The 71,130-nt window shown below is 49.8% G+C and overlaps 1 protein-coding gene and 1 long non-coding RNA gene across 2 annotated transcripts; both read right to left on the bottom strand.

Moving 5' to 3' along the window:
• Positions 1–27,946: 27,946 nt before the first annotated feature.
• On the bottom strand, positions 27,947–34,551 carry Klf10 (KLF transcription factor 10). Its single transcript, XM_006982816.4, has 4 exons — positions 34,122–34,551; positions 31,109–31,339; positions 30,094–31,015; positions 27,947–29,676 (listed from the first exon to the last, which is right to left on the bottom strand). Exons 1-4 carry the CDS (start codon positions 34,155–34,157, stop codon positions 29,417–29,419), a joined length of 1,449 nt encoding a protein of 482 aa, XP_006982878.1. The 5' UTR covers positions 34,158–34,551; the 3' UTR covers positions 27,947–29,416.
• A 21,226-nt stretch (positions 34,552–55,777) lies between these two features.
• LOC121824483 (uncharacterized) lies at positions 55,778–59,321 on the bottom strand. The gene is made up of 4 exons (XR_006066384.2): positions 59,110–59,321; positions 58,133–58,192; positions 57,424–57,553; positions 55,778–56,947 (listed from the first exon to the last, which is right to left on the bottom strand). It is a non-coding gene; the product is annotated as an uncharacterized LOC121824483 (long non-coding RNA).
• Between the last annotated feature and the right edge of the window lie 11,809 nt (positions 59,322–71,130).

Below are 71,130 nucleotides of genomic sequence, written 5' to 3'. Positions count from 1 at the left end.
GCTGGATTTGTGGACAGGTATTGATTAAATCTGGTTTTATCCTGGAATATTTTGTTTACTCCGCCTATGGTGATTAAGAGTTTTGCTGGGTATAATAGTCTGGGTTGGCATGCGTGGTCTCTTCGTGTCTGCATGAGATTTGTCCATGATCTTCTAGCTTTCATAGTCTCTATTGAGTAGTCTGGTGTTATTCTGATGGGTTTACCTTTATATGTTACTTGGTCTTTTTCCTTTGCGGCTCTTAATATTTTTTCTTTGTTCTGTGTGTTTAGTGTTTTGATTATTATGTGATGAGGGGACTTTTTTTTTGGATCCAGCCTATTCGGTGTTCTGTAAGCTTCTTGTATCTTCATAGGTATTTCTTTCTTTAGGTTAGGAAAGTTTTCTTCTATGATTTTGTTGAATATATTTTCTGTGCCTTTGAGTTGGTATTCTTCTCCTTCTTCTATCCCTATTATTCTTAGGTTTGGTCTTTTCATGGTGTCCCAAATTTCCTGGACGTTTTGTGTTACGACTTTTTTGTCTTTAGTGTTTTCTTTGACTGACGAATCTATTTTCTCTATCATGTCTTCAGTGTCAGAGATTCTCTGTTCCATCTCTTGCAATCGGTTGGTTATGCTCGTTTCTGTAGTTCCTGTTCGTTTTGTCAGGATTTCTATTTCCAGCATTCCCTCAGCATGTGTTTTCTTTATTGTCTCAAATTCATTTTTCAGATCTTGGAATGTTTCGTTCATCTGTTTAATTGCTTTTTCTTGGCTTGATTTGATTTCTTCCCATTTTTTGTTCATTTTTTCTTCCATTTCTTTAAGGGAGTTTTTTATTTCCTCTTTAATGGAGTTTTTCATTTCCTCTTTAAGGAAAGTTTTTATTTCCTCTTTAAGGTAGTTTTTCATTTCCTCTTTAAGGAAAGTTTTTATTTCCTCATTGAGGGAATGTTTTATTTCTTCTTTAAGGGCCTCTATCATCTTCTTAAAGTCATTTTTAGGGTTGATTTCTTCTGTTTTTTTCTGTCATGGTATGTTTAGGTCTTGCAGGTGTAGAATCACTAGGTTCTGGTGTTGCCATATAGGTCTTTATGTTGTTGCCTGTATTTTTGCACTGGCGTCTACTCATCTTTTCCTCTGCTCGGTGCAGGTGGTGTCTGTGTCTGAGAGTGCCTCTCTTGTTCTAATTTTTAGTCTTGGTTTAGTAGGGGTTCTTGGTTAAATTGGTGCTATTGGGCTGTTTCTTCAGGGACAGCTGATTTCAGTCGGTGAATTATATACTTATGATTCTGGTGATCTGGTTTAGTGGCTGGGTAGCGCCTTCTTCTGTGTTCCCAGGTCACGTTTTGTTCATTTGTCAACTCCTCAGCTGATCTTGTTTCTTGAGACTTCAAACTGTAGGCATCTGAATCCTCTCCCAGATGGGTTTCAGCTGAGCAGGGTAGTCTCACCAACACCTCCAAGTTGTTGGGTTTCACAGGATCAGCAGTTGGGCCCTGGGTTGTCCCCAGACAGAGTGCCCAGACTCGCCCTGGTTCCGACCCACGGAGATAGCCTCTTCCCCAGGTGTTGGGGCTAGGGGTGTCCCCGTTCCAAACTGCATCCGCCCCTCTCCATCCCCGGGCCTGTCCACCCCTGTGGCCCGCCTCCACAGGCCCACCTGCGTCCGTTTGTCCGTTTGTCTCCGCCGCCAGGCCTGTATCCAAGTTTTCTTTTAAGCCATCAAGCCTGTGGTTATTTGCAACAGCAGCCTAGAAAACTAATATACTCACGGTCCAAATACGGCTGCTATATCACAAACATCACATTCCCATCCACTGTATTCAAATCAGAAAGAGTGAGAACAAAAAAAAAACTTTTTAAAAAATTAGATCTTTGTTTATGCTCCTCATTTTTAACTTGTTTTTAAAGTTTATTTAATTTAAACATAATTTTTTTTTTTTTTTTTTTGAGATTGAGTTTCATATAGCTCAAGCTGGCTTGGAACTTGATATGTAAACTGAAGATGACCTTGAACTCCTGGATGTTCCTGCTTCTACATCCTAAGTTCTGGAATCACACACCTATTGTTGTTGTTGTTTTGTAGTCTTTTTTGAGGGGTCTTCAACCCAGCTCCCAAATAAATCACACACAGAGGCTTACTCTTAATTATGAATGCCTGGCCTTAGCTCTGCGTAGTTTCTAGCCAGCTTTTCTTAACTTTAATTAACCCATCTACCTACCTTTTGCCTCTGGGCTTTTCCTGTTCTCTTACTTCTGTAAATCTTACTCTTACTCCGTGACTGGTTGTGTAGCTGGGTGACTGGTCCCTGATGTCCTCCTCCTTCTCTGGCTCTTAGATCTTCCTCTCCTTCCAGATTTCTCCTTTTATTTATCCTCTCTGCTTGGCAGCCCTGTCCATCCTTTCTCCTGCCTTGCTATTGGCCGGTCAGCTCTTTATTAGACTGTCCGGTGTTTTAGACAGGCACAGTAACACCACTTCACAGAGCTAAACAAACGCAGCATAAACAAAAGTAACACACCTTAAAATAATATTCTACTACACACCCCTGGCCTGTGTTTTCTGTTTCTTGTGTGTGTCCAGTTGTTCACTCATTCATTCAACTGTTCAACGAACACAACTCAAACTTAGCCTCAGTTAGGGTTTTTGTTGCTGTGATAAAACACCATGAAGAGAAGCAGAAGCAACTCAGGTAGGAAAGGTTTATTTCCTCTTACGGCTTGTAGTCCATCATCCCAGGAAGTCAGAGCAGGAGGTCAGGCATGAACCTGGAGGCAGGAACTGATCAGAGCCCACAGATGAGCACTCCTTACTGGCTTTCTAGCTGTGGTTTGCTCAGCCTGCTTTACTATAGAACCCAGGACCACTGACACAGGGGTGGCCCTGCCCTCCATAGGATGCCCCCCCCACATCAATCATTAATCAAAACAAACCAAACCCACCCAGGCTTGCCAATCTGGTGGGTGCATTTCCTCATTTGAGTCTCCCTCATCCCAGCTGAGTCTACCCTGTTTCAAGTTGACATTAAAACTAGCTGGCACACTTTCTTAATGAAAGAAAATTAGATCAGTAGCTAGTGGGTTAAGCATTTCCTATGCAAGTACAAGGATCAGAGGTTGGATCCTTGGCATCCACAGGAACGCGGGTGGGCGCGGTGTCCTGTCTATAATCCTGGTCATAGGAGGTAGGGACAGGATTCCAGGAACAAGATGGCTGTTAGACTAGCCAAATTGGCAATCTCTGAGTTCAAGTGAAGAAAACTTGTTTTATATATAAGATGAAATCAAGAAAGATACCGAATATCAACCCCTGGGTTCCATATATGTGTGCACATGTGTGCATACCTACCTATACACACACGGGAATCCACAACACACACATACACATACATAAGCCATTTTTCTTAAGTTTCCCATTGGTATAGATAGCCAAAAGTCCTGAGGGAGATTTCCCAAGGCTTGGGGCTCCAACATTGTCATGAGGAGATGGTCTCTGACCCTCAGCTGTGCTCTCTCTGTGTTGATTTCATTCAGATAGTTCCTCCTCCTCAGAGGCATAGCGCCCACCATCCATTGAAGGCTCATATCTAATCTCTTGGACACCCAGGGGAAAAAAAGGTTTCTTCTCACATCTGCACTGTGTTATGGCATCTCAAAGGCAGGGACCTACAGCCATACCATCTCTGCCTGCAGGTAATTATGCAGAAGGCCCAGGCTTGGGTTCCATGGTTGCTCTTGGAGCAGAAAGGAAGACATGTCTGTTGTAGGAAGCCACAGAGCATGATTCCTGCTCCACCCAATCTGCGGACGAAGAGCCACTGTGCACCACCAGGAGACTGGCTTGTGGTGATGCTTTATTTGTGCTGAAATGTGACATTTTATTTGTATGTTAATAAATAAAGTTTGCCTGGAGATCAGAGGTCAGCGAGCCGTAAAGAGAAGTCAGGCGGTGGTAGCCCACGCCCTTAATCTGATCACATGGCAGGCAGAGTCTCTGTGTGGTCAAGGACGTAGCCAAGCAAGGTGACACGAGCCTTTAATCCCAGTACCAACCATAGAGACCTGAGGTCTGTATAGACAGGCAGTGATGAGGAAGTCATGTGGCTGGGTTTAGAGCCAGTGAGAAAGCAGAACAGGAAGGCAATAAAAACACAGGTTACACAGGAAGAAGCTCTCTCTGGGGAAGCGACGGCAGCAAGGTGATAAGATAAGGCAGTCATGGCTCTTCACTAGTTCTCTGATCTCTTTGGCTCTTACCTCTGTGTTTCTTATTTAATTGGATTGTTTAGAAATTCGTCTACCTTGGCTCCCTGTGACTCACTCCTGGGAGGTGGGGACCTGAGAGAGAGGGAAGCGGTTCTACTGCAGAGAGATTAGTGACACCTTAGACCCATGGCAATGACGGGGCCCTTGAGGGTGCCACAGGGAACCACGCTGGGAAACTGCACCCCATCCGGTACGGGACACTAAACCATTGATGAGGCAGAATGGTGGGCGTTAACAGACTGTCTGCTTCCATGTTCCTGTGCACCTCAAGCCTTAGAAGCTGTGAAGTAGACGTCAGGTCCCTGCTGTGGGTGGCCATGTGAGCCCCACGGTTGACCTGTGAAGAGTGGTGTCAAAGGTGTCAGCGACACTTGACCTGACACCCTCAGGTTAAACAACCATACGCTATTGTTCTACCAAACGTTAAATAACCTACCAAAGGAAGAACTAGCGAGCAGAGGGCATGCTCCCAAGTGTGTTAGCAGCCTGTTGGTGTGCTCCCAAGAGAAAGAAGTTGCAGAAATGGTTTGGTTTGGTCTGGGCTGGGGAATGCCCCTCAGTGGTGGGATGTTTGTCCAGTAGGCATGAAACCTTAGGTTCAACTCCCAGCATGAGGAAAGAATTCATTTTGACTTCAGAAGTGAATAGTTTGGGCTAGGGAGATGGTTCATGGGTAAAGTTCTTGTCCTTCGGTCGTGAGGTCCTGATTCAGATCTTCAGAGCCCACGAAAAGCCAGATGCAGTTGTGCACATCTGTAATTCTAGCACCCCGGGGGTGGGATGGAGTAGAGACAAGGGACCCCTTGGGGGGCCTTTTCCTGCCCGAACTTGCTACCATCCTCCTTCCTCTGCCTCTTGAATGACGGGTTTCGGGGGTTACAGGCATGCACCACTGTGCCCAGCTTTCCCCAATACTCTTGTAGTGCTGGGTACGGAACCCCATGCCTCAGGCATGCGGAACCCCGTGCCTCAGGCATGCAGAACCCCGTGCCTCAGGCATGCGGAGCGAGCATTCTGTCAGTGAGCTGCCCTGGCTGTCTGTCCAGTTCTGTGGTCTGTGGGACGTTCACACCCAGATCTGAACTCCAGCTTCTATATACAGCTGGTTTCTCACTAGAATGCAACCGCTGTGCTGTGTGGGGCCAGTCCCAGCACAGGCCAAGAGACAAGTTCTAGTTCCTGGGGACTTGATGTGGATTTTCTGAGAAGTGGGGGTCTTGTCTTGCCCTAGAGAAAGTCTTTGTCAAAGGGAAGAGAAGAAAGCTCTAATCAGATACCCCCGAAATGGCACAGTGCTGAGAGGCCTTCTGAGACTGTTAGAGGGCGGGGTTCACAACTCGAAGTTCTCAGGCTGTCTCCCCAGACCCACAAGTCAACATGGAACACACCCTTCAGCTACTGCGCCTTTGGAGAGCAAAAAGTTAAATACAGATCAGACTGTATTTGAGATACTTCCATTAACACTCTGAGCATTTGGGATGTGCAGTCTACCTAGAAATGCTCAAATTGTCCAAGAAAGCATAACATTTGACAGGCTGGGTGTTCGGAGCTGGGATACTGCAGAGGCCTCCCACACCCTGCACTGGATACTGCAGAGGCCTCCCACACCCTGCACTGGATACTGCAGAGGCCTCCCACACCCTGCACTGGATACTGCAGAGGCCTCCCACACCCTGCACTGGATACTGCAGAGGCCTCCCACACCCTGCACTGGATACTGCCAAGCTCTCCCTCCCACACCCTGCACTGGATACTGCAGAGGCCTCCCACACCCTGCACTGGATACTGCAGAGGCCTCCCACACCCTGCACTAGGTACTGCCATGCTCTTCCTCCCACACCCTGCACTGGATACTGCCAAGCTCTCCCTCCCACACCCTGCACTGGATACTGCCAAGCTCTCCCTCCCACACCCTGCACTGGATACTGCCATCCTCTCCCTCTCACACCCTGCACTGGATACTGCCTTGCTTAATTCTGCTTCTTAGTCTTGTTAGTGATTAAAGAGATATAGAAGGGCTGGGAAACATAGCTCAGTGGAGCTGAGGCTTAATTCCCAACACCAACACAGAACCCCATCAAACGAAGAGATGCAAAGACCTCATATGAACCAACATATATATATATATATATATATATATATATATATATATATATATATATATATGCCTATGTATAGATTACATAAGTAAACACATTACTCTCACTGAATGACAAAGGCAGTAAGAAATTCTGTGTCCCCTAGGTCTCTCCCCATGTTGGAGATGACCTCCTTCTCTTGTAAAATGCATTGTTGAACACTTTATCTATAATATCTCATTTACTTATTTATTCATGTCTAATGTTTTTGTTTGGAGACAAGGTCTCACATGTCTCAGGCTGGCCTATGACTTTCTAAGTAGCTAAAGATTGTTGTGGAATATTTGTGTAACTAGGCACAGTTGGGTTGCATTTGTTTATGTTGTGTTACATTATGTAAAGCTGTGTTGCATTTGCATTAATTAAATAAAATTAACCTGGGCTCAGAGAGGTGTGGTTAGCAACTGGTTGACAGGACGTAGCAGGGAGGAGAGAAGGTGGGCTTATTAGTTGGGGCAGTGTGGCAGGAGAGGGGTTTCTGGGGACACCAGCAAAGAGAGAAAGCCAATTGTTACTCTAAGTCTCTGAGTTCCCAGGTTTTCACCCTAGTCATTGAATCTCGAGTTTTATTAGAATGATAGAGATTTAGTTAAAGCTTCCTTTAGTGGCAGCCATGGAGCCATTGTTTAAGGGAACAGAAGTGCCCCCAGGCTACAGCCTGAGCAGCCAGGAGCTAGCAGTTTCAAGTCCAGCCACTGTGACAAAGTAAACCAACAAAAGATAACTTCGAACTTCTGATCCTCTTCCTCCACCTCCCCAGTAGTGGGATTATAGGAGTGTTTTATCATAGCTGGCCTTTATGCAGTGCTGGAGATGAACCCAGGCTTTACGCATGGTGGGTGTGGTAGTTTGAATGTAATTGATCCCCATAAGCTCATAGGGAGTGGCGCTATTAGGAGGTGTGGCTTTGTTGGAGTAGATATGGCCTTGTTAGAGAAAGTGTGTCACTGTGGGGGTCTCATATATGCTTACGCCACTCCTAGTGTCTCAGATCTCTTCCTGTTGCCTGTGGGATCAAGATGTAGCTCCTTCTCCACTCTCAGCTCCTGCTCCAGCACCATAATCTGCCTGCATGCTGCCATGTCCCACCATGATGATGATGAACTAAACCTCTGAAACAGTAAGTCACCCAATTAAATGTTTTCCCTTTATAACATGCCATGGTCACGGTATCTCTTCACAGCAATAGAAACCCTAAGTCAGAAGTTAGTACTAGGAGTTTGGTATTGCTGTGATAGGTCTGACCACGTTTTGTTTGGAGGAATTTGGACTTTGGGAGTTTGGGTTAGGAAAGCAGTGAAATGCTTTAAACACTGCTTAATGGGCCATCCTAGTAGGAGCATGGAAGACAGTGGTGCTGAGGGTGGTTTGAACTGTGAGGGGCTAGCTCAAGAGGTTTCAGGGGAGAAGAATTTTAGTATGTTGCCTAGAGATCTTTCTTGTGATATTTTGGTGAAGAAAGTGGCTGCTTTTGCCTTTGTCCGAAGAGTCTGCCTGGTGTTAAAAGTGTAGAGTTTTGGATTAATTCCTTTGGCAGAGGAGATCTCAAAAGAGCCTAGCATAGACTTGGTTTGTGTGGCTATTAGTGGTCACTCTAATGAAGATTATAATGAGAAAAGAACAAGCTGAGCAAGGAAAAATTACAAGATGTAGAATCATTTGAAAAGAAAGAGAGCACCAGGCAGTGGAGTGGAGCTAAGTTCTGTGTTCAGGAAGATAAACAGATTAAGAAATTAAATAAAGGGAGTGGTGACCTCGGGGCAAGATCCTAACCAGCTAAGTTTCCAACTTGTAAAAAGGAACTAAAGAAAAGCTTAGAGCTGGGTGTGGTGGTACATGCCTTTGATCCCAGCACTCAGAAGGCAGAGTCTGGCAGACCTCTGAGTTTGAGGTCAGCATGATCTACAGAGCAAGTTCAAGGACAGCCAAGGAAGTGAAGAAAGCCATATAAAACAGAAAGCTGGTAATGATGTCATTGAACAAGGGGACCATGTTCCAACCCCAACAAGTAGCAGAACTTGGCAGCTTCAGCCATGTGGTTCTGGATTTAGAGTTAAGGATAGAAGGAAGGGGCTATGGAAGTTGCCTCCTCATCTAAGGAAAGCTGCTGAGGCCAGGCATGTGTCAGGGGTGTCCCTGAATGGAGGCCTAGAGAGGCCATTGTGTGAAGCTGTGAAGGTGAAGCCTGAATTGCCATGGAGACCTCAATGTTGGAGATGTCAGAGCCGTGGGATACCTGCTGAGGAGAGCTACTAACAGGGAGTGGAACCAGCCCAAGAGAAACAAGTGTGCTGCAGTCAACAAAGCTGAAAGGAGATGGTGACCTGAAGAGCACTTTGACATCAGACATGGAGATGCAGAGTTTGGAGTTTGCCCAGCTGTTTTTGGTCTTGCTTTGGTCCAGTTTTTCCTCACTATGCTCCCTTCCCCATGTTTTAGAATGATAATGTATGTCCTGTGCCATTAAATGTTGATTTTTTTATTTTGATTTTATAGGTGATTATAGTAAAGAGATTGCATGAATCTCAGAAGAGACTTTGAACTTTGGACTTTAAAACATTGTTGAGATTGTTATAGACTATGGGGACCTTTGAAGTTAGACTAAATGCTTTTTGCTTAAGGGGGTCAGGGAGTAGAATGTGGTAGTTTGAAAGAAAATGGCCCCCAAAAGCTCATAGAGAGTGCCAATATTAGGAGGTGTGGCTTTGTTGGAGTAGGTGTGGCCTTGTTGGAGGAAGTGTGTCACTGTGGGGTGGGCTTTGAGGTCTCATATATGCTTAAGCCACACCCAGTGCTCAGACCACTTCCTGTTGCCTATGAGATCAAGATGTAGCTCCTTCTCCACTCTCAGCTCCTTCTCCAGCACCATGTCTGCCTACATGCCACCATGTCCCAATGTGATTATAAAGAACTGAATCTCTGAAACTGTAAGCGGCCACCTCAGTTAAATGTTTTTCTGTATAAGAGTTGCCATGGTCATGGTGTTTCTTCACAGCAATAGAAACCCTAATTAAGACCGTGGGTAAACCATGTTATGACTGAGCTACAGACCCAGCATGTAATAGCTTATCCAATCCTCACAGTATCTCAGTAAGCGTTGTTCCTATTTTATAGTTATGAGGAGTGAAGCTAAAGAGTTGAATGTTCTGCTGTACACTTCATGATGACAGGAGAATCGAACCCAGCAAGACTGAGAATTTACTGCCTCCCAAACTAAACCCTGGCACTGTCTGAATCACAGAAACGGAGTCTCTTCCTTGGCAGACTGGCACAGCCATATCTGAATGGAATGACAGAAGTCATAAAGCCAGCACAGCTGCTTGACAAAGATCCAGCAAAGCTGAGCCACATGATGGCCCCCATGCCACCTTTGGTTTTCATCTCCACCTGTTACATACTTGGGGGACTTTTAATATTTGTACAATTTGGGGATGTGGGGTTGATGGAAAATTCCTTATGAATCATTTATGGCTTCTCCCAGGAATGCTGCTTCTAAGCTTATCCAGGAAAGTCCTGAACATACTATCCCCCCGGCCCCGACACATTGAGGGAGATATCCTTATCTACTTGAAGGTCTTCCTTATGCCTTGGAGGTTGTGACACATGAAGAAGCCAGAGGTCTCTTCATGAGGCTATGAGACACTCTTGAAACATCTGTCCCTATACTTACACTGGAACAATATATTCAAAACAAAGTAAATTCAAAAAGGTCAACAAGATCTGGTGGGCCAGAGGAGTTGGCCACAGCTTAGATTACAAGCCTCTTCCCACTGTACACTCAGACAATTACGTGGCATACAACTCTGCCCCACATAGAGACATATTGATAAGCAAAGTACAGAGTGGAAAGATGATAAAAGTATTAGAAGTCAGGACCTCAATCTCTTAAAAATTAGAGCCACTATAATGTCAAGGAACAACAGAATGCCAAATTCTATAAAGATATAAATGTGAACATTGATTGTTATTATGCCAGGATTTGAATAAAAAACTGCAGCAGTTTTAACCTGAGGATTTTCCCTGAGCACTCTGATCACTAAGAGTTAGTAATACACTGCCTGAGACATGGCAAAATGCCCAGGGTGACTTGAACATTTTGTTTTGGTTTAGTGTCCTTGAAGCAACCAAAGCAACCAGCCTGAGCACAGGCTGTCACATGCCTCTAGTTTCTCAAAAACTGGGTTATGGGGTTAATGAGTAAGAATGATAACTCTGTTTATTAATGATGTCAAAACCTGAGGGAAAATGATTAGAAATGATAACTCTGTTCTGTCATAGTTTATTAATGATGACTAAAAGATGAGCAAAAGGAAGTGAAACACATGTCCAAAACCAAAAATGATATGATCTATGTTTTGGAACATCATGAATGTATCCCTGCTAACTAAATTCTGTATAAATAAAGAAACACTCTGGCTGCTAGTCAGTCAGGCTGCAAGATTCTCCCAACCACCATGGCCAGGCTCACTTCCTTCTCCCGCCAACTCCTTACATGTTCTGTAGGACCCATCCACCACTGGGGGATGGCTCCCAGCAGCAGACCTTGCATGGTAGGTGCTTATATTTGTGGCCCTGTTTTAAAAAACACACCCTGAACTGAGCATGGTGGTGCATGTTCGTAGTCACAGGACTCAGGAAGCTGAGGCAGGCAGGTAGGAAGTTCAAGGCCTGCCTGAGTTACATAGTGAGACCCCATCTCAAAACAACAAGACAAAATGCCTCTGCCTTTGAATACCACTGACGGTCCCCTTCTGAAGCAGATGAACACCCTCCAGTGATGCCCTAAGCATGGTCACCTCCTTGGGACTTGAACTGCTATCTGCCACACTTCTGATTGGACCTCTTTGGTTGTGAATATGAGTCACACTAAACTGCTCTTTGAACACCAACCATGGAATGAGAGTCACATGAGCATACAGCTACAGTGGCATGACAGTGTGCATAAGAACACAAAGGCTACTATGTGTGGTGGCATATACCTGTCATCCCAGAACTCAAGGGCAAAAGCAGAAGAATATCTCTATGTTCAAGTTCTACCTGTTCTACACAGGAAGTCCAGGCTAGCTAGTCAGGACCATATAACATGATCCTGCCTCACAAAACTAACTTCAAAGCAAACAAGCCAAAATAAGAGGACGCACCAATTCCAGTGACAAGGACACTGGCCGTCACCTTGATGCTGGTGGTGGCGGTGGCTCTTGGCCCTGTTTGCACTGAAAACCCCTGGGGAACTTTTGGAAAACAATTACCAGTGCCCCCATGCACCCCAAGGGATGGCCTTTTGCCTGTGGGTGCAGCTCAGCTGACAGAATCTGCTGACAGCCCATGGGATCCTAACGCCAGCTGGGGCAGGGGCTCTTCTGTCCCTGTGACTCAACAGCTGAGCCACATGATGGCTGCCATGCCACCTTTGGTTTTCATTTCCACCTGTTACATACTTGGGGCACTTTTAATATTTGTACAATTTGGGGATGTAGGGTTGATGGAAAATTCCTTATAAATCATTTATGCCTTCTCCCAGGAATGCTGCTGAGACAGGCAACATACAGGAGGGAAGATCTGGGCTCCGTTTCAGAGTTTTCTGACCCTGGTCACTCAGTATCAACACCAAAGCAGGGACAATGGGAAGAAAAACTGCTCAGCTCATTAAGACCTGGAAGAAGCCAGGAAAAACACGCGCGCGCGTGCACGCATGCGCACACACACACACACACACACACACATATACACACAGATGACATGGCACACTAGCTTCTCTACCACAGGCCTCACCTCCTGAAGGGTCCACTGCCTCCCAACAGCTCTGTCATCTGGGGACCAAACCTTCAACACAAGAGCCTTTGGGGACTTTTAAGATCCAAACCATAACAGGTCCTTTCTTTTAAAGGTGATGCTGGATCTTTCTGTGGCCCACAAGCACCCTGACTCACCGAGGATGAGTCACTAACATGAGCTAAAAACAACAACAAATAAATGCCCACAGGACGTAAATGTAAGCATGTTGTCTTCTGGGGGAAGTGAAACCTTAGTGGCCATTTTACCTCAGATGTAGCTCAAGGAAGAAAGAACAATGTCGTGTCCTTTCTAGGAGCCTGACAAGTGTTCCACCATAATTTCTGTCTGGTGCTGGGCTCCTCAGCCCACCTCTGTCTTACCCCACCTCTCAGGGAGGTATCCCCTTGCTGTGAAGGACTTTTTTTTTCTAAGATCTCAGAGCTTAGTGGTTAGGACACTATTCCTGCATCATGTGACTCTCTGATCACTGACAGACACTTTCCAGAGCAGTCACAGATCCACCTGGCAGCCTGTGGGGCAGCTCAGAAATAGAGCCCTTGCTTGGCATGTGTGGACTTGGGATCAGATTCTCAGCACCCGCTGGGATGGAGGGAGACTCTAAAGAGGACATGCTGTGAGATGTCTTTCTGTACACTGTGAATATGTGTTGCTCTAATTGGTTGATAAATAAATCTGCATTGGCCTATAGCAGGGCAGGATGGAGCCAGGTGGGAAAATCCAAGAAAGATCATAAGAGGAGAGGAGACACCAGCCACTGTCCAAGGAGCAACAAGATGCCAGCAGACCAGTAATGCCACAGCCACATGGCAATTTATAGATTAATAGAAATGGGTTAAGTTGTAAGAGCTAGCTAGCAAGAAGCTTGAGCCATGGGCCATCCAGTTCATAATTAATATAAGCCTCTGTGTGTTCACTTGAGCGGCTGTGGGACCGGGCGGGACACAGGAAAACTTCCAACTACAGATACCCATCACACTCACCATATTGGGTTCAAAATATTGATGTTTCCTGTGACAACCCGGTGAGGACCACAAGGGAGGATGATGTTCCAGCTCACTGGTCCCCAAAAGGAGAGGGCCAGCTGAGCCCCACAGCCACTGACAGATGCCCCTTGGTTTGAGCAAAATGACGTTATCATGTCCTAATGCTAGGGAGGGCCTCAATGACTATGACAGGATTGCACCCTGGTGTCATGCTGGTAGAAGCTTTGGGTCTTTGATAATTATTAAGTTTTTAAAGCAGTTATAAAAAGAAAGCAAACAGACAGGCAGTGGTGGTGCAGGCCTTTAATCCCAGCACTTGGGAGGCAGAGGCAGGCGGATCTCTGTGAGTTCCCAATTCTCCACACTCCCTGTGGCTCTCACTGTGTGCTAGGAGGTCCTGAAGCCTTAGACACCCTGTGCGTTTCCTCCTCATCCTCCATGCTACCCTCCCAAAGCCAGATGGGGAATAATAGTGCAATTAGGATTTGAAACCCAGAGTCCAGAGCTTATGTGTATAACACACCACACCTTCCTTAAAATATATGTGGAGGGGCGAGGGCATAGCTCAGTGAGTGTTAGGTTTCAAACCTGGGACATGGTGCCTAGTTAACATACCAAAGCAGCCCTGGCTGCCGGGCTCTCAGCACCCCTCAGTTCCTACCTGTGACAGGGCCCCCCTAGCTGGCAGCCCCACCCCTACCCTAAACTTGTGGCTGGGCTGCCCTTCCCCCAGCTGGCCTTCCCTCGGTAATCCAACCATTTGGTTACCTGGCCCTTTTGTCCACTCTTTTTGAGCCTCCTGGCTGCTGTAACCTGGTTCCCCCTCTCCCCTCTCTCTTCCCCTCCCCGTCTCCCCACACAGCATAGTTCAGTCTGCTCATGTCCACTCTGGACTCTTCTCCCACATGTCCTCAAGATGCTTTCTCCTTAGCTGGGCGGTGGTGGCACACGCCTTTAATCCCAGCACTCGGGAGGCAGAGCCAGGCGGATCTCTGTGAGTTCAAGGCCAGCCTGGTCTCCAAAGCAAGTTCCAGGAAAGGCGCAAAGCTACACAGAGACACCCTGTCTCAAAAAACCAAAAAAAAAAAAAAAAAAAAAAAAAAAAAAGAAGAAGCTTTCTCCTCCAGTATACCTGGAGCAGTCATGCCCTTTCTTTTTATTTCTTTTTTTTTTTCATTCAGAGGCCACATGGAACCAGGTATGGGGTAAAGGTGCTTGCCACCAAGACTGAAGACCTGAGTTTGAACCCTGGAGGTCACACAGTGGAAGGAGAGAATTGGCTCCCACAAGTTGTCCTCTGACCATCACACAGTCACCATGACGTGCACGTCCCCGTAAATAGACAGTAGGTAAATAAATGTCATTTTTAGTTACAAAAAAGTCATCTATGGAGGTGTGTGCTTGTAATCCCAGGGCTGGAGAGGCAGAGACAGCCAAGTCCCTGAGGCTCACTGGCCAGCCGGTCTAACCTAGCTGCTGAGCCCGGGGCTGGTGAGAGATCCTGTCCCAAAAAACAAAGTACAGCGACACCCAAAGTTGACCTCTGGCCTTCACATGCACACACACACACACACACACACACACACACACACACACACACACATACACACACACACACACACACACACACACACACGTAAACATGTACATACATACCCACATGAAGTATATGTATGGATGAAAGATCACTGTCTTATCCACTTAACATTTATAAAATCTTCATCATCAAAACCAGTCCTGTGGATCTCACTGTGTCGCCCAAGCTAATCTTGAACTGTGTAGCCCACACACTGCCCTTGAACTATCAATCCTCCTGCCTCTGCCTAAGGCTCCTGAGTGCTGGGCCGCGCTTTTCTTTATGAGAACTGTTGGGTACCACATTCCAGGAGCTGCATACTCAGCCTCCCTTGCTGTCTCAAGCATCTGCCAAGGTCTCCCTCTCTGTGTACATTAGATGCCTTGGTGAGTGGAGTTCTCAGGGGTCCCAGAGGGCAGGCATCCATCCCAGACGCCCCTCTGACTTAATCAGTCACATCACTGCCGCTGTTGAAAACGCTGCTTTATAACTTCCCTGTGTGTCCAGCTCTGGCAGTGAGTGAACAGGGAGCGGGGCTATGTGCCTTTTTTCTGGGTAGACTAGGTGGGCACCATAACATCTTATGTCGGGGCTTCTCTGCTAAGGAGCCAATGAGGGGGTCGGTCCTCTTAATTATGCACATGAGAAGTGTTCAACAGGCTTTTGTTGTTTGGTTGTGGGGGAGGGCTGTTGCTTGTTGTTGTTTTTGTTTTTTAAGGCTGTGTCTGGTTAGGCAAGGTTGGCCACAAGCTTGGCGTGCAGCTGAAGATGGCCTTGAACTCCTCTTGCTCCCAAGTACTATAATCACCAGCTTGTATCACCAGGGTACTGATGAATCCTTTTACCCCTTAGGGCAACCTTCGCCACCTCTTGACGGTTAGGAGGAGGGAATAAGTCCATGGGGAGCAAAGTGGTCTCCTGAGACAAAGGATTTCAGTCAGTGTACATCGTACAAGCCTGGGTTATGCTGCAGTAACAAACGATTTCACAAGTCACGATGCCTTTAAACTATAAAGGTTGAGTTCTCAGAGATTCTTTGTTATACTAGGTCTAAAGCTAAGGCTGACTAGCCAGGATATTGTCGGTCAGGATGGTGGAAAGGAGGCTCTGGAGGGCCTGGCATCAAGAGTTACATACTGTGACCCTTTGAGAGACAGCACCTCTGTTCACAACCCATCGCCATTCTGGAATCATGACTCTGTCCAGCCACAAGGGGTCAGTGCAAGGCTGCCTTGAGTCAGAAAAGCAGCCTCAAATGCTCCTGGAAGTCAGCCTTACTACCTCGGAGAAAATCAATCAGAACCACACTGACCAAGGATGGGTAGAGGGAGACAAGGTATCAGAGAACCGCACAGCCAGCCTGCACCTCCAGCCCCCAAGGCTGAGCAGCACCTCACTACTCAGTACTTACTTGTACCAGACTTTCTCTTGGGCCACCAACCAGCTCCCAAATCATGACACGGAGACTTTCTAGTTATAAGTGCTCGGCCTTATCGTAGCTCTTATTTTAATCTGTTTTTCTTTATCTACCTTTTGCCTCAGGGCTTTTTCCATCTTTCTTTCTTGCTGTCTGGCTGTCTGGCAGTTTCCTGTCCCCATGCACGGTCCCCTTTCTCCACATTCTCTTCTCTTCTCTTCCGAGCCTAGATTTTGTCTCCTAATTTTTTCTGTCTGCCCGCCAGCCCCACCTATCCCTCCTCTTCCTAGCTATTGGCTGTTCAGCTTTTTATTAGACCAGTCAGGCGCCTTAGGCAGGCAAGGTGAAACAGCAGCCCATCTTTTCATAATTAGACAAATGCAGCAGAAACAAATGTAACAAACACACCTTTACACAGTTAAAGTAATGTTCCACAGCATAAACAAATGTAATGCATCTTTACATAGTTAAATATTCCATAACTTGCGCTGAATTTTCCTACTGAACTAAACTTAAATTTTAGAAGAAGACACACAGTCCTTTGGAAAAATCAAGTTGAAGTCTGACAAGACAACTCAGAGGATAAAAGCATTAGCCACACGAGCCTGAAAACCCGAGTTCAGTTCCTGGGACCTGCATAATGGTGAGAGTGAGTCAATTCCACAGAGTTGCCCTCTGATCTCTACGCGTGTGTCATGGCCCACAAATGCCCACACTCCATCCAGTCGTTATGTATGCACACACGCTCACACATTAATAATGAACATTAAGAAATGAGAAAAATTGAAATGAACAAGTGCTGTGGGATGGTCTGTATGTCAAATTGCTCTGATTGGTCAATAAATAAAACACTGATTGGCCAGTGGCTAGGCAGCAAGTATAGGCGGGACTAACAGAGAGGAGAAAAGAAAGAACAGGAAGTAGGAAGGAGTCACTGCCAGCCACAGCCATGACAAGCAGTATGTGAAGATGCCAGTAAGCCACGAGCCATGTGGCAAGGTATAGATTTATGGAAATGGATTAATTTAAGCTATAAGAACAGTTAGCAAGAAGCCTGCCACGGCCATGCAGTTTGTAAGCAATATAAGTCTCTGTGTTTACTTGGTTGGGTCTGAGCAGCTGTGGGACTGGCGGGTGAGAAAGATTTGTCCTGACTGTGGGCCAGGCAGGAAAACTCAAGCTACAAACAAGTCCAAATATACATTAACAAAAGGGCATCATGATTCGAGCGACGTGGTTGGACTCGAAGGGTAGATTATGAATCTGATTCATGCCCAAGGCAAGACAAATTCATCTTCTGGAGGACAAGTGTAAAGGGGAAAGGAAGGCAGCTGTATCAGCTCTTTTTATCATCACCGTAACAAAACGCCCGACCACGGCAGCTTAAAGCCGGGTTTACCTGAGCTCGTGGTTTGAGGGGATACAGTCCACTGTGGTGGGGGAGGCCTGGGGTGGACCTGCTGGAGCTGTGGTAGAGGAGTGTGAGGGGTCACCTTGCGTCCATAGCCCAGAAGCAATGACAGACGCTAGTGTTCCATTTCTTCATTCCTTTGATTCAGTCGGGGACCCCAGTCCATGGGATGGTGCTGCCCAGCCAGGGGAGGTCTTCATTCCTCAGTTAATCTTTTCTAGAAACATCCTTGCAACATGGCCACAAGTTTGTCTCCCAGGTGATTCCAGATCCCATCAAGTTGACGAAATCAGCCATCACAGTGGCAAATAATGCTTATGAATATATAATGAAGGAAAATTCTGCTGCACACAAGGAATATGAAGTGGCTGAGGACATGCTTGAAAAATCTGGCTCCCCAAAGGTTTATAGTTTATAAAATATCTGCTATTGGTGTATTAAGCTGAAACAATATAGACTCACATATGTTGACCGACGTTATAGGCCGAATTATGCCTCCCCTCTAATTCCTTTTGCTTTGGGGAGGGACTAGAGATCAAACCTAGAAAATGCTAGGCAAGTGTTCTAACCACTTAGCTATATCCTTCCCTACAATTTCTATAATTCCAGATGTGACTGTACTAGGAAATGGAATCTTTAAAGAGTTAGTGTTAAACTGAGCTTAATGGGATTCCCCAACTCAATATGATAGCTATTATTAAAGAAAAATAGCATACTGTGCCTAGTTATGCGCCAACTTGACACAACCTAGAGTCATCTGAGAGGAGGGAATCTCAGCTGAGAAAATGCCTCCATAAGGTCCACCTGTAGGGCATTTTCTTTTCTTTTTTCTTTTTCCTTTTTTTTTTTTTTTTTTTGTTTTTTTTGTTTTTTCAAGACAGGGTTTCTCTGTGTAGCTTTGTGCCTTTCCTGGATCTCACTCTGTAGACCAGGCTGGCCTCGAACTCACAAAGATCTACCTGCCTCTGCCTATCAAGTGCTGGGATTAAAGGTGCGCCACCACCACCCGGCGGGCATTTTCTTAATTAGTTAATTGACGGGGAGGGGCCGGACCATTGTGGGTGGTGCCATCCCTAGGGCTGCTAGTGCTGGGTTCTATAAGAAAGCAGGCTGAGCAAGCCATGATGAGCAAGCCTGTAAGCAGCACCCCTCCATGGCCTCTGTTCCTGCCTCCAGCTTCCTGCCCTGTTTGAGTTCCTGTCCTGACTTCCTTCAGTGATGAACAGTGATGTGTACACCACATAAAACCTTTCTTCCCCAAGCTGCTTTGGTGAAGACATTTCATCACAGCCACAGAAACGTTATCTAGGATCTAGGATAACGATCCAGACAAGATCCTGTAAAAACAGGGAGAAAGTTGCATCTAAAGCCACAGAGGGAGACCTGAGAAAATCAACACTGCCAACACCTTGGCTTTGGCTTTCTGCCCTCTCAAACTACAAGAAAGTCAGTTCCTGTGGTTGAAGCCACTGCTCTTTATTTTGCCAGCTCGAGGTCTCACTGTGTAGCCTGTGCTGGCCTGGGACCCACATGTGACCTCAAACCTACTGTAATCCTCTTCCTTCTCCCGAGTGTTGAGATTGCAGATATGAGATTACACTACATCAGCTTCAGGGCTTTGTTTATTCAGTTTTGTTTTCGACAGGGCTTACTAAGTAGTCTTGGCTGGCCTGGGTCTTCCTGTGTAGACTAGGCTGGCCTAGGACGCACAGAGATTCGACCGTCTCAGCTTCCCGAGTGCTGGGATTAAAGGCATGCCCCTCCACTCTCGGCTCAGGGCTTTGGTTGTTGTTGTTAGTGATAAAATCTTAGCAACAATTCTTCCGGTGTCCAGGATATTCTTTATATTGGTTACTTTTGCAGAGTTATAATCCAAATACCCAAGGTGGGTATGGCGGCACAGGCCTGGTGCCTCAGCCCTTAAAGACGAGGCGAGAACATGCAGAGTTCAAGGTCATCCTCAGCGAGGTAATGAGTCCCAGGCCAGCCTGGACTACAAGAGGCCCTGTCTCAGAAAAAAACCAGACAAAACCAAACAAACAGCAACAACAATCAAAACAAGCAAACAAAACATCCCGCCTTGTAGCAGGGTCCTTGCTGTTGTTCCCTTTGGGGGTGGGGGCCACACAGACTCCAGGAGAATGTCGAAACAACAAGCTGTTTATTCAGGAAGAGGCAAGCCTTATATACCCTCCACCCCACCCTGGGGGAGGTCTGATGAATATGCATCTGCTGGTGTGACATGGCTGCCTCTCATTGGTCCAGGTCATCTCCAGATCATGTTTCAGCTGCTGTTGCTAAGACCATCAAGTAGACCCAGGCTGACTCTCAGAAAGTATCTTTTTACTTGTCTGGGTGGCCCTCAAGCCCGTTAGGGATGAGTCATTCCACACCACCTGAAAGAACTTCCTAAAGGAGGAAGGAAGGGTTTGTTTGACTCCCAGTCTTGGAGGATCCATGGTCTCGTAGCTGTTCCTTTCTGGGCCTAGCTGGAGGCAGACCGCCATGGTGGCAGGTGCATGCAGAAGAGACTCTTTACTTCATGGTGGACAAGGAACAGATGGACAGGAAGAGGGCTGGGACAAGATGCCACCAAGAATCCACCCTAAATTACTTCCTCCAGCTCATCCCACATCCTAACACTTCCAGAACCTCCCCCCAAATAGCACCATTAGCTGGTTACCCAGCCCCCCAAACACGGCGCTTTGGAGGGAACATTTCGTATGTAACTTGTAACATCCCTAAAACTTACATACCTGTTGTCTTTCTGCTTTACTTCTCAGAATATACCATTCGAGCCACGTCACGGCATATGACCACAGTCCCACCGCTCCAGAAGCTGAGGCAGGAGGCTTACACGTTCAAGACCACTGTGAGCTACGTAAGAGTGACCTGCCCCCAAAGTAAAAACAAAAGCAAAGCTCTAATCCAAGACACACACACACACACACACACACACACACACACACACACACACACACATGCTTTCTCTCTCTGAGACTCTCACACACACTCTTCCTGTTTCTCTGAGACTCACACACACTTTCTGACTTTCTCACACACACATACACACTCTCTCTGAGAGACTTTCTCTGACACATACTCTCTTTCTCTCTGAGAGAGAAACTTTCATGCACGCACTCACATGCCCTCATATTTACATAGTCACATGCTCTCCCTTTACACGCTCACACATGTGCTCACACACACACACACACACACACACACACACACACAGTCTCCCCTCACACACTCACACTCATTCTGCTTACCTGGTCAGCATGGAAATGACGACCCTGAGCACCGTCTCTTGGGACTGAGTCCTTCTGCAATCTCTATGGGCTGCTTTGCTGCTGTCTTAACTAGATTATCTAGTGATGTAAATCTCGTTAGTAAGTTATCCTAACACATCACCTGAAGTCTCAGTGAAGCTGAGGGATAGACTTCCTTGGTGTTCTCCCACGCTTGTGATAGTACCAGCCATTGGTCCAACCCCCCACAGGCCTGCCTGAGTGTCCTCACGGCATGGCGGCTGGCCTTCCCGGACAGGTGTTTATGAGAAGCCCTGCAAATCACAGGTCTCTTACGCAGGCTTCGGTTGCTCCCACAGCTTGGCTCTCGTCAGGTAAGGGAGCCTTCATGAGGGCATGAGTACCGAGTGTCAAGTCACAGCCGTGTTGGAAGCGGGCTACAGTATTCTCCATCCCCATCCTAGGAATATTTGGGACTTGACAGTTGTTATATTGATACCAGATTGCTGTCCCTGACTCTGGGAGCCTTTTCTGTCGATCTGACCTGCAACAATGTGTAGGTGCCCTCTGCAAGGTTATCCACCCCCCACCCCCCCCAGTCTTCTTCCTCTCCTCTTTCTCCTTCTCCCCCACCCCCCACCTTTCCCTTTCTCCTCCCACCTCCTCTCCACTAGGGTTGAAAGCCAGAGCTCTACATGTACTCAGCAGACACGACCCTCAGCGAAGCCCTCACCCCTTCCCATAGTTCCTTAGTCTAATTCTGTCTTGGAGAACAGGTCAGATGAAGTGTACAGATCATGAGACAAAGCCATGACATGATCAGCTTGGTTGCTCGGGCTTGTGATTACAGTCAGCAGAGATCTCAGCGTGCAGGGCCATGACCCCAGGAGGCTCCTGTCCCAAGGTCACCCTGGTTTTCTGTGTCTACTGGCGATAAACCCAATGTGCTCATATTATCTTTTAATGGGGTTGTGAAAGTGAAGAGTTGTCTTTTTGAAATCAATATTCAAGGTTCTGATAATCTAATCAGATAAGTAAGAATGACTTCTCTCAAAGCCCAGCACAGGGTCATGGCTCCTTCGCTTCAAGTTATTGCTGTTTTTGCTTGACAGTCTGGTTCGGTTTCTGAGACAGGGTCAGATACGATCTCTCTGCCTTCACCTCCCCTGCTGGAGCTTCAGGTCTGTGTCCCGCACTCAGCCTGTTTTTCCTTTGCTTCATTTTCTTTGCTTTTTCCAAACGTAGGCTTTGCCTCTACTCACTAGTGGCTAAATTTAGAACGAAAAGTAAATTCTTTCAAGAAAATCCAAGTGAGGCAAAGTATCACCGTTCATGGGTTGTAGAGTCCTTCCTGTTCCGTGTCCGCTGCCAGCTGGTCAGCCAGGGTCAGCCAGGGTCAAACTGGGCGGTCGGCACCACTCGGTAGACAGTGAGTTCTCACTCCCTGTGAAGAGCGGGGTGCCGTTGGCAGGGAAGGGTTAGAACAGACGGCCCCATTCCACCGGACTCTTTCTGCTACAGTGAACCAAAGGGGAGAGTTAGGATTCTTTGGAAGTCTGTCACTGGAAGCCACGATATTGGCGTAGACCCTGTACAGATGTGACTACTCTTGGGAGAAAGACCTTTTTGTCCCTCCAGCTGATCCACGTCCCCATGGGATCGTGACATAGACTTCAGAGCACAGCTTCCTGCCATTTGTAACTCTTCTGAGGAGTGTCTGGGCAGTGGTCATGAGTTAGCCAAGCCTGCTCACGGAATTTACTGACGCTTGGGTCACTCTGAGCAGGACAAAGGGGACGGGGTAAACTGATGACCTTGGTTTGTGGCCTGGCTATGTCTGGGGTGACTGTCGAAACTTGTGCTTTCTAATCAAATGGCAAAAGACCAGGCTCAGCAAAGGCCTACGGCTTTCTGCTTCCTATTCTTCTTCCCTTTAGATTGGCCTCATTACAATGAATTTACCGTAAATGGGTCACCCAAATTATTAGGCATAAGGTAGAGCTGTGGGAACACTGGGTATCAAAATTCTGTAAGCATCCAATTCCAGGTGGACTTTCTTTACAGAATAAATGGTCACCCTTGGTGGAGATCCTAATGCGTTCACTGCCAGTGTATGTTCCCAGATACAGACCCTGGGATAGCACCAACAAACATACATTGGATTATGTTTTTCAAGCGCTCTTGTGCACATAACCTCATCTGAGCTTGCTGTTGGCTCTAGGAATGGAACAGGGCCGGTATGTTATGTTTAGCCCCGTTATTAAAGGTGGGTACCCAGACTCCAAATAAGAAAGCACGTTTTTCAACAGTGTAACCAACACTGCAGTCCAGAGATGATGGTGCCTAATTGTGTGTGTCAGTTGGTTTGGGCCACAGAACGCTCATCTGTGGTTAAACATCCTGCATGGGTCTCTAAGGGTCTACCTGGAAAAATAGAGTAAAGCAGATTTACTGTCTCTACTTCGGGTGGGGTCTCAGTGTGGGTGGGGTCTCAGTGTGGGTGGGGTCTCAGTGTGGGTGGGGTCTGTACTGTGGGTGGGGTCTCAGTATGGGTGGGGTCTGTACTGTGGGTGGGGTCTCAGTGTGGGTGGGGTCTGTACTGTGGGTGGAGTCTCAGTGTGGGTGGGGTCTCAGTGTGGGTGGGGTCTATACTGTGGGTGGGGTCTATACTGTGGGTGGGGTCTCTACTGTGGGTGGGGTCTCGCTGTGGGTGGGGTCTCAGTGTGGGTGGGGTCTCAGTGTGGGTGGGGTCTATACTGTGGGTGGGGTCTCAGTGTGGGTGGGGTCTCAGTGTGGGTGGGGTCTCAGTGTGGGTGGGGTCTCGCTGTGGGTGGGGTCTTGCTGTGGGTGGGGTCTCGCTGTGGGTGGGGTCTGTACTGTGGGTGGAGTCTCACTGTGGGTGGGGTCTCGCTGTGGGTGGGGTCTCGCTGTGGGTGGGGTCTATACTGTGGGTGGGGTCTCGCTGTGGGTGGGGTCTATACTGTGGGTGGAGTCTCACTGTGGGTGGGGTCTCGCTATGGGTGGGGTCTCAGTGTGGGTGGGGTCTATACTGTGGGTAGGGTCTCGCTGTGGGTGGGGTCTCGCTGTGGGTGGGGTCTATACCGTGGGTGGGGTCTCACTGTGGGTGGGTCTCACTCGCTAGAAGACCTGGTAGAACTCAAGGCTGAGTGACAAGAAAGGCCTGCTGTCTGAGATCCCTGTCTCTCCTGCACCTGGACTGAATTGCACTCAAATTGAAGAACGGAATGGTAGCACACACTTCCAAATCCCAGCACTTTGGAGGATTGTGAGTCCCAGGCTAACCTGAGCTAACCGTGAAACGTTATCACCAAATAAAACAAGAGGCTGGGCTATAGCTCAGCTGCAGGGTGCTTGCTTAAGACTCAGACTTCAGTCGTTAGCACGGAACAGATACACCGTATGTGGTGGTGCATATCTGTAATCCCCGCACGTAAGCCGGAGGCAGGAGGATCAGAAGTTCACAGTCATCCTCAGCCTCATTGTAAGTTCAAGGCCAGCTACGTAAGAGCCCTTCTCAAAAATAACAAACAAAACCAGACCCGTAAGTGGGTTTTGAGCCTGCTGGCATTTGTACTAGAACCATATTAATAACTCTTCTGGGTCTCCAGCCTGACAACTGTAAGCTCTTCAGTTCCTATAATCAATTTCTTATAATAAATCTCTCCAGGCTCTATCTCTCTGTCTGTCTGTGTGTTGATGTGTGTAAAAATGTTCTGTTTGTTTGATTAGTTGTATTTCTCCAGAGAATCCAGGACACCAGGTCTTTCAAGTTGGCTGATGCTCTGACACTTCCTTTGGGGCACTGCTACCTGGGGAGAGAGAGGCCCTGCCGCTAGTGAGTCAACACAATGTCATGTCTCAGCCTGGTCTTCACCCCGGAACTGGATTTAGGGACTCACGCATCAGCAGCACAGCTGGAGAAGAAAGACTTCATCTTTGGAAAGACCCTGCTGCCTCCAGGGCACAGTCCAAGAGCGTGCCCAGTGCTCCTGACAGAAGTCCCCAGTGCTCCAGATGGAGGTCCCCAGTGCTCCTGATGGAGGTCCCCAGTGCTCCAGATGGAGGTCCCCAGTGCTCTCTGCCCACCCTGAGAGCAACGAGAAAGCTTAGAGGGGATATTCAGGTGACTTTTCTCACAGTTCCAGGCAAGGAATTTGACTCTCCTGAAGGGTCTATGCAAGTCTTGTGTTTATTCATCTCTATTAGATTTTTCCCGTCCTGTTTAAAACAAAAACTAACAAAAAACCGGAATGCAATCTGTGTGCCACAGCTGTTTTGTCCTGTGATGCTGTGCACATGCTGGACATGCATTCTACCACTCAGCTGCACCAGCCTTCCCTAAGTTTGGAATGTGGAGTAAACGGTTCTTCTGCACTAGCAAAGGATGGTAGGGCAGCCTTCAGCATTCATGGCTGCTGTCTGCATCCTGCATGTCATGGAGCAAAGCATTTCGTGGCTGCTGGCTGCATCCCACATGTCATGGAGCACAGCATTTCCTGGCTTCTGTCTGCATCCCACATGTCATGGAGCACAGCATTCATGGCTTCTGTCTGCATCCTGCATGTCATGGAGCACAGCATTTCCTGGCTGCTGGCTGCATCCTGCATGTCATGGAACACAGCATTTGTGGCTGCTGTCTGCATCCTGCATGTCATGGAGCACAGCATTTCCTGGCTGCTGTCTGCATCCTGCATGTCATGGAACAGCTTCCTAGCTATTCTCTCCCTGCAGTTGCAAAGGCTTCCTGTTGGTTCAATTTTCAGTTTATCAAGTTGAGCCCCTACTGTGTGCTAGACGCTGAGGGCAAGACTCAGAGACAGACACCTTGTCCTCGTGGTTCTACAGTCAAGGCAAAAGCAGTGACATTAAGCAATTTCAGTAAAGGGTAATGATTATGACAACAGCGGAAATGTCCGGGGAAAACATTCGCCACACATGAAGTAGTGTAGAAGGCTCAGAGCTTGGACAAAAGGTAAGGTGGGATGGGAGGGAGGGGTGGTAGGGTGCTGGGTATTGGGGGCCTTCTCAGGGCCCTAAAGGGCTGAGTCACCTGTGACTACCAAGCACCTGGAATGTGGCTGACCCCAAGTAGGATGGACTGTAAGCATGTAAGAATGTGTTTTCAAGTTTAGGTCCAGAAAAGATAGACTATAGATCGGCAGCAATTATATTGACTCAGTGTAAAAATAATAACCTTGGTATACAGGATTAATATTATAATTAGTTTTTTTCTCATTTTGTTTTTACTTCTTTGATGCAGCTACTAGAAAATAATTTAAAACCGGGTCACACTATGTGGTACTGGCTAGCCTGGAACACGTATGTAGAGCAGACTGGCCTCGCATTTATAGTCACCCTCCCCGGGCTGGAATCAGAAGTGGGCCCAGCAGAGCTCGGCTGAAAATTTCAATTGCACGACTCATTTGTCACACAGCATTGTTGCGGGCAGCAGCTCATACCTGGAATCCACGCAGGAGGGAAGCGTGGGCAAAATTATAAGTTTGAAGCCAGCCTGGGCTACAAAGCAAGGTCTGGTTTTAGATCTCCCTTTAAACCACAAGGAGCCAAGAATGGTGGTGCATGGTGTGGTCTCTGCACTCGGGAGGTGGAGGTCAGGGGGTCAGGAGTTCAAGGCCAGCCTGCATGACCTGTCTCAAGTTGTGCAAGAAGAGAAGGCAGTACCTAGTCCCATCCTTTGTGCAGTGCAAGGTCTCAGAATGTTCTAAACAGAGGTGATCCAGCCAGATTTCCCTTGTCCAAAGGGAAAGACGAGTTTGCAGGAAGAGGCTAGGAACAGAAGACTAGGCAGGGGCTGTGAGATGCTAGGTTAGATACTAGTTAGCAGAGCTGGCAGAGAAAACTCTCCAGCTTTGCCTACAAGACTGTCTCAAAAAAAACAAAGCAGAAGGTAAAACCATACCACTTACTAGGCTGAGACAGGGGGATGGCAAGATCAGGGCCAGACTGTTACAGTGAGACTGTTTCCCACCCCTCAAAACAATGACTGTTACTCCAGGGTAAGGATGGGCTGAATCATAGACTCCTCATCCCTGTTAATCAAAAATGAACATTTAACTGCTCAGAGCTACCGAGGGCCACACTGGGATAACCGAGTCACAAAATAGTGTTTATAACTTAGGGAATGGCACACACACCCACAAATCCATACTGACAGGAATAACTAAGTAGATAAGCAAGTCTTTCTTACAGAACCCCAAAGAATACACAAAGAAGGGATTAGCATACCACAGTAACTTACCTCAGGTAAGATCCACACAAGGATGGTAAAACCAGCCAACTGACCAACCAGCCAGTGGGTCAGAGTCTAAGGTTATCTGAACTTGGAATAGAGATGTACACCTAACCCAAGCACTCCAGAGGCAGAACTGCTCCAAGTTTGAGGAAAGCCTGGGCTATCAGGTAAGTTCCCCGCCAGCCTGGGCTACAATGACTTATTCTCAAAAAGTAGCCAGATGTTAGATCGGGGATTAAGTTGGACTTTGTAATGTTCTCAAGAGCATAGTGAGATTTTTGGGCCAACTAAATTAGTGACCTTACAAAAATCACACCCTATTTACAGCTCGAAGTGTCTCTCTCCATTGGTGGAGTGGCCATTCACACTGCTTAAGAACCAGCATGGCCACTGCATCTAAGGAATCACTTCCTGGTTTGAGTGATTTAACTTGGGGAGGTCCCTTCTGGGGAGCAGGCCGGCTTTTTCATTGGCCACAGCAACTGCATTGCATGTAGACTCACTGTGATGGTCGTTAACTCCAATGCTGCTTAGTAAGGTTTCACTGAGGGCCAGAGCTATATTTGAAGTTCAAATTATCAAAATGTACAAGAATATTTAAAAGCTAAAATATGAACCGATGGTGGTGGCTCACTTATAACCCTAGCACGTGGGAGGGAGAGGCTGTAGGGCTATCCTGGTTTACATAGTGAGATCCATTTCAAAAACAACAAAAGGCCTGAAAATCATGTCGTAACAGGCTGGCTCACACATCTCAAAAACAAAGCCTAGCCTCAGGTTCTAATGTGAATGAGACCCACGTTGAGGTGAGATGGAGACGGAATCTGAACAAATCAACAAACCCAGTGCATATACCAAAGGAAACTCTTTATTGTAAACAAAGTATAAAGTACAACAAAAGTGTTGTGCAAATTGGAACTCATAATTCTTTATAACTTCTTTAAGAAAAATCTTTTTCAAGGGTTTAAGTTTGCAAGTCAGAAACCTACACCCAAGACCCAGAAACAGTTTAAATGGGAAGGTATAGTGATATAGTGACAGCTTTTCACTATACAGTTGAACAATTCACCTTGACTACCGCGTGTATTATCCACTTTACCACAGAACAGAAATTTCTAGGCTGGGGGCGCAGCTCGGTGGTAGAGCTCCTGCAGAACACAGGCAAGGCCTGGATCTGATCCCCGGGCTGCAGGTGTGACCACGTCGTGACACTGTTAAGTCTCAATGAGTTTCGAAGGTGCCCAAACACTGTGGTGGCTGAGAACGGAACTGCATCGCGAACATTGCTTTCAAGTTGGAGGTGAATGTTCTAAGAACAATTTTTCTACCTACCTAAGTCCCACATTCTGAAAAACTCCTATAAATAAAGAGGACAACTGTCGTCTGTAAGAGTCATCAACTTCCTACTTTGAAAAAGCACACAGTGTATCTTTGACATAAGCATCCTTTACTGATGACATAAAGCCATCTTCCTCAAGGAGTTATCTCAAATTTTTGACATCCTTCTTTACAATACATATTTTCATCTTCAGATTGTTTTCTAAACAAAGTGCAGTGTATCTTAAGTCTACAGAAAAAAAAAACATTGGCATACAATTTTCAAATCTACACAAGAAGCTGCAGGCAAACTAAAATCCAAACTAGAGTAAAATGACTAAATGTTGTTGTTAAAACTTTCCAAACAAAAATGCAAACCAATTTGTTTTAGCTGCACTTCCAAGCAACTGAGTCAAAGAGGGATCCAATGCTTTGGCCCCCTTTACAATGTACAGCTGTTCAACTTTAAATACCAGCAATAGTGGAAAAATGATAGTTTAGATATACTTAAGAACTACATCCACAAAGCTGACTGGAAAGACGAGGAATAATAAACAAGATAACTCTAGGAGAAGATGTCATCTCTGTGGACACAAACTCACGTTCTAGCTCCATCTCTGTACCGGAATTTCTAGCCTCTAGATTCTTGAAACCAAGCGCTTTAGAAGAATCACACTGCAGAGCTGGCCTCAAGTAAAACTGCAAAAACGAAGTACCCAACGTAGACATGATTCAGAATCTGTGCTGACCTCATCAGAAACCTTCAAGCCATTCAAGGAATCAAGCTTTCTCATCTCCTTATGTGGTGAGAAACGACACTTGCCCTTCTGTGACCTGCCTGTGGCCGAGCTCTTGTCCTCCACCCGGGCTGGCCTCCCCTCAGGCCGGGGGCTTCTGCTTCAGCCCCTGCTGGAGGGCTCCAGACTTGCAGAAGTACTCTGACCCCCCCATGGCTCCTGACTGACCAAAGTTAGTTCTGGTTCTTCCTCTCGGGGCCGGCCTGTCACTGTGCAGAAGCAGCGGTCGGAGGCAGGGCAATGTCATTTAACTTGCTCACTTCCATCTGCCAGTTGGGGAGCTTCTTGGCTGATAGGTGGCGCCGGGCATGCTTGGTCAAGTGGTCACTCCTCATGAACCGACGGTCACACATAGGACAGGCAAATTTCTTCTCGCCTGTGTGGGTTCGCCGGTGTCTGGACAGTTCATCGGAACGAGCGAACCTCCTCTCACAGCCTTTCCAACTGCAGCTGAAAGGCTTTTCCCCTGAAACAGAGAAAGCCTGGTGGTTACCACACACGGACGAACCTCTAGACGCTACGTTCTACCACATTTAGAGCTATATACGGAGATACAATTTCAAGTTGAGAGCTGGTCAGTTTATAAATTATCAAAGTTACTAGATGTGCTTGGCATGATGGCATACGCCCTAAACCCTAGCATTTGGGAGGCAGAGTAATAATATACATTACCAGATGCATGCTGCTGCTTCTGCCCCCCGCCCCTTCCAAGTGCTCCGATCACAAGAGTGTGCCGTTAGGTCAGGGCCAAATCTAACCATTTTAGAGACCCTTCCCCACCCGCCAAGCTTACAGACCAAACCCACCCTTCACCACCCTCCTTCGTATCTGTGATCGCAGTCTGTACACACTCATTTCAAAGACAGAGTACACATGGCAGTACCTGTGTGTGTTCTTACGTGGGCCTTCAGATGGGAACTTTTAAAGTAAGTCTTGCCACACCCTGGATGGCTACAGACATGACTCCTCACTCTGGACGAATCGGTCTGGGGAGTGACTCTTGCGGCTGAAGGGGAGAAGCCGGGCGCAGGGGCGATGGGAGACAGTCTGGTGCCATTGGGGCTGACCACCGGAGGCTTGGGGCTCTGCACAACAGGCTGGGGAACGACGAACATCACGGTGCCCTTGGGCACCTGGGTGCCCATGAACAACACAGGGGGGCAGACGGCCGGGGGCTGGCTGGGTGGAGTGCTGGGGACAACTGTGGTCACAAGAGAGTTGTTTGCAGGAAGGGGAACCATCTGGCAGATGACAGGCATGGGCGGCACTGCCCCGGTGGGTACCGTGGGGGAAGAGACTAACACAGACTTCTGCACCGGGGACCCAGGAGCTGGCTGCGACCGACAAATGACTGTCTCTGAGGAAGGCACAGCAAGGTCATACAGCGCAGCCCCTGCCTTCTCGTCACCGTCTGCCGCCGCGGCAGCGGCGCTCTGCTCACACTTGGATCTGTTCGGTGACACAGCGGCACAGGGGATGTTCTTTCTGGAAGCCTCCGCGTTCAGGTGGGTTCTTCTTCGGAAGGAATTGTCCTGGTAGTTGAGGATGCTAGCTGCTTTCACGGGGCAGGATCGGTGGTTACAGAGCTGGGCGTCGGCTGTGTGACGGATGACACTTGTGGCTTGCGCCTTAGGGAGGGGAGGAGCAGCCACAGCTCTCTTTTCCTCCTCCTTGAAAGGAGCCACAGCGGGAGCCTTGGTAGCCTCGGAGAATGATTTGAAGTGGCCAGTAGATGGCGCTGGTGGCACCAGATTTGACGCTTGAGAGGGTTCAAAGTCGGAGGGGCTGTAAGGCGGCGTCAGACACTACAGAGAGACAGGCAGCGCCGTGAGAAATTAAGAATTCATTATGTAAACACGAAAAAATGCTGTAATCTATACCCACTGAAGAATACTCACAAAGGCTGGGATCGTGTGGAGGTCCGGTGTCCCCGGGAGCAAGCTCTCTTCCTCTGAGGTGTCAGACACTGGAGTGACAGGCCTGTGCTCAGGGTATCTCCTGAACCCAGACTTCCAGTCGCAGCTCATGGACATCAGCGCTTCCACGGCTTCAAAGTCACTCTTCTCCGTCTTGTTCCAGGAGTACACACTCTCTTTCAGCTTTTCAGAGATTATCTCCATTTTCTCCTCCTGTAAAAACAAGGGTTAAAGTTTATCAGCACATTTCTCTCAATGACAGGGCATACAACCTCTGGTTGTTTTTAAAGCACCCTCTGGATTCAAAGGATGCCATCTTATTACAGCAAGGGAACCAAGACCAGTGCTGGTCCTGAAATGCAATCTGACTTAAAGCCAACTACGTCCAAGTGAAAAGTTAGATCCAGTTATCTGAGGTCTGAAACTGGTACCTTCATTACGTATGGTAAAGATCAAGGAAAATAAATGGGGAAAAAATCTAGCTAGGCATGGTGGAATACATGTGTAATCTCCGGACCGTGGAGGCCAAGCAGGCGGAAGCTGCATCCCAAGAAACAAAACACACAGAAAACAACCAAAGGCGGAAAAAATTCAGTTTTATTTTGGTCAGGTGTCAATCTCTCCGTATCTATTATTTTAATGGTTTGCTGTACCATAAAGGACCTGATAGGCATAAAATTTAATGTGCTTATAATTTGGAAAAACAAAAGCTACTCAGAGTGTACAAGTTGGTTTTAATTTATTTAAAACACGGCTCGATAACAGTTTGTGGTTTGTGTGTGCAACTCCTTCAACCTTGACAGTTTTAAATGAAAAGTTCTTTGAGCTGCATTTCCAAAATTAACACCAACCATCTCTATTTTCCTTTTCAAAAGAACTTCCCATTCCTTCTGATCACAGTAGAGGTTGCAACAATCATGAAGAAGCCTTATAAAATGGGAGGCAGAGACGTGAGGACAAGAGTTCAAGGCCAGCTTTGGCCTTATAGCAAGTTCAGAGCCAGCCTCACTCAAAAAGACAGAGCAAAACCTAATTAATAAATCGAAATGGTAAAGCTCGTCTTAAAGCTTTTTTTTTTAAAGTCTATCTTCCTATTGAGAAAGCAGACATCGTTCTTGAAATATTACTAACAATGTAATTGCATAACCGTTCGCGCCTTTTATGTAAGCTGCAATGCATGAAGACCAGGGCACCAACGCAAAGAAAGGGGTGGGGGGGAAAGGCAGGCAGGCAGGCAGGGGTGAAGAATGTGCGCCGGGAAGGGAAGCTGGGAGGGGCGCAAAGCGCCGGTGCGAGGCAGGAAAGGGAAGCCGGGCGGGGGCGGGGCGCGGGAGGCCGGCGGGGGAGATCCTCGCTGGCGGGGCCCAACGGATGGGGCCGCCCTAACCTCAATGAGGCTGGCGGGTGAGTCACCGGGAACGCCGCCCGCCGCGCGCACGTCCCCGCGCCCCGCCCCTGCCATTGGCCAGCCGGCCTGCGGCCCGCGCCGGGATTGGCTGGGCGGCGCCGGGCGGGGGCGCGCGGAGGAGGGAGGGGGGGGGGAGGCGAGGCATGTGAACAAAGCGTGATCGGCGGCTGCCCGGGCCGGCGCAGGAAACGTGAACTGGGGATTGCCGCGCCGTCACCTTTCCCCTACTTCCTGAGCCCGGGCCCCCGCCCCCGCCGGGCCGGGGAGGGGCCGCGGGCGCCGCCGCCAACCGCTCGCCAGTGCGCACCGGGGCGGCGCCGGCTCCGGAGGCGCCCGCCCCTTCCACCTCCCCCCACCCCACCCCCGAGCCGCGGTTCCCTTAGGAACCGACAGCGGGGGCCGGGCCTCGCTCCCGCCCCTGGCGGAGGCCGGGGCTGGGTCACTCGGGGACGAGGAGCTCCCCGGGTTGCACCCTCTCGCCGCCCAGCCCCGGGCCTCCCTCCGCCTCGCTGCGGGAGGCGGAGCCGCCGGGTCCCCGCGGAAGCCCGACCGCCGCCCTCCTCCCGGGAGCGGCCGCGCTCCGAGCCCGGGGCGCTCCGCCCACTCGGCCGGCCCGCGCGGGGGGACCTCGGCCCACCCGCGTCTCCCCCCGCGGGCGCGGCGCCCCCCACGCTCGCGGCTTCCGGCGGCTCCCCCCCCCCCTCCCCCGGCGTCCTCGCCAGCCGCGGCTCGGCGGGGCTCCCAGACGTGCGGCGCCCACGGGCACCGGGCTCCAGACGCGCGGCCCCACGGCTCCCGCCTCGACACACACGCGCGCGCGCGGCCCCCGCGTCTCGCGGCCCTCGCTCCCCCGCCCAGCTGTCGGGCCCCAAAGGCAGGGCGCCCTGCCCCCCTGCCGGGAGTAAATCCCTTGGGCGGCCACCTGCCTCCGCCTGGGATGGGAGTCCCCCTCCCGACGGCGGCCGGCCGGGGTGCCGCGGACCCCTGGCGCCCGGGGAGCCCCGCGTGCCAGCCATCCCCCGGCGTCCGGCCATCCCCCGCGCGACGCCGGCCGTCCCCTCCCCCCGGCCCCGGGCTAGACCAGCCGTGTGGTCCCCACCTGGCAGCACCCCCCTCCTCCCCGACGAGCAGGCGCCCGCCTCTCGGGGAGACCGCTCGGGAGCAGCCCTGGCCACCCCGGCTCGCACTCCCGGTGGTGCAGACGGGGGCATCTCCCGCCGGTGCCAGGTGCAGGGCTCCCCTTCCCAGCTCAGCCGCGCTTCCAGGGAGGCAGCCCCTCCAAGCTCACACGCCTCCCCGGGTCGCCCCCCGAGACGTCTCCCTTGTCGGCTGGACGGGCACCCAGGGACCAGAGCGCTCTTCCCCCCCCCGGTCCAGGTGCCAGGCTTCCTCTCCCGGCCCTTCCCCTGCACATGCCCTCGATGATATTCACCCAGCCTGCAGGCAGGGAACCCTGGCACGACCCCGCTGCAGCCCGAGTCCTCAGGCGTGGCTGATGTCGGGGGGCTCAGCCTTCGCGCCCCGGGGCTGGCTCCGGGACCCTGAGCGCGGCACCAAGGGACCAGCATCCCCCCCCAGGTGACTCACCGAAGCTTGCTGGAGAGAAGCGCCGAAGTTCAGCATGGTCGGTCGGTCGCCTGGCCGCAGGTTGCGAGCTGCTGCTGCTGCTGCTGCTGCTGCTGCCTGGCTGCTTGGCTGCCGGCTGCCGAGCCACAGACGGGCGCACGGAGACACTAGACGTCGACGCCACCGCGCTCCGCGCTGTCTGCCCCCCTCCCCATTCAGGTAGCCGCTCTGCCTACCCCGCGCCGCGGGCGGGGGCGGGGGGGCGGGGCCTGGCGCCGGCCAATCAGCGGCAAAGGTGTGTGAGGCTGCGGCCAATGGGCGCGCGGGGCCACGCGTGATCAGCGGCTGCCCGGCTGCAAGAAGCTCTGTCAGTGGAGCGTGTACACAACCCGCGCGGCACCGCGTTCCCTCGGTCCTGCCCCGGGGAACTCCGGGGACCACCTGACTCGGTGACGCCCCTCGCCCGGCCCGGCCCCAGCCTTCCGTCCCCTGTCCCGTCCCCTCCGCCCATGCCCGGGGGGCGGCGCCGAGAGGCGCGGTGGCGGTGGCGGCGGTGGCGGCGGCGGCGGCGTCCAGGCTGTGCGGAGAGCTGGCCCCACGTGGGGGGTGGGGAGGGAAAGCCCGCTCCGCCCCGTCCCCCTTCGCGCCCGCGGCGTCTGGGCCCGCCAGGGAGTGGGCGGGACCCCGAGCGAGGAGGGGAGGGGAGGCGGAGGCTGCGAGCGCGGGGCCGAGCCCGGCGACTGTGTCTGCAAGAGCGAGCGGTCCTCGTGGGTCTGGCGTGGCGGCGGCGGCCGGGTGCACCGCCGAGCGGCGTTCCCGAGCCCTCTGCCGCCGGGTTTTTGTCCCTCCCAGCCGTGAGGACGGGAGATCCAGGGCGGCGACGGCGGGGAGCCCTGTCACGGAGCAGACACCTGCTCGCGCTCCCCGCCCACGCCCCGGGCGGCGGGCGCTGGCTCGTCCTCCCATCTGCGGCACCGGCAGCGGGGCCCGCCTCTGCGCGCCCCTCTCCCGTCCTTCCTCCGGGCCGGCGGGTGTGGGCACCACGGGCAGCCCCGGCCGTGGGGCTGGCGGCGTGGCCCGAGACCCGAGTGCTCGGTGGCGGAATCGAGTTTGAGCACGGTGTACTTAGAGTTTAAAACACACGTACGCGCCGTTTCCAAGGTGGACCCCGCCTCGGGACCACGGCCCCCGCCTCTGCCCTGCTTTTGGGGATGGGGTGAGGAGAGGGTGTCTGACGGGGGGGGGGGTTCCTGCGGGTCAAAGACCGCGTCCCTGCCCCTGCCCCCTCCACCACTCCGGGGCTTGGAGGCGAGCTGAGCTTAAAGGGAAGCCGCCCGTGCGTGTGCAGCAGCCGGGGCGGGGGCTGTGGCCTCCCGGTCCCAGAGCCCTGGGCTCCTCTTTGGCGCCCCATGCCCCGCCCCCCTTGACCGTTTGTGCGGGTTCACAGCAGCTGTTGGAGCCCCAGGCGGTGATAACGGGGCTTAAAGCAAACTAGAGATTTTATCTTCTCCCCTGGACAGGCGGGTCGGGAGACAAAAGTCACTGCCCTCCTGCGGGCTTTAATGCTGCCCTTCCCCGGTCACCACAGAATGGGTGAACAGGGCCGCCCACCCTACCCCCGTCTCACGGTTCCCTGTGCTATACCTAAAGTCCGCCAGCAGCACAAGAGTAATGATAATACCGTGGGCCGGCGAGGCCCCGGGTGGGGGCGGGGGAAGATGACTGAATGGCCTCCTGTCACTGCTTGCTCTGAATCCGCTGGAGGAGCGCCAGCTCATCAACCCAGGCCGCTCTTCCTGCCTCCCTCCACCCGGTGCCCCTGCTTCTGTCTGCAGGAGTGTCCCTCCCTGCAGGCTTCCTTCCGCTTGGGCTGGCCCATCCTGTTGATCTGAGCCCGAAGGGTTGGAGCAGCTGGCCCGGGCACCTGCTGCAGCGCAGGAAGCTCCCGTGGGTGCCCAGCAGCAGGCCTGCCTGCCTGCCTTCCTGTCCGGGAGCCGCCCCCTGGAGTTGTCACAGCCAGACCCCCCCAAGCCCGAACCCTGTGTCTTCGAGAATGTGGGGCCCGTTGGCAGGGGGCATTCAGGACTTGGGGTGTTCACTACAGGAAAGAGGGAAGAAAAGGGTGGGGGGGAGGGTATGTGGAGAGGGGGCCACAGTTCCTGGAGGTTCAGAGAAAGCCGTTCCCCAGTCACTTCAGACCCAACATCGCCAAATCTAAAACTTTGTGTGCGGTCCTAAGAGTTCCTCATCGCCCATCCAGCCCCTGTCACCTCCCTCAGAATATAAGTGGGATCCAGTTAGTCCCCAGCTCCGTGCAGCTTTGTCGCGGAAACATCTACTTGCCATCTGCCTGTCTTCAGCCTCCTCCCTTCTTTTCTGATGAGGCAGGCTCTCACTATGTAGCCCTGGCTGGCCTGACGCTTGCTATGTAGATCCTTCAGGACAACCCTCCTGCCACAGCCTCCCAGGGGCCGGGAAAATGGGCACCAGGCAGACACCTGGCTGAGGGTTTTCCCCTCTTGCTTGGATGAAGCTATTTCTATCTGTAATCCTGGGACATCCACCCACACCCCAGCTTGTTTCCAGTGCCCAGAGTCTACGCTAAAAGTTAAGATCTGATCACAGCACTCCCTACTTAAACAAATGACCTTTGTCTATTGTTATCAGGAAATCAGAGGCCACCCCTTTATGAACTAGGAGTCTCCAGGTACTTTCTCAACCTTTCCAAAGGTCTACTCAGTTCTCCCTTTGCCCAGAGCCAGCGTATAGTGTATTTGCATATACCACACCCCCATTCAATAAACACTTTGATGTTCATGCCTCGATCATTTATCCATTGCATTCAACAAATGTTACTGAGCATCTGTGTGTTCTATGTTGGCCAGTAGACAGGCCTTGAACTCTTGATTCTCCTGCCTCTCCCGTCCAAATCCTGGGATTACAGGAGTGTGCCAGCATACCCTGCTTTACATTAAGGTTTAAAGTTTAATCCCTGCCTTTAATCCCAGCACTTAGGAGGCAGAAGCAGGCGGATCTCTGTGAGTCCCAGGCCAGTCTAATCTACAAATTGAGTTCAGGACAGACAAAGCTGTTAAACAGAGAAACCTTGTCTTGAAAAAAAAAAAAAGTTTAATCCCAGCATTTGGGAGGCTAATACAAGATAAATTCTGAGGCTAGCCTGGGTTGCACAGTGAGTTTCAGGTGGAGACTGACTACTGAGGAATTTCCAGGCTATGGAATGAAATACGAGTTTTCTGTATGGTGCAAAGAGGCTAGACTGTCTTGGAAGAATGCAATTTTTTACCCAAAGGGCCATTTTTTCTTTCTGGTTTCAGAGTTCTTGCTCCCTTGCCATGTTGGGGAAGCCTTCCTTGATAACTCCAGGCTGAATTATTTGTCTGCCTCTGCTCCAAAGTACTTTATGCTAGAAGTAAAGTGCTTATTACATCTTATTGCAAAACCTATTTTATAATACTGAATCCTGCCCATGGTCCACCTAGATCTAAGCTCCTATAAGATGGTGGCCTCTTCATGATGTCCCCCCATGTGTACACCCAGGCTGGCCTGGAAGTCTCAGCAAGCCTCCTGCCTCAGCCCCCCAAATGCTAGGATTACCGATATGAGCTGCCATGCCCAGCTCCATAATTATCTTTCTTATTTAATATTTGTTCTATAACAAGCACTTGGTATGTTTTTTTTTCCAATGAAGAAAATGAAATTATAGATTGTCTCTGAAGACCCCCTGGGACTACAGACTGAATGTGGACCAATATTTGAGTGGGCTATGAGTCGTTCCATGCCCTTGTCTTAATTTGTGCTGTTACAAGACCCTTTATAGAACAGAGTCATCTTGGGCATGGGGAAGAGGAGCTTGGGCAGTCGTAAGTGGTACCTGGATGCTGAGCCTTGCTGCTAATGGTGTCCCATTCCCTTCAGTCAGAATAGTGAAGGAAGGAAGGTAGAGATGCCCCACTGTAGTTACGGATCTTGGAACACATTGTACCTGCCAACCAGCTTCTCTTCGCTGCTTACAGCCACGAGTCTCATCCCCTGTCATTGCCCTACCATCTGCCAGGCATTAGCTGAACACTGAAGAACTATCATTTAAAAAAAAGGAAAAAAAAAAGATCCTGCATTGAAGGATCTTTTTGGATAGTGTGAGAAGCAAGTAACTGTAGCCATTGCTACATTCTGGAAGATGGCAGGAGAGGGGGTGCACAGCTTTAGGGGGTGTCTAGGAAAGTGTCAGAAAAGGCTCCCTGAGTTACTCCTCAAAGCCTAGAGTGGAGAGCACCAGCGGTTCAGTATTCGCTAAAAACCTGAGTCACACACTTATATGTAATTTTACAACCAAGTAAACACCGAGACTTATATTGCTTACAAACTGTATGGCTGTGGCAGGCTTCTTACTAACTGTTCTTATAGCTTAAATTAACCCACTTCTATAAATCTATACCTTGCCACATGGCTCGTGGCTTGCCGGCGTCTTCACATGCTGCTTGTCATGGCGGCGGCTGGCAGCGACTCCTGCCTTCCTGATCTTCCTTTTTCTCCTCTCTGTTAGTCCCACCTATACTTCCTACCTAGCCACAGGCCAATTAGTGTTTTATTTATTGACCAGTCAAAGCAACACATTTGCCATACAGAACATCCCACAGCACTCCCCCCCCCCCTTTTTTTTTTCAAAAAGGAAGGTTTTAACCTTAACAAAGTAAAAGTACGTATAATTTGGGAAGCAGGATGAGGAGCTTAGTCCTGTGCGTGCTGTTGCATGGATGTAGGAGAACTTCAGTGCCAGGGATGGTGCCGGTGAGTCTTAGTGAGAGATTGGCGGGCATATAGGTTGCTCACTCTAGCCCAGTGTGGAGAATGGACCTGAGGAGTTGGGAGTGGGTGGGGGGTGTCTAACACCAGTGTTGGGGTGTAGGTGGCCAAGATGAAGCCTAAGGAAAGGAAGTAGAGGTAGGCCTGGAGAGGCTGGGACAGAGATGTGACTTGGTAACTGGATGTAGGGATAAGGAAGGAGAGAATATGGGAAAAGATTGCTATGTTTCTGGCTTATTCACTGTATCTAATGCCACATCATTGCCTGAAGAAGGGACCACAGAAATGTCATAGGTCGTGGAGTACAAAAAGCCATTGTCAAGTTGGTTTAATTAAAAAAAAAAAATTTCTAAAAATTATGTGTATGGGAGGGGGCGGTGGCCACAAGAGGGCATTGGATCCCCTGGAGCTGGAGTTAGAGTCTGTGAGTTGCCTGTCATTGGTGCTGGGAAATGAACTCAGATCCTCTGCAAAAGCAGTACGTGTTCTCAGCTATGAGCTGGCTCTCCAGTCCTGACAAGGTGGTGTAGGGCATGCAGAGGTCAGGTTCTGTGTGGCACTTGAGAAGAGATGTCTAGAAGTGGCGTTGTCTCAGAGCTGGGGTTTAGGACAGGATAATGTGTGGGCTGAAGATGCAAAGTCGAGAATCCTCAGGGTATAGTGGCATCCGCAGTTAGGAACAGAAGAAACTCCAAAGGAAAAGGGGAAACAAAGAAAAGCAGACACACACACATGGGGAGGAACTGGCCCAGGGTGATGGGCAGGAACTCCATCCCACAGGTTTTGCTCGATGTGATGGGGTGAATGGAGAGACTGCAGGTGTTGGGAGCGGAGGGAAGAGCCGCGCCCTTGACTGGTGAATGTTAGGTTCATTACCATGGCATATTAACTGCCGTTCTTGTACCTGTGATCAAATACCCGACCAAAACAACTCAGGGGATCATTTATTTTGCCTGACAGTTTGCGGGGACTGCGTGGCCCCAGCAACAGGGGATGACTGGTCACCCTGTGTCCACAGTCAGTGAGTGCAGCACTCAGGTCCCTTTCTCCTTCATTCGTCTAGGACCCAGCTCGGTGTCATCGTGCTGCCCACACTCACAGTGGGTCATGTCTTCACTTAAACCTTCCTGGGAGCACCCTTAGAGATGCAGCACCCCAGGGTGTGTTTCCAAGACAACTGCAGATCTACCAAGTTAACGAAGATGAATTATCACTCTTGAATGTGGTGGTGCACACCTCTAGTCCCTGCATTTGAGAGGTAGATCTCTGAGCTGTGGCCAGCCTACTCGACATGGGGCATTCTAGGACACCCGGGGCTACATAGCGAGACCCTGTCATAACCAAAAAACAAAAAGAAAGGTGAACTGTCATGTGTGCTCTCAAGTGCTCTTATTTAGTACTATTTTTTCATTTGGTAAACCTGTCTGATGATATTCTCTGAAAATCTCATACGTCTCTGTGGTGTATTTTGCTCATAGCCATCTCCCATTATCTCCCACCCCCCAGGGGCCCAGTTCCCCATCGCCCTTCCAACTCCCTGTGTTCTCTTGTTGCTGTTGTCTCCGTTGTTTGCCTTCCAAGTCCAGTCAGCCGTCTGTACGTGCATGGATGTGCAGCTACCCACTGGGGCGTGGGCAGCCTACCGGCAGCCATATCCCCAAAGCACAGTGGCTCTCTCCTCATTTCTTAGCTCTCCCCTCCTCCTCTGGTCAGTTCCTACATTCTTTATGAGAAGAGAAAAAAACACAACATTTTTTGAGACAGGTTAGAACAGGCTGGCCCCAAACTCAGAGCTCCACCCGCCTCTGCCTCCTGAGTATTGGAATTAAAAACCCAGACAAGGAAAAACTTTAAACAAGGCCTGGTGATTGTAGCACTCAGGAGGCTGGGCAGGAGAATCTCAAGGTACAGGCTGCTTGTACTACCTAATGAGTGAGGCCTGGCTGGGCTATACTGACTATCTCAAGAGAACAGCAGCAGATGTATTTTTTTCATCTTTAACTCTCTTCATCGAGTAAATCATGTCTCCCATGCGGTTGCTGATGAAGCTCAGTCCTGCTTAGCTTTCAAGAGCGGGCTCATTCAGGGTGGTTTGGCTATAGATGAGTAAATCTCTTTCTAAAGATGCTCACAGAGGATGTGGTGGCCCACGCCTGTAATCCCAGCACTCAGGAGGCAGAGGCAGGCAATGGCTGCAAGTTAGAGGCCAGCCTGCTTTGTGTGGGGAAACTGTCTTTCCTCCAAATAGATAAACAACTTCGCCATTTCATACCTTTGCCATTTCCCCACCTTGATTCTGAGAGTAACTTGCTAGGTTTTCATTTTCTTTTTGAATTTGGGTTATCATGCAGAATAGTGAGTGGATCTTACTGTGGCATCCTCATGTCATTATATATCACTTGCTCACATGAGTAGAATCAAAGGTGGTCCTGAAGACTTCCCAGTCCAGGTCTGCATCAGATGTGACATTTCCCTCTTCCTCTTGTTGACAGTCAGCAGTTAGACACTAAAGCCTGGCCTAACCTACAGAACAGCGAGAGGCTATTTGGAGGTGAGTAGTCATTTGGAGAGGAAGACACTCAGCCGATAGTCAAAGCATGCCTACATAAGAGCAAGGTCACCCAGGCCTTCCCCTTTGTCCTTCAGGCCCAGCTAATACCTCATGAAGAGGAGATGAAGTTGCCCAGCCCAGCTCTGACTCAGAGTCATGAACAGTGATAAACAGCTGCCCGGGTGGACTTTCCTGGGCTCTCCCCACAGCCCCTGCAGTGTGTGTACACATGTGTGTGTGTGTGTGTGTGTGTGTGTGTGTGTGTGTGTGTGTGTGAGAGAGAGAGAGAGAGAGAGAGAGAGAGAGAGAGAGAGAGAGAGAGAGAGAGAGAATGTAGTGTGTGTACACATGTATATGTGTATGCACACACATGCATGAGTGTGCAGGTCAAGAAGGATGTCGGGTATCCGGCTCCATCAGTCTCCTAACACAGTCCCTCAGAGGACCTGGAGCCAAGCCATAGGCCAGCATGTCTCAGTGACACACACACACACACACACACACACACACACACACACACACACATACCGTCTTCCTCACACCCACAGCACACCACCCTAGAGTTTCAGGTGCACACAGACTTTTACCTGGGGGTCTCAGGATTTGAACTCAGATCCTTGTGTTTGAACAAGCACTCTTAGCCCTGAGCCATCTCCTCAGTTGGTTTTTGTGAAGCGCAGGACAGACCTGAAATTCTGACCCTGCTCTCTCCACTTCCTGAGAAGCGGGATCGCAGGCGCGTACCACCACACTCCCGTTTTCTGTGATGCTGGGAGTCAACCAGGGCTTCACACTAGGGAGCACTGTGGGCTGACCAACTTCACCAACCTGCAGGAGGACTTTTTTAGCAAAGCCATTACATTTGTCCACTCTCCAGCCTTCTCTTCACCCCACCTCACCCCCACCCACCCACCCTGAGAAGTGAGGAGCCAGCAAAGTGGCTTTTCAAGGTTCCTGGGGCAGTAAAACAGAATCACTCATGGAGTTTTACAAAATGAAAGCAGTCGTACTGTGGAGCCTGGAAACCCTGGGGAGGCTGAAGGAGGGGGGGGGGTCACACCTTCAAGGGTTGCCAGCGTTACAGAGTGGCCTCCAGCTGAATCCTCCTGCCTCAGTCCTCTGAGAGCCAGAATTGCAAGAGCGCGCTATTCTGCCTGGCTTCACTATTAGCATTTTAATATGCACCCCTCTCCCTTCTCACTTCCCTCTGGTGCATACCATAAAAATTAGCTACTGGAGGCCAACAAGGTTACTCAGCAGCTCAGCAGATAAAGGCACTTGCCATGCAAGCCAGACCTGAGTTCGATCCCAGAACCTGCAGGGGAAGAGAACCAACTCCTCAAACTTGTCCTCTGACTTCCACAGGCTCTCTCTGGTTCTCTCTCTCTCTCTCTCTCTCTCTCTCTCTCTCTCTCTCTCTCTCTCTCTCTCTCTCTCTCTCCCTCTCTCTCTCCCCATCCCTCCCTCCCTCCCTTCCTCCCCCTCTCCCTCTCCCTCTCTCCCACTCCCTATTCCTCTCCCTCTCCCTCTCTCTCCAAATACTACTACTACTAAACTTTTAAAACTTACTATTTCGTAATCTGTTCCCTTTTCCAGTGCTGGCGACGGAACATGCCAGGCAAACACTGTACCACTGAGTCACACCTCCAGTCCAGTTAATTTTTCTAAGACATAAGCTATTATGAACACCTCCCTGCACATAAAAAATTATAAAGGTAGAGTTGTTAGGATTTGCTTAAAAGTATGGGCTTCCACTTTCTTGGAATAACCCAGTTGTTTTTACTTCGGTAAAACAGACCAGTGTCCTGTAATTGTGTCCGGGGTCATGGGTATTCTGTTTCAAAGGCCAAATGTCTGCCTTCTCTGTTACAGAAGGCTGAGTCACCCATGGAAGCTATGGATGATGTCCTCTCTGCCCAGTGGTGGCATTTTAAGGCACACACTCTACCACTGAGCTACAGTTCCCAGTTCTTAAATAAGAGCACTGAAGTATATGTGTACACACACTTTTATTATTATTATTATTATTATTATTATTATTATTATTACTATTACTTTATTACCCAGGGTCTTACATTTGCTAGATAAGCATTCTACCACAGAACTCTATCCCTGGCCCTTGTATGGCATTTTTTTTTGGGGGGGGGGGTTCCGAGACAGGGTTTCTTTGTGTAGTTTTGGTTTCTGTCCTGGAACTCCCTCTGTAGACCAGGCTGGCCTCGAACTCACAGAGATCTGCCTGGCTCTACCTCCCGGGTGCTGGGATTAAAGGCGTGCACCACCACCGCCCAACTTGTATGGCATCTTTAACTGAAATCTTTCCAATGTTGAAGTTTTGGAGGAGGGAGGGTCCCCATGCTCTCCCTAAGTGTCTTTAGCTCCCACGCCAAGAAGCCAGGCTATGCTGCAGAGTGCAGTCTTCCAGGAAATCAGCCCTGAACACAAGCACAGGAGCCTTTACGGCTGTAAGTGCTAACCAGGCAGAAAATGAACGGCGGGCTGGCTCTCACCAAGCCCAGACAACCACCGGAGACAAATAAATGGACACTGTAAGATTGCAAAGGAAACCTTTACCAGTTGGCGGTTATCAAATCATCCGAACATGAAACAGTCATTTAGCTCTCCAGGGCTCCTGGCCTAATACAGGATCTAGTGTGTCTCTAACAAGCGCAGCCGGGCGGGGCACAGGTGAAGTCCCGTCGTGCGGCGGCCGTGAGACACCATGGATGTGCAGTGGACGTGAGACACCGTGGACGTGCTGTGGCCCTGATACACCGTGGACGTTCAGTGGATGTGAGACACCGTGGACGTGCAGTGGACGTGAGACACCGTGGACATGCGGCGGCTGTGATACACTGTGGATGTCTGGGGTTTCTGTTAGGAACGAAGTCGGAGATCCTGCCGACAATACTGTGGTTTGTTTCCTACCAGCATAGGGAAGAAAATGTTGGAGTTTGCTTAAAGTTTAGTGAAAATAAAGATGCTAAAATTTTCCTGTCAGCTTCATAGACTCCCTAAATTCTACCCACAGATGCCTGGCAAGTCTTGAGACCCTCAGTTATCACTTCTGCTTAGCCTTAAAAATTAAATTATAATCTCAAAATTAACAAAAATGTTAAGGATTTTTTTATATATACACAGGGGTTTTTTTTGTCTGCATTTGTGTCTGTGCACCGTGTGTGCGGTTCCCGTGGTGGACAGCGAGAGTGTTAGATCCTGGGACTGGAGGGGTGAGCCGCCGTGTGGGAGCTGGGGGCCTAATCTGGCCTCTGGAAGAGCAGCCAGTGCCCTTAACCACTGAGCCATCTCTCCCCACACAATACTGCCCAACACCCCTTAACCTTTTCTTTTTCTTTCTCTCTTTCTTTCTCTCTCTCTCTCTCTCTCTCTCTCTCTCTCTCTCTCTCTCTCTCTTCCTTCCTTCCTTCCTTTCTTTTTTTCTTTTTCTTTTTCTTTTTTTTTTGGTACTTTGAGATAGGGTTTCTTTGTGTAGTTTTGTCCTGGATCTCACTCTGTAGACCAGGTTGGCCTCAAACTCACAGAGATCCACCTGGCTCTCCCTCCCAAGTGCTGGGATTAAAGGCGTGCGCCACCACCGCCCGGCACCCCTTAACCTTTTAAGAACAAAAGTGAAACGTGGCAAACCCCACTGAAAGGAAGAACTCACTAATTTCTATTCACAGTTCATGCCCCCGACAAAGATCCAGCTGTCCTTGTTCCTTAGCCCCTTTGGGTTGTTGTAACAAACTGCTGTAAGCTGGACTGTTGTTCAAATCTTAGATGGTCTTTTAATAAAAATAAACCCAGAGCCAGATATCAAGGTGAAAGCTGAAAGATCAGAGAAGCAGAACAGCCAGCCACTAGTTCTTACCTCTATGAAATCCTCAGTCTAAAGAGAGTGAGTTCCTGTCTCCTCACACCTTATATACCTTTCTCTGCCCAGACATCACTTCCTGGGATTAAAGGTGTGTGTGCTTCCCAAGCAAAGGCATGAGATCTCAAGTGCTGGGATTAAAGGTGTGTGCCACCACTGCCTGACCTCTGTGTCTAATCTAGTGGCTGGCTCTGTCCTCTGATCCTCAGGCAAGTTTATTAGGGACTACAATATATCACCACCCTGGACAATTTGTAAGTGGCAAATATTCACTTCTTATGTTTCTGAAGGCTGAGATGCTCACCAAGATGCAGGCTCTGATGAGGACCACTTTCCATGGACGGTACTTTCTCATTGTCACTCGGGGTAGGATTTTAACATACATTCGGGGTTCACAAACATTCCAACGTGGTGCCTATCTCAAAGTTGCTTTGAAGATGGAGAGGGGTTAAGGCTGAAGTGGCAGTGTGCTTGGTCTCAAGCAGTCAGTATGAACCCCTGAGAACCACAAGACTGGAGACCCCACTTTCAATGGGCCTTCAATCAATCCAAGAATGAGCTCTCAGGGCTCGGGATGCAGGAACTCTCCCTGGGTGTTTAGAGTTTGGAGTGAAGCAAATAGTGAGAAGCAGACACAGTGTGATGTGAGAGGCTGCTGCACCATCTGCGAACCGATCTGAGGGTCCTCCTGGGTTCTCTGGACTGCTCAGTTTCCTCAGCGATAAGCCAAGAACGACATGGCTATACACAAGGAAATCAGGGGTGCCGAGCAGAGTTTAAAGCAGCCCATGAGGAAACATGTTTGGTAAACGCAGAAGTGTGGCTTCTCAAGCCTTTACGCACCCTGAATCTCTTGGGGGGTGGGGGGACGGGTGTTCTTGCTAAAAGCAGACCTTCTTCCCTCCTCTGCCAATGCTTTGTTTTCTGTGCTGGAAATGAACCCAGCCTCAACGATAGGCCGTGGGAGTTTTTGAGATAGGTTCTCACTACATTCAGGTTGGCCTGGAACTTGAGATTCTTTTGCCTTTGCCGGCGGAGTTCTTGGGAGTACAGATGTGTTCGACCACACTCAACTTCAAAGCAGATTCTCATTTAATGGATCCGGGTCAGGTCCCCAGATTCTGCATTTCCATCACACTGTATCCTAGGTGATACCTGCGCTGATACGGCAGAGGTCCAAAGTACTCTACAATTATTGTTTCTGTCAACGTAGTGTTCCACCTGATCCTCTGGCCTGAGAAGGTTTCTGGAGTAGGAGGAGGCAGGGCTTATCAGGTGAGGCTGGATTCTGCTCAGCAGGACACTCTGGTCTTGCATGGATGTCTCTCCTTCCCTGCCTTCCACGGCCACGCTGAAGACTAGCTACAGCCAAGCCAAATAATGCTTCTGGCCAAGTCAGTACAAGCCAGCCAGGCATAAAGAGAGGGGGCAAGATTGAATGAGATACTGGGGGGAGCGGGAGAAGAGAGCCGACCAACTGTGTGCAGGAAAACGGTAGTTCACAGCTTTGCTTGTTGTTTTATGACCATCTTCCGATGAAGCATTGGCTCGTCCAGTGCCCTCTCTGCTGCCCGAGGCTCAAACCTGTGCCTATCGTCTGTCTGTCTCCTGAATGCTGGGCCTCAGACAGGCACGGTCACACCTGGGACGGTTTTGTGTTTGTAATTCTGCTACCCTCTTGGCCTCGCCTGTCAGCGAGTGCTTTCCAGCACAGTTGAGGCCGCCCCATGCCGGCCGGTCCCCATGCCGGCTGGTGGCTCTGGGAGGTAGCTCCCACATAACTAATTTGCTCCCACTATTCTTGGCTTCTGTCTAGGAATGGTCCACATGAGTGAGGAGGTAGCCCAGCCAAGAGAGTGGAACTCTCCAGCCCTGATGGAAAGTGCATCAAACTGGAGCCTCTTCTCAGGGAAGCAATTTGGCCCTTTCAAATTTGACCCCCACCCAAACCAAGTGGTCAAGAACAAACAGAGTCTAGGTGTGCCTCAAGTGTTCAGCTCTCAGATCCCCGTGGCTTGGGCTGGCTAGTGGAATCACATGAGACTTCAGCAGTGACTGGGCAGGAGAACAGTGGGGGTCCATCCTCAGAGCCTCAGGAAACCGAAGCTGTCTTAATCAGATCCGGTGTGCACATTCCCAGGTGGGCCTGGCACCTGCTTCACATGCTGTAGATGACAGAATCTCTTCAGATATGGAGGCGAGGAACAACAGTCCCTGCCCATCTGGCAAGGAACTGATCCAGTGGCATCGAGAGACTCCTCATCCCAAATCAGACTATGATTGGTATCTGATGTCTGTAAGTTCTCCTGGAGGCTTTGGTCATGACTTCTCAGGAGATTTGAGGGGTGAGCAACAGGCTGGAGAGAGAAAGAGGACACCAGTCAGGGTGACCCATTTTGATGGGAAACCTAGGACAACAGGCCTTGGGGTTGCTGAATCTGGTGGTGTAGACCTGGTGATCCCAGCTACTCAGGAGGCTGAGGCAAGAAAACCAAAAGTTCAAGGCCTACATGGCTACAATATGAGGTAAGGCCAGCCTGGGACATTTTCTGAGACTGACTCAAAATAAAATTTTAATGATTTATTTTATTCATATGTGTTTTGTCTGCATGTATGTCTGGGTGTGTGTGTGGGATCCCTCAGAACTGGAGTTATAGATAGTTGTGAGCTGCCATGTGGATGCTGGGAATTGAACCTGGGTCCTCTGGAAGAGCAGCCAGTGCTCTCAACCGCTGAACCATCTCTCCAGCCCCCTCAGAACAAAACTTTTAAAGAGAGGACTGGAGGGCCAGTGGGATGGCTCAGTGGGTAAAAGCCCTTGCCACCAAGCTGGACATCACGAGTTAGGTCACGTTATTTGTTCTTACAAGTACATGGTAGGAGAGAACCAGCTCCTGAAAGTTGTCCTTGACTTCCGCAAGTGCATGGTGGCACCTGTGTGTTCTCAAATACACCGCGCAAATAAATAAGTAATAATAAAATTATTTTAAAGAAAGACAAAGAGACAAAGAAAGGTCTGAGGATGCAGCTTCGTGTTAGAATGTTACAGGATTGCAGCATGCCATCGTGGACTCGGCAGCCAGCACAGCCTGGCCGTGCCATCGTGGACTCGGCAACCAGCACAGCCTGGTGGTGCCATCGTGGACTCAGCAGCCAGCACAGCCTGGCGGTGCCATTGTGGACTCGGTAGCCAGCATAATAACATAAAATAGGCCTTGGGTTTTCTGCAATAGACTATTCTCATTGTATCAATCACTTTTAACAAAAAGAAAGTTTGTCTATTGTGTGTTTCTGAGACAGGATCTCTATATAGCCCGGGACTGCCTGGAACTCACCATGTAGACCAGGCTGGCCCTGAATTCATGAGAGATCCTCCTGCCTCTGCCTCCTGAGTGCTGGGACTACTAACATGGACCACTAAGCCCCCTAAAAGAAGTTTTCCCTCCGGTTTTCTTCCCCACCAACCCTTGTTGGATAGGGGTCCACCACTCCTCTCCAAGTGGAATGAGAGATTCCCCCAGTGGGGCGGAGGGCACTTGAATGGTAAATGGGTTGTTTGTGGCCTTCCTTCAAGGTCTCAGTCCAGTAGTGTGTGTTTGCAGTTCTAGTCATTAGCGGGACTTGGGGTGGTTAGCTTCTCCTGCTCCAGATAAAATCCAAGCCTGCGAGCATGCAGAGCATTGACTTCTGCTGGGGTGTGTGGCTGCTGCAGGAATCAGGCTAGCTCCCTGGCACATTCGGCCACGAGGCCCACTGCCTGTTATCGGCAGAGTGGAGCACTCTCTTCTCTATTCCTTTGTCCACTTCTCAGGTCTGGAGTCGGAATGCAGTGCCCTCTGCCTTCTAGGCATGTGGGCTTTGATCATGTCACACACCAGAGGAGGAGTAAGATTCATCGTGAAGAAGTCGAGTGGGGAGACGGATTTCTGTAGAGGAAGGTGACACAGAGAGCTGGAATCCAGTGCAAGCTTTGGAACGATCCGTGTATTGCAACCTTGCTACCAGGGCTCCCTCTACAATCCCCACCTTAGACCGGTTTAGTCCGGCTCTCTGACATGACGTCAGAAATCAGTAAAACTTCCCAGGAATCGCTGGGCAGGATGGCAGAAGCCTGTGATCTCAACACTCGGAAGATCAAGGCAGGAGGATTGGCCCGAGTTCAAGGCCAGCTTGGGCTACACCAGTCCCTGTCTCAAAACAACAACAACAAACTCAGACAGACAAAGCTCCCCAGATGTGCAGTCCAGATGAAGGGCAACGCTCCCCAGATGTGCAGTCCAGATGAAGGGCAACGCTCACCAGATGTGCAGTCCAGATGAAGGGCAACGCTCACCAGATGTGCAGTCCAGATGAAGGGCAACAGCTCTAGACTCAGAAGTGTGGGGTCTTAGTAAAACGAAGCCTTTATAGCCAGCAAGGTAAAAGAAAAGTCGAGAGTTCTTTATCTCCTTTCCCTCCCGTTTTCTTAGCTATGAAATGAAGGAATCTCCTTGCAAATGTATTTGGCCACAAGCAACATGGCTTTTCCCTGGAAGGCGGTTCCTTTTGGCCCCTAGGATAGTTTCATGGTTCTGAAATCTCAAGAATCTGTTCAAATGGTGGTTGAGAGTCCAGCTGAATTTCCCGAGTCTGACTTGAGAATTGCTCTGCAGGTCAGTGGCCCCATAAACCATCCCAGGGAGACTCTGGCTAAAGTGCTCTAGTAACTTTCTAGGCTTTCTCTCTAGAAGAAACTCCTCGGGACTGGAGAGGTTGCTCAGTGGTCAGAGTGCTTGCTGCCCTTGCAGAGGACCAGAGTTCAGATACCAGCACCCACTTCTGGTGGTTCACATGACCTGTGACTCTAGGTCCAGGGGATCTGAGGTTTCTGGCCTCCTCGGGCCCCTGCATACACAGGCACATACCTCCATATAGACACACACACTAAACATAAGACTTTTAGCTGGGTGATGGTGGTGGTGGTGGCGCACGCCTTTAATCCCAGGACTGGGGAGGCAGAGCCAGGTGGATCTCTGTGAGTTTGAGGCCAGCCTGGTCTACAGTGTGAGATCCAGGACAGGAACCAAAACTACACAGAGAAACCCTGTCTTGGAAAAAAGAAAAGAAAAGACTTTTCAAAAGGAAAAAGAATACCGGTCTCCCTCTGTTTCACGGCCCGAGGGAGCCAGTGGGCCTCTTTCTCTCCTCTTCTGCTAAGTGGCTAGGGAGGATCTTTGGTCCTTACTTCACCCCGACCTCCCTTTCCATGTCCTAAGATAATAGCTACCAGGCAGGGCCACTGAATATGAGTTACTTTAAAAAAAAATAATGTTTTCTTTTAATGAATGAGGGAAAAGTTTGAATAAAATTTCCTGCTGAAAAGTGAAACTCAAATATATTAACATCTATTTTCTGAGGTTTAACGAATCTATGTGATAATTCCTAAAAAATGAATCTGTTAGGTTTTTTTTAGTATACTTTTTAGTTTTTAGCTCTCGGTATTGACCCTTACATGTGCCATGCAGGCATTTATCAAAGTACATCTCCAGCCTTAGTCTATATGAACGAACAAAATTATATCTCATAACACCTTCCACATTACCTAGACTTGTGGAACTCTGTCACTAAAGAGGCAAATGTCCACCAGGTCTACCTGTAACTCTCAGCCCTCAGGAGTCTGAAACAGGACTGAAACCACAAGGTGAGTTTGGGGATAGCCTGGGCTACCTAGTAAGAGCCTGCCTCTGAAAACAAGGTTGTTTGTGTATCGTTTTACAAAACACTTAAGATTTTATCCATTTTAAACCCTTTTATAGTTGGGTATTTCCTTCACTTCCCTTCACATATGTGGACTGTCTTTTCCAGTGCTCGGCTCCTCAGGGACACCTCGTCAGTGTCGGCTTGAGAGCGGGGCACTCCGAGCTTCACGGCTGCTTCAGGCACTTCATAGGAGGCCTGTGTTGTGTTCACTGAATTGTTAGAACAGCAAGTGACTCAGTAGGGAGTAAGGGTAGCCAAGAACTGATGGGTTTTTGTTGTTTTGTTTTTGTTTTTGGAATTTTATTTTCTTAATTAAAATTTTTTTCTTTTCTTTTACAAAAAATTATTTATTTTACAATCCAGCCGCTGTTTCCCTTCCTTCCTCTCCTCCCAGACCCTTCCCCTATACTTCCCCTCTGCTAATGTTTTAATAGGGAACAATTTTACAACTAATTTGTTTGTAAACAAATACTTTTGGCTTATTCTTTGTCTGTTTGTTTGTTAGTTTTCTGAGACGGGGGTCTCTTACAACCCAGGCTGGTCTCGAACTCACTATGCAGCTGGAACTGTCCAACTCTTGATCCTCCAGTCTCCTCCCAAGTGCTGGGATGACAGGAAAGGCGCCATTATCCATAAATATATTCAATTTCCTACCTTCAAGGACTTGGATAGTAAACACTTGAACAATTATATTATGAATGTATGCACACCCTAAAGAGGAAGTGTGTAGTGGGTAGCTGTTCTGTCCATGACCTCGAAGCACCGCCCCTAGAGAGGCAGCAGGTAACTACCCTACCTGCCTATGAAGTACATGCCCCTGGGGCGTGGCCTCTTGGGACCCTTAAGACCTGAGATGCACGTATGCACCTCTCTCTCTCTCTCTCTCTCTCTCTCTCTCTCTCTCTCTCTCTCTGTCTCTCTCTCTCTCTCTCTCTGTCTCTCTCTCTCTGTCTCTCTCTCTCTCTCTCTCTCTCATGGTTTTGGCTGCTGAGACGGACCAGGCAGAACAGTGTGGACCATAGCTCGGCTTTCCAGGACCCTACAATAAATCTCTCGTGCTGTATTGAGTTTTTATCCCCTAATAAATTCCTTGCCCTTTAAACAGACTGTGGATCTCTCATTATATATGGTGCCCAGTGTGGGACCAAAGTAGACAGGCAGGTTGTCTGCAAGGGAGCTCCAGCCCTCAGTGCTCTCTCCAGTGGACTTACCCAAGGGTCTGCTTGGTTTGAAGGAAGTCAAAGCAGGGCTCTTCCATGTGCATCTGCAATCCAACAAACTTTCCATCAGCCCAACTCCCAGAAGAGAAACCTCAGTTTCTCACCCCCAAGGTGTAGTAAAAGTACCTCCAAAATCCTCCTCTCATACAGGCCTAAATGGTCCAGGCCCCTGACTGCTAATATTGGATGAGAATGAATGACCACCTGACCTTCCAGTGACAAGTTTCTGACTACCACAGGTTCACAGCCCTTAGGCATGAAGGTTGGCCTCATGGTAGGTAGACCAGGAACTCCTGAATACCACATCCATGCACTCACCACAAGCAGCTCCTTAAGAGTGTATTCTCGTAGACTCCTGGCACCCCAGATGAAACCTAAACCCACAATCCCTAGCGTTGGTGGTTCAGTGATAGAATTCTTGCCTGCCATGCAGAGGAGCGGGATGGCTCAGTGGTTAGGAGCACTGACGGATGTCCCATAAGTACACACTATAAAGTATACACTAGCTAAAACACATTTTTGTACCTGGTATTGAAAACAGTGGAACTATGTCCTGTACCTGGAAAAGTGGGCACAATAACCACGTTTTAGTTTCCAAACTTAAGTAAAAAACCAGGCCGCTTTGTAGTCCTTTCAGCAGCAGCCTGATGACTGTGTCCTCAGACAGGGACTGCTAATCTTTTTAGGTACGGTCATGCTGATGACACACGTTGAGCCAGGCTCTGTTCCAGGTCCCGTCTCAGCACCGCGGCAGCCCCACCATCACGCACGATACTCTCTCTTTGGTAACCTTGTTCACGTGCCTACTCCGCATTGCCAACTTCGCTGCAGTTCCTGGCAGTGCTCTGAACCGGTCTTCACACGCGGAGAGCCCTTTGCTTTAGCTCAGCCCGAGGAAGCATTTCTGTGTGTCTGGATAGAGGAGGAGTCTGAGGATAGATTTCCAGCCCAAGCATTCAGAGTCCCAGGGCTGGCTGCGAAACAAAAGAGAGATCCATCGCGCCTTGCGCCAACCCCACCACCACCAGCAGCCTGGCCCTAGCTCTTTGCCTCGACTCCTCTAAACTCAGATGTCCACCACCTCCAGAGTCACTCATTTTTCAGTGTGAGGGATCGAATCCATGGCTCCTGTCGTTTGGAAGGCTCCTGGTCACCGAGCTATGTCCTTGACCCTGTGTTTATTATTTTGATTATAACTGTTCAAGTTTTTTGTGTTGTTTTTGTTTGTTTAGGCACCGAGAGAGAGTCTCCCTTTCTGAAGCTTCCACCCACGGACGTCAGTTTGGCACGGTGGGCAGCTGAACAGGTAGCGTTCCTTCTCTAGAGCCCAGATCCCCCAGTCTGTGGGAGAAGTCACCTGCAGTGGGTTTGCTCATCTTAATCACTTTTCAGCAGGCTGTAAACCTAGAACAGAAGGTTTTCCTGGACCTGAGCATCAGTTAGTAAAGTAAATCAGGGCCAATTAAATAAAGGTTAAACACAGGCCAAGAAAGAAATCACTTGCAAAAAGTACTTACACAGTCCTCCCAAAGGGAGGCTCTTCTCCCAGACACTGTACAGGCGAGGTCCCCAAACCTACTAAGAGGAGCACCCTACCATGGGGTGTCACCAGTTGGTGGTCCCAGTCTCTGCAGGGCCTGTCTGCCCTCCATGGAGTCAGGGCATCTGACAGCTGTCCCCTCCAGGAAGCAAGGTTCCTTAAGGCAGCAGCAACCGAGTCTCTGTAACCACTGTCCATCACTGCCTCTCTCTCGGGAATAGAAGTAAGATGTCGTAGGAGAGGCTACTCCTGGGGAAGGCAGGTGGACAGTGTCTAGAGGCGTGAGGCAATCTGTTTGCCTTCCCTCTCTGTTTATTATTATTATTATTATTTTGTAATTGAAAGGGGCATCTGAGCTGGGGCTTTTTGGGTCCTTTCTTTGTTAGGCTGTTTTTTTTTCTTCGTTTATTTAAGGAAGAAAGCAGCTTAAGACAGAAACATAAAAGACGCCATAGTCAGGTGTGGTGACCCACTCCTGTGACCTCAGCTCCAGAGAGGCTGTGGCAGGAGGATTACCGTGATCTTGAGGCCAACCTGGCTGCAGAGTGAGATCCTGTCTCATAAATGCATGAGTGAATAAAGATGGGGACCAAGTCTTGGTGGGATGCCCCTGGAGGCCCACAGTGTCAGCCACTTCCAAAACCACAGGTCCATCCTCTGGGCCTGTTTCAACTCCTCAGGCTCCTCAGTTGTTGGGGAGGGCCAGAAGATCTTGGTTACAGTAAGAAAACTGGCGGTCCACAGGGAGTTGTCAGTGGGAGTTGATGGTAGAGTACTTTCCTAGCCTGTGCTAACCTGGGTTCTAACCCAGCACCAGTTGGTGAGGAGGGACAGAGGGTGTTCAAGAGGTCTTATCTTCATAACAATAAGATAGGGCACTGCCCCCTCTCCCCCCTACCCCCGTCCTCCACCCCCTCCTTCTCTTCTCATCTTGAAGTACTTGTTATGGAGCCCATGGCCTCAAGTGTCCTAAGCAAGTATTCTACCACTGAGTTACATCCTAGCCCCCAATTAACAAATGAAAGTTTGTTGTCTGTTTGGGGGTCTTACTATATAGCACATGGTGGCCTTGAACTTGCAATTCTTCCGCCTCGGCTTCCTAAATGCTGGGATTACAGATATGTACCACCATGCCTGGCTCCAAAATCAGATTTATAAACCCCACTGTTGGGTCCCAGAAGGAAGCTTCTTCTCTGGGGTGCACAACTACCCCCAAATCTCCCAAGCCTCAGAGAGAGTTGTTGAGCCTAGGTGACCATGAACTTGAGGAGTCCAGATGTAGACAGAGCCTTCATATAGATGCAGAGGTCATTGATCTGGGGTCAGAATTGTTCTTGTGCCTCCTAGGGGGTCTTGACAATGGACTCCATGTGGGACCTCTGGATTAGACGGTTAGCAGGCCTTTTATGTTGGACCTCCACCAATTACAGGCACTCGCTATTCTGGACTTCGACTCGGTTATCAAACTGCTTACACACTGGTGTGTGTCCCTGGAACACCGAGGCTGACATTTGTCTTTCAGTCATTTGGCAAGTGAACCTGAAGTGTGTGCTGTGTTAGACCCCTTCCCTCCCAGCCCTGTTCTTCCCATGGTCCTCTCCTCCGCTAGGTTCTTGAGTGTTAAGACAGCTGAGCGGTCTAGACTGTTGGTCTCTTTCACACAAGTTCCTCATCTGGGCAATTTTTATGTCAACCTGACACAGACAGGCTGGAGTAACTCTGGAAGAGGGAACCTCAGTTGAGGAAAGTGCCCTCACCAGGCTGGCCTGTGGGCTAACCTTTGGCACATTTTCTTGGTTGATGATTGATGTAGGTGGGTCCATCCCACAAGGATGGGTAAGCCATAAAGAGGAAGCCAGTAAGCAGCATCCTCCACGACCTCTACATCAGTTCCTGCCTCGACTGAGTTCCTGCCCTGACTTCCTTCAGTGATGGACTGTGACTCGGAAGTGGGCATGAAATCAACCCTTTCTTTTCCAGGTTGCTTACAGTCATGGCGTTTATTCACAACAGCAGACGCCCCCACTAAGACACCGATCTGTCCATTTCCAGACACACTTTCTGCCTGATTGGCCCTCACACCCCGTGAGTTGCCCAAACCTCTAGTTACAGTTTGCACTCAGTGTATGGCTGTTAAATACAGATATTTACTCACTCACCAAACATTTTCACAGTGCTTTCTCTTTGCCAGGCTTGGTTGTTGACACCAGGGCTTTGAAGAAGGTAAGGCAAGTGAGGAGTCCAAGGTACAAAATTTAAGGAGACATTTGCTCCAGGGTCACGTGATACAAGTGCGGGGGCCGGCCCACGAGGCCTCCTCAACTTTAGTACCCTAGGCATCTGTAGGGCCATCTGTTTGTGTGTGATCTCCCTTCCCACCCAGGCTGAACAGCCTCATTCGATACTGCCCCTTCCTCCCCTTCCAGGCCCACACCCACAAGCACTCTGCCTAGTGCAATGTTTTCTGTGAACTTGCCCCTGCCCAGCTGCCTGGGAATCCCTGGGGGCACTTGTTTTAAATGCAGCCTCCCTAGTCCCACCTAGTGAGTCTCCTTCTTGGAAGATGGAACTCAGCTGCAGGGTATCACTTACAAAACTCGGGGAGGGGCTGCAGCGGAGCCGCCAGACCACTGGATGCTGACCAGTACTAGAAGAAGATGGGCAGGGGTGGGAAGGGCCCTCCTGTGCTGCTGTGGGGTGTGGTGTATGCTGTGAATGTGTTGCTCTGATTGGTTAATAAATAAAATGCTGACTGGCCAGTAGCCAGGCAGGAAGTATAGGCGGGACAAAGAGAGAGGAGAATGCAGGGAACAGGAAGGCTGAGTCGGGAGCCGCTGCCAGCCGCTGCCAGGACAAGCAACATGTAAAGTACCGGTGGCAAGGTATAGATTAATAGAAATGGGTTAATTTAAGATATAAGAACAGCTAGCAAGAAGCTTGCCATGGCCATACAGTTTATAAGTAATATAAGTCTCTGCGTGTTTACTTGGCTGCGGTACTGGCGGATGAGAGAGATTTGTCCTGACCGTGGGCCAGGCAGGACCAGGAAGACTTCAGCCACACCGTGCGTCGTCGTCGTCGTCGTCGTCATGACTCTCTCTGTGAGGACAGAACAAGGAGGCACAGGAGGAGCTGTCTGTGCGGGCACACGCTCACCTCTGTAGGAAAGTGCCATTCAGCATGGCCTTGGACCTCAGCTGGGCCTGTCAATGTGCCTGCTGGGCCCTTCCTCATCCTCCTCTCCCTCTTCCCACATCTCCTGCACTGTCTGCCCGAGGGGCCGGAGGTGGCACTGTCCACAGCCTTGCAGCAGGCTGCAGCTCTCTGTAGAGTGAGTGGGAAGGTGGGTGTGTCTGCGAGCAGGGGGGCAAACAAGGCCAGTGGGAGGATCTCTAAATCTGTTCACCTTGACCTCCAAGTCAGGTGCCTGCCCTTTTCACTTGCTTCATGCAGTATCCCACGTAGATGCCCACATACTCTGGGCCAGGACACACGCTGATTAGTGATGATCGCTGGAATGGGACGAATCAATTTCGTGAGTCACCAGCAAACCCAGCTTGCAGGGTGGGGCATACCTCTGATTTCCCAACTCTTCATTCCCGTGGCAGTATGGGCGTGAGAGCCGGCTGGCTGGCCATCCACACCCAGCATCTCACCGGAGAGCTTGCGAGCTGGCTGCACATGGACTCAGCTCGCTCTGAGAATCTGGGAAGAGCGGTGAGAGCAAGGCAGAGAACAGCAGATTCAGAGTCTGGCTCAGGAGGTAACGCGGGGCAGCCTCAGCACCCAGGGCCTTGTCTCAGGTCTCCCCACAGCGATTGGTGGAGGACATCCACAGTGGGCTGGCTGTTCAAGTTGAACTAACTGTCACTTGTTCCGTAGCGAGGAGAGAGGTTTGCCCCAGTATCACCCGTTGAGGTTTTAAAAACAGATGCCCACCCTGTGCCCCTAAGAAAGGAGGTCTGGGAACTATTCTTTTCTGAAAGCCATTTCTGAAAATTCACACACACACACACACACACACACACACACACACACACACACACAGGTCTGAGAGTTTCTGGTTCAGGGGTCTAGGACTGTGTGTGTGTGTGTGTGTGTGTGTGTGTGTGTGTGTGTGTGTGTGTGTGTTTCTCCGTTAAGTCAGGGTGCTCTGTTGTCCACACCAGTGACTACTTCAAATGTAAGGGTCGAACCCTTCAGCTTGGCCAGGGTGAAGTTGCCTTTCCCAGAGACCACTCCCTGGATGGTTCTCGGTGAAGAGGGGTCGGAAGGCAAACTCACACGATTTGGAAAGCCGAAGTGAAGCAGTTCCTCTTCCTCTCTGAAGGTGATCCAGGTTAACTAGGTGACATCAGAGGGCCATCAGGTTGCAACTTGCCCATCTCTGATTGGTGCCTCCAGCTCTTCCTAAGTGCTGATTCCAGGGCCCGAGCAGCCTCAGGTCCACCCTCAGGTATATTTCTGCCCACACTGGGCCCAGGTCCTCAGCACCGACCCTCAGCATCCCTCTGTGGTCCTTCCACAGAGTCAGGTGTGCTCAGCCAGTCATACTGCCCGCCCGCTGGCTCCTTCTCCAATCCTGCCCTTCCTCTCGGGCCTTCACCACCCAGCTCCTCCACCAGCTGCATAAAATCCCACCCCTGTGAGAACTCAGGAGGGTTCTGCTTCCCTGAACCCCAGCTGACCAGAAGAGAAGTATCCCCCATGTCTTAACACAGCAACACATAGGAGCTCACTTTCTATTTGGATCCAAGAAATGGCCACAGGATATTAGGAAGTGTGAAAACCACAGGGCAGTGAACAGGCAACCGAGCCAGTTTTACCTTCCACACATACAGGAAAATGGAAAAAAACAGTCATAGCAATTTACTCCTGTACCCCAGGCTGAGGCAGGAGGATTGCTATGAGTTTAGGTCAGCCTGGGCTATATTGTGAGTTGCAAGCTATCCTGGGCTACAGAGGAAACATACAAAAAAAGAAAAAAGAAAAAACAAAACAAGCAAAAAACTTAAAGAAAGGGATGTGGGAGGAGGTAGGGGGGAGAAAAGAAGCCTTGGTTCCTCCCCAAGTTCTCTGGTGGCAGATTCAGCAATTTGGGCAAAAGCAGTAAAAGCCACCTTCTCTTTTGTCTGCTCCTGCCTTTCCTGTAGGCCAGGTCCTGCACCACGACCTGCCCAACTGGCCGTGGCAGCGTCAGGTACGTGTTAGGTACGTACTGGGCATATGTGCTTCTTGTCTAGTCCATTCAACCGTCTCACCTGAGCACCCAGCCTGCAACTTCCTCTCAGTGTGCTCAAGCACAGACCACTTGTAAGGCAACCCAATCCAGATGTTCCAGGGAGGGACCCCAATCCTTTGGCTCTATGTGCAATTTTTCCCTGCCCCAGAGCCGTGGGCAGCCATGCTTTCCTGCCCACCATGTGAACCGGCCCTGCTGGGTTCCTCTTCGCTGCTAGGCTGCAGCGTTACTGTGTATTATGTATCTCTACCCACCAGACAGCGAGCACACTTAGAACGGTGTCCCTGACCCGGCCACCTTTGGATCCCTGGTGGCCAGCACTGCACCTGGCACAGGGAAGAATGCAGTAAATATTTGTGAAATGGCTGAAGGAGCATGCAGAGGTCACATCTGGTTTGTTAGAACCCTTGATCATATTTCTGCCTTTGTGTGCGTGCGTGCGTGCATGCGTGCATGCGTGCGTGCGTGCATATGTGTGTGTGTGTGTGTGTGTGTGTGTGTGTGTGTGTGTGTGTGTGTGTTTGAGAGAGAGACTGAATGCCAGTGACCACCCAGGATCAGCTTGGTCTGAGGTGCCCTGAGGCGTGGTCGGTATCATCTGGTCACCGACCACGTTAAGTCTGATGTAGCACAAGAGGCCCCTGTCTCTTCCACAAACTGTCTCAAGCCCAGAGAGCTGTCATAGCACCCAGAGTCTCTGTCCCCCTAGGGTAGCCTCTGAGAGCCATCCTCCTGTCCTAGGCCCACTGAAGCGTTGTCAGTATTGGGGTTTATGGGAAGCCTTTATCAAAGAAAACCAGTACTTGCAGTGGAAACCGACTTGTAAATCGTTGGTACCATGTTCACGAAACTTGAGTAAGCAACAGTTAAGCATCTACACCACTCCGCCCCGGCTCACTGGAAAAATAAACCAACAAAAATGCCACCAATTCCCGATGGAGTTTGTGGGGTCCTTATCCCTAGAGACGGCCTGCACCCCCTCCCGGGGAGTTGGGGGCCCCACGTGCTAGCCGCCTCAACCCTTGGCCCTCTCCGCCGGGAGTGGACCCTCTGGCATGCCGTCAGGCTAGGCCCTGATGCAATGGGCGTGGGTGACCAGAGGCAGCCATGAAACTTTCTGCTCCACTTCTGCCGCTGACAAACCACGTGACTGGAGGCGGGTCAGCGTTTCTGAGCCTCCATTTCCTCATCTGTGAAAGGGGTTGGAGGAGTCATTGCTAGTTGTGTGCACACCTCTCCTGGGGACACTGGGAACAGGAAATCAAACTGGATCGTGCGAAGGCGCGTCAGGTGAGGTTGGGAAGAGCTGCCCCAGCCTGGGCAGCAGCTGCCAGTCAGTCCTCTCTGAGGGTGTTTGTGGTTGCGGTGACGTGAGAAGACGCAGACATGGAGGACCAGCAGGTTCCAGCTTGTCCCGATCTTCTCTACGACACCCCCAGCTCCTCCTCCTGATTAATGAAGCCACAACCACAGCAGCCCCGGGCCCACCTCCAGATTCTGTGTGGCATTTGCATGTAGTCGGGACTCACCTAGGTCACAGACTGTCCAAGATGTTCTCACGGCTTCTCACAACAGGCTAACCCACAATATAACAGTGGATGTTTAGAGAAATGTTTGTGGGATGACTAGGTGTGAAAACAGCTATCTTACTCTCCTGGGAGTGGAGAGGGACTGAAGCCAGCCACGGGGCACTGAAGGGGCTTCAAACACGGAAGAGAGAGTGTAGGGCTCCGCCAAGGTGCAGTTGTGGGCACGCTGTAACTGTTGCTGTGTGTTGACCAGTCTTGTGTACATGTTAAACAACTCATGAAAGCACTCTAAATATTAATGCAAGGCTGAAATGTAGCTCAGTGGAACAGTATATGTTTAGTATTCTCAGGGACCCCGGTTCAAATCCCAGCACCTCCCCAATAAAGAGAGAAAAAGCCGTATGAGAGGAAGACAGCGGTGACTTCTGAGCTCCCGCTGTTCTAGCACCAAGCTGCTCCCAGCGGTCTCCCGTCCACCGAGGTCTTCTCTTAGCACCAAGCTGCTCCAAGCGGTCTCCCGTCCACCGAGGTCTTCTCTTAGCACCAAGCACTTCTGGGGTTGGAAGCAGACATGGAAAATAGGGAAATCTGAAACCAAAGCTTGGCAAGGACCCCCCTTGAAAAGAGAGAGGGCTGTGTTCAGTTTTTAGTTTGAATCCCCAGTCTGTCAACTAAGTGGGTCACCCATGCACCTGGTCCCCCAAAGCTCTGGTTAGACATCATGTCCTTACCTGTGCAGTGGCCTCTGTCTCCCTTCACCTTGCTGAATCTTACTCATCTTTCCAGACCTAACCCAGATGCCATCCTTTCTGGTTGCTCTGAGTCACCACGCTGCATGGCCAGGTGTTACTCCGCCTGCGCACACCTGTGACCGTGGTCCTAGACTGAGCGTGGTTTTGTTTTCCAGAGGGACACCGGGCAGGATCTGGAGGCGTTTTTAACTGATTCCATGGTGGGGAGGTGCAAATGTACCACAGGCTGCTGGTGGACAGAGGCCAGACACCCCGGACGCACAGCCCAGCCACCCACACCAAGGAGTTATCTGATACCAAATGTCCACACTAATGCAGTCTAGATTCTTGCATGGCAGTTAGAAGTATCTCTTTGGGTCTCACTGAGACCCACGATCATCCTGAGCAGTGGCCTTGTTGATTCAGCCTTTAGTCCCCCACATTGTGCACACAGCTGAGTGCCATATGTCCTTCTCCCAGATGTTCTTATCTAAACTTTGCAGCTGCCCCATCCACTCCATCAAGTGTCGTAAAGCGCATCATGAGCTGAGGTGAACACAGCGAAGGCTTCTGCTCTCAAGGAGCCTTGTAACCGAATAGAGGAAAAGGTCACAAGGAAACCTAATTATCCACAAAGTAGATAGAACACAAGACCGCGACCGAGGGCAGCAGGAGGTTTCGGGAGAGCCGATTATTGGGCTGAACCAAAATGAAGTTGTCGACATCCTCCCTTTTTGATTGGAAAACACTAATTTTATGCAGTTCACCCCAAATGTGGCTTAGCCGTTTTGGCCTGGGTTGGGGGCAGAGATCAGACGTCATAAAAGAGGGGATCCCAGGAAATAAATCCCAGTCCTGTCTTACCCCTGCATGCTCCCCAATTCATGGTATTCCACCCTCCTCCCCTCACCCCTGCCACAGCTCCTGCGAGACAACCTTACAATTCTAAGGCCTTAGCTGGTTTTGTTGAGTGGGCGACAGTATGCACAGTATGTCCAGGTGGGTAGTATGCAACTGTACTTCAGTCTCTGGAGAATCTAAAAAGAACAGTGTACAGGCAGAAAATTAGATATGATTTCTTGATGGTGACCCGTGTAGAGAAATGAGATCTCCTCAAACCAGCAGAGGCCATAGCTTCTAGAAACTGTTGGGAGCTCGAGGCCCGGAACATAGTTGGTGGCCACCTGTGGTCATGTCCCTGGTGTGTAGGGCAGCCTCACACATACCCCACCCACGAGCCTTGGCCACTTACTTACCTCGTGTTCTGGGCAGTAGAGGATAAACATTTCAAAGCTGGACTTAGAACTTGGCTCAGACTTGCTTTTAATCATGTGAAAGCCAGAATAATTCCAAAAAATGAACTACTTAGAAAGGTCAAACGTGGGCAGGTCTGATAAGAGGTCTGGCTCCACACAGCCATCCACACTCAGGGAAGAGTTTCTGCCAGCGTGGATGTCACCGGTGACACAGAGTCTGCTGCTGAGTGGGGTGAGCACCTTGGACACAGGGCAGCAGCACCTCCCCATGCACACCCCCTCACAGCCCCTGCTGCACGCCCCCCCCCCTGCCCCGTGCAAGTCTGGGCAGGAGTTAGCAGCTTGCAGACTAGAGGAAGATAAGCACAGGTTGGTCACAGAGGTCCAAACAGCTGCTACTTGGACTATTATTCTAAGCGATGGTGGCCCATGCAGTGACATTGGATGTAAGCACCAGGAAAGCAGGCTTCACTGTGCTTCTTTCTAGGGGACCCCTGTGCATACAGGCAGCCCCTGTCCTTCCAAATAAAGCAGTGACCTCTCAGGACATTTATGTGAGTGAATGGTAGTGAGTGTTTGAATGTTGTCCTAACCGGACATGATTGTCAGAACTGTGTACTAAACTGTTGCCCTAAAACTCGGGATGCCTGTGCAAAGTAGTAAGCGTCGCTTTTAGTATAGGAGTTCTGGATATTCCTTCCATGGAGCCCACTCTTTGGAGTTCTTTTCTCACAACACCTTAATAATTTGCTCTACTTATGAAAAGGAATCCATAGATGTAAATTCTCTTGCTATTTCATAACAGCATACATATCCATATTAATATTGTCCCGTGGGAGGAAAGGTGTGGAAATTTGGCTCGTGTTTGTGAACTCTGATTATTTGACATTTATCTGAAAGTGGGGTGACAGTGGGGTGTCTACCATTTCCCCAGGGGAGTGGCCACTCAGTCTCTGAAGTCCCACAACTTTCTAGGGCTTAAGGGCAGGGGCGATGGTAATGAAACCCAGGGTTTTACACGTGACAGGCGAGTGATCCATAAGGAGCCACACCCACCCAAGCCCCAGAACCTGTCACTGTGAATTTACTGTGCTTCAGATCCTAATCTGGGCATGAGAGCTTACACCTGTAATCCCAACTGTGGCGCTTTGAAAGAAAATGGCCACCAAAGGGAGTGGCAGTATTAAGAGGTGTGGGCTTGTGGGAGGAGGTGTGTCATGTTGGGGGTGGGCTTTGAGGTCTCCTGTGTTCAAGGTACACCCAGTGACACAGTGCATTTCCTGTTGCTTTTGCATCAAGATGTAGAACTCTCAGCTCCTTCTCCAGCACCATGTCTGCCTACATGCCGCCATGTCCCGCCATGATGATAATAAACTAAACTATAAGCCGCCCCCAATTAAATGTTTCCCTTTATAAGAGTTGCCATGGTCATGGTGTATCTTTACAGCAATAGAAACCCTAACTAAGACACCATCTCTTGAGAGAATGAGACAGGAGGATGGCCCTGAGTTTGAGGCCAGCCTGAGCTACATAGTACATTTTAGGCCAATCTGGGCAACAGAGTGACACACTGTCTCAAAAGAACAGAAAAGGGGGCTGGAGATGGCTCCGTGGCTAAGAGCACCCTTACAGAGGACCCTGGTTTGGTTCCCAGAACCCACTTGTTAGCTCACAACAACCTGTAACTCCGGGGAACCCCATGCTCCCTTCTGAGTTCTGTGAACACTGCACACACATGGTATAATACATGTAACCAAGCAGACGCTAATGCACATAGACCAAATAAATCAATATGATGAAAAACTTAAAAGACTAGAACACAGCAACAAAAGTCAGCTCGAATGTGGTGCTGTGACCGTGGTGGCTGCTGGGCCAGTCGGCTCTACACATGGCTTCCCACATGCCAGTCTTTCCACTGAGGGTGCCGTCGTTGATCTAGGCACTACCAGTTTGTGATCGGTTTAATGTATATAAAATTGAATTGAATCAATAAGAAAAACTTCTTCCTTTCTTTCTTTCTTTCTTTCTTTCTTTCTTTCTTTCTTTCTTTCTTTCTTTATTTATTTATTTTTTAAATTACACTCATGATATTAATCACATTTGTGGTATTCATAGATTACATTCGCAGTATTCATTCAATCATATATATATATATATATGTATATATATATATATATATATATATATATATATATATATATATATATATAAAATTTTAAATGTCGAATGTCATTTCTTGAAGGGGGTAGGAGGTTAAATACAGGCTTACAGCACAATGGGAGGACCCGGGAGGGCAGAAGTTCACTACCGATGTTTTGCAATCTTGCATCTAAGCTGTTAACGCCCATTATTCAGGATACACAGACAAGGAACTTCCCTTAAGCATTCAGGAGGGTGGAGTCTGGCAAGGAATTAACATTGGGAGGATATCAAGGTCAAGGTCCACAAGCAAGATAACAGTTACCCAAAACGGGGGCCAGGGCCCTGCAGGTCCCCCTTTTATTAAAAAATTAGCTTCTGACTTGGGTTGCATGGGACGTCAGCAGGTCACCTTACCCATCATGGAGACACCTGCCCAGGCCACACAGGTGCTCTGTCTTAGGTTGGTGAGTGCCCCCCAGGTATTACCCATCTCCGAATACTCATTATCATATCGGCTCAATCGTGTGTGAACTGCATGGTTAATTGCTGCCAAAGATCTCAAAGTGGCACTGGGCTTGCAATCTGTGTGTTTGATACAGAAAAGACCAACAGAGGTCCTATCTCACCCATAGTCAGTAGGCAAAAGGCAACTGAGCCATTCCCTTCCTTATCAAGCCATACTGTACGTTGGAGTCCTTGTAAGATAGTATCCCCAAAGCAACTGGAACTTGAGTTTATAAATTTATAATTTTCAAAGCCAATCGAGATGTATATAACTACTGAATTAAATTTATCATGCTCAATAGAATGAAAGATTAACTAACTGTAGTAGCTACTTTTGTTGCCAGGGTCTCCACTCTGCTAGCTGTAGTAAAAAAACTTCCTTCTTAATTGAAAATTTTTTCATATAGTATATTCTGATCATAATCCCCTCTGATTCTTCCTAGATCCTTCCCACCTCACCACTCAGCTCCACATCCTTTCTCTCTCTCCTCTAAAATGGAAAACTTCATTTAAGTTGTATTTTTCTTTGGTGTAACTATGACAACTCTTAACTCAACTGGAGCGTCAACTCTCAGCAATTTATATGAAGCCACCAGCAACTTTGGGGCAAAGACTCTACCAAAGAGTATGGTAGTGCTGAATGACCATACCCCGGCATCATTTCCAGCTGCCGTGTGTGTGCGTGTGCGTGTGCGTGTACGTGTGTGTGTGTGTGTGTGTGTGTGTGTGTGTGTGTGTGTATTAATAGCCAGCTGTGGTGGTACATGCCTATTGTCCCATCCCTGCACTTGGGGAGCAGAAGCAGGTGATCAGAAGTTCAAGGTCACCCTAAGTTACACAGCAAGTTTGAGCATAGTCTGGACTCCATGAGACCCTGGCTAAAAAAGGATAAAGCCAACCTCACTGTCCCCAAGTGCACTGGGGTTAACGTAAATATGTCAGATCTTTTGTATGTGGTTTTGAGTACAAAAGCTAGTGAAGTCTTCTCTAAGTCCTGGGGGAGGGGGACAAGCAAGCAACACCAACAAAGCCGTACTGTCAGGGAGTGGTCTGGGGTGTGACCTGCGGTCTCAGCACTGGGGAGGATGGCAGAGGAAGGCTGTGGTTTCTGAGGATGACTTGAGTGCTGTGGGATGTCTTTCTGTGCACTGTGAATATGTGTTGCTCTGATTGGTTGATAAATAAAGCCGTTTGGCCTATGGCAAGGCAGGTTATAGCTAGGTGGGAAATTGAAGAGATAGAGAAAGAAGAAAGGCAGGGGCAGAGAGATGCCATCCCACCGTCCAGGGAACAGCATGTAATGGAACACAGAGAAAGCCACGGAACATGTGGCAACGTATAGATTAATAGAAATGGGCTGAGTTCAGTAATAAGAACTAGCTAGCAAGAAAATTGAGCCATAGGCCAATTTTTATATCATAATTGATATAAGCCTCTGTGTGTTTACTTGGATCTGAGTGGCTGCAGGACCAGGCAGGACACAGGAAAACCTCCAGCTACACTTGCGCTATATAACAAACAAGACTGTGTATAACTAAATAATAACGAATTTACAACGGTTCATATCTACTTAGTAAGTGCCAGGAACTGAGCAGGGCTGCTGGTTCCTGTGGCGGCTGGGACCATAAGTGTGCTATCACTTACCAATTGGGCTGTTAGAACTGTATTTGTAGCAACTTCATATAAGATGTCTACTTAGTAAAAAACAAACAATAACCACACTGAGATGGGGTGCAGGAGGGAGAATAAGAACAAAGTAAAATGATACAGGTTTGAAAAACCCCACAGTGGAACCCAGGAGTTTGTGGACCTAAAAAAAAACAGTAACACAACAGCATTGATTTTAGTTCCCTCAGCTTTATGATCCTGTCAGCACCTTTGCTCAGAAGTTATCAATTCTCATCACAGAGGAACTGGATGGGTTCTCCATTTAAAGGGCCTAGATTTAAAGCTGAGTCTAATTTTATTGGCATTTGAGTTAATCATGCAAACTCCCTGAGCCTGAATTTCCTAATTCATAAACTAGGAAAAAATTCTCTCTCTCTCTCTCTCTCTCTCTCTCTCTCTCTCTCTCTCTCTCTCTCTCTCTCTCTCCCTCTCTGCCTTTCTCTCTCTGTCTCTCTCTCACACACACACACATACACACAAACACAAACACACACACACACACACACACACACACACACACACACACAGGCAACGAGAATCTGGTAAGATCATGGTAGGAACATGTCAGAACTATTACATTGTGTTCTGTAGCAAACCTAGGGATCATTTGATTAGAGGGATATTAGAGGTCATTTGGTCCAAATGTTATATTGTCAAGACAGTCAGACTCCTCGAGAATAAGCATGGAGGCTGGGTTGTTGCTCAGTGGTGGACGCTGCATACACACGAGTGCATGAAGAGACCAGAGGAGGATTCTGGGTGGTTATTATATCACTGAGCTCCCTAGACCCCCCCTCCCCTGCCCTCCCTCCACGATGGCTTGTTGTTGTTGTTGTTGTTGTTGTTGAAGCATGAGTGCTGGGGATCCAACTTCAGGACCTCAGGTCACAGCAAGTGTTCTTACCACTGAGCCACCTCCCCAGCCTCCTGAGCTGGTTCTCTTCTGTCCGTTTTCACTGGCATCACTGCAGACAAAATGCAAGTGCTATTTCACATAGGGACTACAGCACTGACCTATAAATGGTCTCTTCAGGGTTGATTTCCACCCCCACCCCCACTCCCTTCTCCACACCACCGTCAGGGTCATCTTTGTGAAAACAAAACAAATCATGTGATGCTCTGGACCCTCCTTCACAAAAGTAGTCATGATTTCCGTGTTCAGCCATGCATGTGGTGTTCAACTTTTGGACAGACCCCAGGGTACAATATATACTGGAAAAATCTTAAACGAAATTAAGACCTGAAAACAATAAAACATTGTCCAAAGGGCCCTAATTCAAGTAAAATTGGGGGCTCAGAAAGGCAAACAGAGGGCGGGCTGGCAAAGTTCATAATGCATCTTATCGTCTGGGAGAGACTCCGAATGCTATCTGCAGATCAAGCCTTGTCCAGATCCTGGCTTTCAGACCACAGAGGCTGGGGCGGGGGAGGGGATGGTGGTCAGCATTCCCACCCAGAGCTTATGTTTATAGTCATTGCACCCTCCTGATATGGACCTTCGAGACCTCCTCAAGGCTGATGCTCGCCTACACCCCAAGAGGTTTCTGCTAAGCAGGTGAGAGAGTATTGCATCAGACAGACTGAACAGAATTATCTGCCTCCTAAATGGTTTTTAATTCTCAGGCTCACTTTTCCCTTCCATAGCTCCTGAGTCATTTCTCTGTTTTTAGGCAGGGTGCCCAACACCTAATGGTTCCTAATTCCTCTTCCTTTTCAGGAAGTACACATCTCCTCTGTAGGACATATCCGTCAACGGGCGGAGCTCTTTCCAGGGAGCTGGTTTGGGAGCTGGATGGACAGGGGCAGAGCCTCCACATGGCAAACCCCAGGCTTCAGAGCAGGCATGCGGGCGGCTGTAGATCAGTTGGTAGAGTGTTTTCCTGGCATGAACGAAGCCCTTGTTTTGACCCCCAGCTCCATATAAGCCAGGACTGGGGGCACAACACCTGCAGTCCCCACAGGAGGTGATGGGGGCACACTGCTGCAGTCCTCACAGGAGGTGATGGGGGCACACTCCTGCAGTCCCCACAGGAGGTGATGGGGGCACACTCCTGCAGTCCTCACAGGAGGTGATGGGGGCACACTCCTGCCATCCTCACAGGAGGTGATGGGGGGGCACACTCCTGCAGTCCCCACAGGAGGTGATGGGGGCACACTGCTGCAGTCCTCACAGGAGGTGATGTGGGCACACACCTGCAGTCCCCACAGGAGGTGATGGGGGACACACTCCTGCAGTCCTCACAGGAGGTGATGGGGGCACACACCTGCAGTCCCCACAGGAGGTGATGTGGGCACACTCCTGCAGTCCTCACAGGAGGTGATGGGGGCACACTCCTGCAGTCCCCACAGGAGGTGACTCGGGCACACTCCTGCCGTCCTCACAGGAGGTGATGGGGACACACTCCTGCCATCCTCACAGGAGGTGATGGGGGGCACACTCCTGCAGTCCAGCACAGGAGGTGATGGGGGGCACAACACCTGCAGTCCCCACAGGAGGTGATGGGGGCACACTGCTGCAGTCCTCACAGGAGGTGATGGGGGCACACTCCTGCCGTCCTCACAGGAGGTGATGGGGGGCACACTCCTGCAGTCCTCACAGGAGGTGATGGGGGCACACTGCTGCAGTCCTCACAGGAGGTGATGGGGACACACTCCTGCAGTCCTCACAGGAGGTGATGGGGGCACACTCCTGCAGTCCCCACAGGAGGTGATGGGGGCACACTCCTGCAGTCCTCACAGGAGGTGATGGGGGCACACTCCTGCCGTCCTCACAGGAGGTGATGGGGGGCACACTCCTGCAGTCCCCACAGGAGGTGATGGGGGCACACTGCTGCAGTCCTCACAGGAGGTGATGGGGGCACACTCCTGCCGTCCTCACAGGAGGTGATGGGGGGCACACTCCTGCAGTCCCCACAGGAGGTGATGTGGGCACACTCCTGCAGTCCTCACAGGAGGTGATGTGGGCACACTCCTGCAGTCCCCACAGGAGGTGATGTGGGCACACTCCTGCAGTCCCCACAGGAGGTGATGGGGGCACACTGCTGCAGTCCTCACAGGAGGTGATGGGGACACACTCCTGCAGTCCTCACAGGAGGTGATGGGGGCACACTCCTGCAGTCCTCACAGGAGGTGATGGGGGCACACTCCTGCAGTCCCCACAGGAGGTGATGGGGGCACACTTCTGCCGTCCTCACAGGAGGTGATGGGGGCACACACCTGCAGTCCCCACAGGAGGTGATGGGGGGCACACTCCTGCAGTCCTCACAGGAGGTGATGTGGGCACACTCCTGCAGTCCTCACAGGAGGTGATGGGGGGCACACTCCTGCAGTCCTCACAGGAGGTGATGGGGGCACACACCTGCAGTCCCCACAGGAGGTGATGGGGGCACACTCCTGCAGTCCTCACAGGAGGTGATGGGGGCACACACCTGCAGTCCCCACAGGAGGTGATGGGGCACACTCCTGCAGTCCTCACAGGAGGTGATGGGGGCACACTCCTGCAGTCCCCACAGGAGGTGACTCGGGCACACTCCTGCCGTCCTCACAAGAGGTGATGGGGACACACTCCTGCAGTCCTCACAGGAGGTGATGGGGACACACTCCTGCAGTCCTCATAGGAGGTGATAGAGGCACACTCCTGCAGTCCTCATAGGAGGTGATGGGGGCACACTCCTGCAGTCCCCACAGGAGGTGATGGGGGCACACTCCTGCAGTCCTCACAGGAGGTGATGGGGGCACACTCCTGCAGTCCTCACAGGAGGTGATGGGGACACACTCCTGCAGTCCTCACAGGAGGTGATAGAGGCACACTCCTGCAGTCCTCATAGGAGGTGATGGGGGCACACTCCTGCAGTCCCCACAGGAGGTGATGGGGGCACACTCCTGCAGTCCCCACAGGAGGTCTAAGCAGGAAGGAAAGAAGTCTCAGATCGTGGCCCTGCAAGGCAGCTCAACTGTGAAAGGCACCTGACAACCCGAGTCTGATCTCAGAACCCACATGGTGGAAAGAGGATCCACTCCCTCACATTGTCTTCGGGGCGATGGGCCTTTCATCCCAGCCCTCGAGAGGCAGAGTCAGGTGGATGTCTGTGAGTTCGAGGCCAGCCTGGTCTACAGAGTGAGTTTCAAGACAGCCAGGACTAAAAAAGAAACCCTGTCTTGAAAAAACAAACAAACAAAACCAAAACAAAACAGAAGTTTAAAAAAATTG

This window comes from Peromyscus maniculatus, chromosome 20 (assembly GCF_049852395.1).
Source record: "Peromyscus maniculatus bairdii isolate BWxNUB_F1_BW_parent chromosome 20, HU_Pman_BW_mat_3.1, whole genome shotgun sequence".
NCBI lineage: Eukaryota > Metazoa > Chordata > Mammalia > Rodentia > Cricetidae > Peromyscus > Peromyscus maniculatus.
The sequence above is the reverse complement of the archived record's forward strand: the minus strand, read 5'-3'. Positions and strand labels throughout refer to the sequence as shown.

Bases quoted from the DNA above. Each gene is read 5' to 3' on its own strand.
- Klf10 (XM_006982816.4), bottom strand. From the start codon at position 34,157: ATGCTGAACTTCGGCGCTTCTCTCCAGCAAGCTTCG. The intron at 31,340-34,121 runs GTGAGTCACCTG...TTGTTTTTACAG, and splicing joins CTTCTCTCCAGCAAGCTTCG to GAGGAGAAAATGGAGATAAT. The intron at 29,677-30,093 runs GTACTGCCATGT...TCTCTGTTTCAG, and splicing joins CCACGTAAGAACACACACAG to GGGAAAAGCCTTTCAGCTGC.